Source organism: Gossypium hirsutum, chromosome D10, assembly GCF_007990345.1.
Source record: "Gossypium hirsutum isolate 1008001.06 chromosome D10, Gossypium_hirsutum_v2.1, whole genome shotgun sequence".
Classification (NCBI taxonomy): domain Eukaryota; kingdom Viridiplantae; phylum Streptophyta; class Magnoliopsida; order Malvales; family Malvaceae; genus Gossypium; species Gossypium hirsutum.
Window position 1 is genome coordinate 64,808,847 of NC_053446.1, and position 57,890 is coordinate 64,866,736.

Consider the following 57,890-nt stretch of genomic DNA (forward strand, 5'->3'; position numbering starts at 1 on the left):
TGCCTCTTCCACTAAAAGTAGGATATAAATAAACTTGTTCTTGTTGATGAACCCTATCACTCTCAAATACAAACAGATCTCATCAATTAAAAAAAACTATTTGGGTTGATGGAGCTATTGAGCATGCATTTACAAGTGCCCAACTCTTTTTTCCTTGTTTACATTCAAGTTATAATTCTCCCCTGGATCTCATGCTTCAACCTGAAAGGTCTTAACTTGCTTGGTTTAGGACATGCAGCAACTGTAGTCGGAGGAAATGACACCGATCTACAAGCTTTACTCCAGTTTAAAGCCATGATAACCGGTGACCAACTCAAGGTTATGAACTCCTGGAATAGTTCAATTCACTTCTGCCAGTGGCATGGCATTACATGTGGTCGTGTTAAAGTCAGCTCCCATGCAACAACAAAGGTGGCCATGCAAGGAACGTGCTTCAAGCAGGAAACTGGTGCAGCAAGCTGAAGCAATTTTGGTTCATTTAGTTTCTTTAAATGAATGTTTTGTATTTAGTTAGGATCAAACTTAGTTGGTAGTTGCATTTTGATGTAATTAGGTGATGAATGACAAGTTTAGGTAGTTGTTTATGTATTCAAACAAGTTTACCAAGTTACTAGGCAAGTTAGTGGTGTTAGGTGTGTTATTAGGTGGTAACTTGTTTGTTTTGTTGTTGTTATCTCATATATGTATTGGCATTATGCCTTCTTAAGTTTTTAATGAAAAATCAACTCATTTTTCATTCAAATCTCTCTCTTTCTTTACTGTTTTTCCATTGCAAATTTTTTCTTTCTTCTTCGGTTGTTTCTGTTCCAAGTCTCGAGGCTTGCTTACCAAGCAAAGCTGAAAATCAGCTTGCTGCTACCTCTTGCACCAACAATTGGTATCTAGAGCCCTTGTCTTAGTGGACCTGTTGCTTAAAATCAAGGAACCTGATGGCTTCTTCAGGATTTTCACCAGCAGCCCCACCAGTCTTCAATGGAGAAGGCTTTCACATATGGCTGGTCAAGATGAAGACTTACCTGCAGGCCTTTGATCTGTGGGAAGTTGTCAACACAGATGCTGAGCCAGCACCACTGAGGGCCAACCCCACAGTAGCTCAGATCAGACAACATGCTGATGAGAGGACCAAAAGGCACAAAGCCATGTCCTGCATCCAGAACTGTGTGTCAGATGTCATCTTCACCAGAATTATGGCCTGTGAGACTCCAAAACAGGCCTGGGACAAGCTTAAGGAGGAGTTTCAAGGCACTGAGAGGACAAGGCAACAGCAGCTATTGAATTTGAGAAGGGATTTCGAGAATCTGAAGATGAAGGAAGAAGAAACAGTGAAGCAGTATGCAGATAGAATCATGGCAGTGGTTAACAGCATAAGGCTCCTTGGTGAGCACTTTGATGAGGAAAGAATTATGGAGAAAGTCCTCTCCATTTTGCCTGAGAGATATGAGGCAAAGATATCCTCCTTAGAGGACTCAAGAGATCTTGCTAGCATCTCTTTGACTGAGCTAATTAACACCTTCTATGCTCAGGAACAAAGGAGAGCTAGCAGATCTGAAGATCACCAGGAAGGTGCATTTTAAGCCAAGGCCAGAGAAGTCTCGAGCACAAATGCTCAAAGAGGCAAAAAGCCTTGGAAAAGCCTAAGCCTAATGCTGCAAGGAGCAATGACCAGCCCTGCAGATATTGCAAGAGGTTAGGACATTCAGAAGATAGATGTTGGTTTAGGCCAGATGCTGTGTGTCAACACTGCAAGAAGAAGGGCCATGTTGAAAGGGTCTGTAAAAACAGGAACAAGCCAAGGCAGAATCAATTTCAGTAGTCAAAGGTTGAAGCTCGAGTGGCTGAGGACAATAGTGATCAAGAAGAGCAGGTCTTTGCTGTTTCTTGCTTAGCTACTGAGAAGAAATCTTCAAAAGGATGGTTATTGGACAGTGGTTGCACTAACCATATGTCACCTGATATCTCCTTGTTTAAAACCTTGGATAAAAGTTGCAAAACCAAGGTCAAGGTTGGAAATGGTCAGTTTATAAGGGCTGAAGGAAGAGGAGAGGTGCTGATATGTACTCCTACAGGCAACAAAGTTATTTCAAATGTCTTGCTGGTACCTGAAATTGATAGAAACCTTCTCAGCATAGCTCAATTGCTTGAGAAAGGCTATTCTGTTGTGTTTAAGGACAAACAGTGCCACATTGCTGATCCAAGTGGATCAAGCCTTATGACAGTCATAATGACTGATAAATGCTTTGAGGTTCATTGGCCAGGTGACTCAAAGTCAGCATACACTGCCTCTGTTGATGATTTCAAGCTTTGGCACCAAAGGCTCGGGCATGCCAACTTCAGGTCAATGGCTCGAATGGCTAGTGAGGGCTTGGCTGAGAACTTTACCAGCTCTGTAGAGCATGATGATGATGTGTGTGAAGTGTGTCAGATGGGAAAACAGGCAAGACTGCCATTTCCTACAAATTCAGCATGGAGAGCCACTGAAAAATTGCAGCTGGTGCACTCTGATGTATGTGGACCTATGAGGACTGAATCACTAAACAGGTATTTTATCCTCTTCATTGATGATTTTACAAGGTTTTGCTGGATTTTCTTCTTGAAACACAAGTCTGAGGTAACTCAAGTGTTTGTGAAGTTTAAAACTGCTGTAGAAACAGAAACAGGCTGCAAGCTGAAATCGATAAGGTCAGACAATGGCACTGAGTACACTTCAGCTCAGTTCCAAGCCATTTGTAATGATGCTGGCATCAAACATCAGCTTACAAATGTTTACACACCTCAACAGAATGGGGTAGCTGAAAGAAAGAACAGAAGCCTGATGGATATGACCAGATGTCTTCTGTTCGAGAAGAAACTGCCCAAGATCATGTGGGCTGAGGCAGTAAACACTGCTGTTTACCTTCAGAATAGGCTTCCTACCAAAGCTCTTGCATCCAAGACACCTTTCGAGGCTTGGTTTGGATTCAAGCCTTCCTTGGCACACCTGAAGGTGTTTGGTTGCCTGTGTTATGCTCAAATACCAGCATCAAAGAGAGACAAGCTCTCTGAAAGGGCTTAACTAGGTGTCTCAGTAGGCTACAGCTCAGTTAAGAAGGGCTACAGGGTGTTAGATCCCTTGTCAAACAAAGTCCAAGTAAGCAGAGATGTCATCTTTGATGAAAAGGCTTGCTGGAATTGGGACAAGAATGAACCAGAAGCAGTTTCAGAAGATCTGGTGCCCAATCAACCTGAACTTGAGCAGCTTGGTCCTGAAGTGGATGTTGATGATGAGCCTGTAAGAGGGGCAAGGTCCCTAGATGAGATTTATGAAAGGCACATGTTGCTATAGCAGAACCTAACAGTTTTGAAGAGGCTGAGGCAGATGAAGGTTGGAAACAAGCTATGGCTGATGAGATCAACATGATTGAGAAGAACCATACATGGGAGTTGGTTGAAAAGCCTGCCAACAGAAAGACCATTGGTGTAAAATGGGTCTATCGAGTGAAGCACAATGCAGATGGAAGCTTGAACAAGCTAAAGGCCAGGCTAGTTGTGAAGGGATTCAGTCAAATGTATGGTCTGGACTACATGGAAACATATGCTCCAGTAGCCAGACTCGATACAATCAGATTGCTAGTTGCTGTAGCTGCTCAGAACCAGTGGACAATCCATCAAATGGATGTCAAGTCAGCATTCCTCAATGGATTCTTGGAAGAGGAGATATACATCGAACAACCTCCAGGTTTTATAATGTCTGGTAAGGAACATTTGGTGTACAGGCTAAGAAAGGCCTTGTATGGCCTAAAACAGGCTCCTCGAGCCTGGTATGCTCGAATTGACTCATATCTGGTCAGTTTGGGATTTGAAAGAAGTGCTAGTGAGCCAACACTCTATGTTAAAAGAAATAAAGCTGAAACACAGCTCATTGTGTCACTCTATGTTGATGATCTTCTAGTGACTGGAGGAGACAAATTCATGCTGGCTGGCTTCAAAACAAAATTGAAAGAGATGTTTGAAATGTCAGACCTGGGATTGATGACATACTTCCTAGGAATGGAAGTTAATCAAGCAGAAGGAGGAATCTTCTTGAGACAAAAATCATTTGCCTTGAAAGTTCTAACCAAGTTCTCAATGGAGAATTGTAAACCAACCAGCACTTCTATGGCTGTTGGCATGAAGCTATCGAGCCAAGAAGATCATGAATCTGTTTGTGAAACTGACTACAGAAGCCTTGTTGGTTGTTTGCTGTATTTGATAGCAACAAGACCGGATATTCTGTTTGCTGTGAGCATGCTATCAAGATTCATGCACTGCTGTAACCAGCAGCATTATAAAGCTGGAAAACGAGTGCTAAGATACATCAAAGGCACCTTAAGCCATGGAATACATTTCAGTAGGGCTGATGAATTGAAACTGATTGGCTACACTGACAGTGATTGGGCTGGTTCAAAAGATGATATGAAGAGCACTTCTGGTTATGCTTTTACACTAGGCTCAGCTATGATTTGTTGGAGTTCAAGAAAACAAACGATGGTGGCTCAGTCCACAGCTGAAGCTGAGTATGTAGCAACTGCTAATGCAGTTAATCAAGCTATATGGTTAAGGAAAATTTTGAATGATTTGAATCTACAGCAGAATGAAGCAACTGTGATACATTGTGACAACAAGTCAGCAGTTGCTATTGCTAAAAATCCTATCTTCCATGGCAGGACAAAGCATTTCAATATAAAACTGCATGTGATAAGAGAAATGGAGCAAGCTCGAGAAATCGAGCTGATACACTGCAGCTCTGAGAATCAGATTGCTGATATCTTTACAAAGTCACTTGGTGTGTCAAGATTTCTAATTTTAAGAAAGCTACTAGGAGTCTGCTGCAAAGAAGCTGAGGAGGAGTGTTAAAGTCAGCTCCCATACAGCAACAAAGGTGGCCATGCAAGGAACGTGCTTCAAGCAACAAACTGGTGCAGCAAGCTGAAGCAATTTTGGTTCATTTAGTTTCTTTAAATGAATGTTTTGTATTTAGTTAGGATCAAACTTAGTTGGTAGCTGCATTTTGATGTAATTAGGTGATGAATGACAAGTTTAGGTAGCTGTTTATGTATTCAAACAAGTTTACCAAGTTACTAGGCAAGTTAGTGGTGTTAGGTGTGTTATTAGGTGGTAACTTGTTTGTTTTGTTGTTGTTATCTCATATATGTATTGGCATTATGCCTTCTTAAGTTTTTAATGAAAAATCAGCTTATTTTTCATTCAAATCTCTCTCTTTCTTTACTGTTTTTCCATTGCAAATTTTTCTTTCTTCTTCGGTTGTTTCTGTTCCAAGTCTCGAGGCTTGCTTACCAAGCAAAGCTGAAAATCAGCTTGCTGCTACCTTTTGCACCAACAGGTCGCAACAATCGGAGAGTCATCAAGTTGGAATTGCAATTCCTCAAACTCTCGGGACCTTTATCGCCATTCATTGGAAATTTGAGCTTTCTCAAGGAGTTGAATCTTTCGAATAACAACTTCTACAACTAGATTCCTCAAGAAATTGGTCGCTTAAAAAGATTGGAAACATTACAACTGTCCAATAATTCCATCACGGGTGAAATTCCTTCCAATTTATCCAGCTGTTCTAAGCTTACATTTGTCAGAATGAGAGGCAACCAACTAAGAGGAGAAATACCTGCTTCATTGGGTCTCTTGTCAAACATGAAAACCTTGAGTTTTGCCATCAACAGATTGAGAGGGGGTATACCACCTTCGTTTGGGAACTTGTCATCTCTAGAGGTACTTGATTTGAGGACTAATGCATTGAGTGGGGTTATACCTGGAGATATTGGACGACTGACAAATCTTTCTTATTTCTCGGTAGGAGAAAATACAATTTCTGGTATTATTCCGGTCGGAATGTTCAATCTCTCCAATATTAGAATCTTTAATATTGGTGGGAACAATATTCAAGGTACTCTTCCTTCTAATTTAGCAATCACTATGCCATTTATTGCCTTCTTTTCCGTATGGGAAAACCAACTCTCTGGAAAAATCCCGATTTCTATATCCAATGCCTCGAATCTCAATGTACTTCAGCTTCATATGAATAGACTTATTGGAAACGTCCCTTCCTTTGAGAAGTTGGATAAACTATCTATACTTCTTCTAGGCGCAAATCATTTGGGAAAAAGAACAGAAGGTGATTTGAACTTTCTCTGTAGTTTAGTCAATAATACCAAACTAGAAACTCTAGATATACGAACAAATAATTTTGGAGGGGTACTTCCCGAATGCATTAGCAATATCTCTAGCAGCCTTCAATTTTTAGAAATAGAAAATAACAAAATATTGGGGAGAATCCCTGATGGGATTGGAAATCTCATCAATTTGGAGGTGCTGCAGGTATCACAAAATCAACTATCAGGTCCCATTCCTCTAAACACCGAGAGGATTCAGAAGCTAAATACATTTGACGCTCGTTATAATTTTCTCACTGGGACTATTCCCTATTCTATTGGAAATTTAACGGGGTTAATGTTCCTTGCTTTAGGAGTTAACAATTTTCGGGGCAACATTCCTTCTAGTCTTGGTAACTGCAAAGATTTGCTTGTATTGGGTCTTTCTTACAACAATCTTAGTGGATCAATACCGCCTCAAGTACTTGGACTATCATCCCTGTCCATTTTACTAAACTTATCATCAAACTATTTGACTGGTGAGCTTCCCGTAGAAGTAGAAAATCTGAAAAATCTAGGAGATTTGGATTTTTCAAAAAATAAGTTATCCGGTTTGCTTCCTAAGAGCCTTGTTAGCTGTGTAAGACTAGAGAGGTTGTTCCTTGGTGGTAATTTGTTTGAAGGACCTATTCATTCATCTTTGAGTTCATTGAGAGGTCTTGTGGAATTGGACATATCTGAAAATAATCTTTCAGGTGGGGTTCCAGAATTTCTTGTGAATTTTGGAGCATTAAAGTATATAAATCTCTCTTTCAATAATTTTGAAGGAGTTATACCAAGTGGAGGTGTCTTTAAGAATGCCAGTGCTGTATTTGTTGAGGGAAACAATAAGCTATGTGGAGGCATCCCTGCGTTACATTTGTCAAGATGTAACTCGAAAAAATCATCAAAGACTTCTCTTAGATTCAAAATTGTAATTGTTGTGTTGTTGTTGTTGTTGTTGTTATATTAGGAGTGACTTTGGTATTGTCTATTGTTCTCATCATTTGGTTCAGAAAGAGGAAAGTGCAGCAACCGATATCAACTTTTGCAGAAAATTCTCTTTTATGGTTATCATACCGAAGGATCCTAAAGGCTACTGACGAGTTCTCCATGCGAAATTTGGTTGGTTCGGGGAGTTTCGGTTCTGTATACAAAGGAATTTTTGAAGAGAGTGGAGTAGTTATTGCAGTAAATGTTCTTAATCTTTTGGACCATAGATCATCTAGGAGTTTTTTGGTTGAATGTGAGACCTTGAAGAACATTCGACATCGGAATCTTGTCAAGGTATTAACAGCAATTTCAGGTGTTGATTATCAAGGCAATGATTTTAAAGCCTTAGTTTATGAGTTCATGATAAATGGAAGCTTGGAGGACTGGCGGCATTCGCCGACAGGTACCAGTGAACTGGAAACGATGAGAAAGCTAAACTTCTTCCAACAAGTAAGCGTGACGATAGATGTTGCTCATGCACTTGAATATCTGCACCATCATTGTGAAACATCAATCATTCATTGTGACCTGAAGCCAAGCAATATTCTACTTAATGAGGAAATGGTTGGCCATATAAGCGACTTTGGCTTAGCGAAAATCATTTCTGCAGACGAACTTAACCGTTCTACTAAAATGTCAAGCTCCCTTGGATTAAAAGGAACTATCGGTTATGCTCCTCCAGGTATGTTCACTTTAGTATTTTCTTCCATAATGTAAAAGCAAAGCATACAATCTAATATCAATTTTTCATGCTCTCTGCAATTATTTCTATATGTAATTTTGATGAACTAATTGTAGAATATGGCATGGGAAGCGAGTTGTCAACAAAAGGTGATGTGTATAGCTATGGCATCCTACTGCTTGAGATGTTTACAGGAAAAAGGCCGACCAATGAAAGATTCAGAGATGGTTTAAGTCTCCACAACTTTGTTAAGGCAGCACTGCCTGAACAAATAATCGAGATTACAGATCCTATTCTTGTTGAAGAAAGAGTCACACGAGGAACACCCGATGTAAAAAACTTGAGAAATGATAGACATCTTTGGTGCTTGAATTCACTATTCGAAATAGGACTCGCTTGTTCTGCTGAATCACCCAATGACCGGATTGACATGAGTGATGTTGTTACCAAGCTTTGTTCCATTAGAGACAAGATATTGCTTAGTCGAAAGGTAAGATATCTTCTTATCTTAGAAGAAATATTGTATCATTCCATAACTTAATGTATATTTCCACTGCTTTTGGAGATAATTGTTATGTTTAGATGACATGAAGAAGTAAAACAGATTACCTTGTTTTCACCATGCAGGTATCTAAGGTGTCGTATGGATGAAGTTGAGAGGCTTGGGTCAGTCAAAGTGTTGGATTTTATCTTTTGTTCACATATCTATTGGGCATTAGTAGGTCTCGCATCATTTCGCCTAAAAGCACTATGCTTTGAGAAAAGAATAAATATGCAATATTTATAGCTTTCCACCAATAATTTATCAGTGTAATTTGTATCAATGCTTTGTTTTTCTCTTTGCTTCTTAAACTATTGGATCCTCATCAAATAAGAACTCAAGATAATGCCAATGAACTTTGATTTTATCTATGTTACTCGAATTTGGAAGAATCTATTGAAATGTTTGATATGGGTTTATATGATTTTACATCATCTCAGTGTTGTCAGTAATCACCGAAATGGATGACTCTTTGGTTTTGTGTCCATATTAAATGATATAGATTTCCTTTCTATTGAACTCTTTTTTTTAAAACATTAATCTCATTATAAATTCTTATCATATTTTCAGCGCACTCGAATTCATATACTTCTGCATTGGTAACAATATCAGTATCAATCAAGTAAAGACTCAATTAGAAAATTTTCTTATTTTTTACCAAGTATTTTAGTTGTTGGTTTTATTCTCTTAATCTAACTTTCATGTACTCAAAAATTTTAGGACCCTCATAGGGATATTTCAATAAAATCTCTGTAAATGCATTTCTATTTTATTTCCACCTCCTTTTCCTTCTTAAATAAAATCTTAAATTGCTCATTGAATATTTTTTCTTTGACCCATTTAAACAAAGTTTCAAATTTTAGGACTGAAAAGCTAAAGGGAGTTTTACAAAATCTCTATAAATCCTTAAATAGAATAGTCTGAATAGATTATGGACATTGAGTAAATTTTCAAAAGATGCTTGTAAACAAAGTTTGTTATGATTTAGGCTTTGTTTAGCATTGTTTATCTAAAGTGCTTTTGGGATCAAAAATACTTTTGAAGCCAGAACAATGCTAATTAGATAACTTTTTGAGTTAGAAGTGCTTTTTAAAAGTACTAAACACTTAAATCTTAAACCAAACTTTTTAAAAGCACTTCTCAAAAGTAATGCTAAATTAGCCCTTAATTGCATAGGACCAATGTTTTCTTTTGTAAGAGGGCTTTGTGGTTGTCATTAAGTATGAGTAAAACACCGTATTGAGTGCAATGTTGAGGTAAATTGCAATCTTAAGTAGAGATATTGGTTTGAGCTTTGAAAATAACATTTTTGAGAGGGATAATCATAAACGCCGAATATAGACCATGAATTAATAAATATGGAAGATACCTAAAAAAATATAAGCATCAACAAAACTAGGTTTCGTATTGATAATTTCAACATTTTAATTATTGGTTAAATTCTGTTATTAGTGCCTGTACCTTGCGGAAGTTATGGATTTAGTCCATGTACTTTAATTTGATCAAATTTTGTCTTTATACTTTTCAAATTTGTCAATTTTAGTCCATTTACTTTTTAATTTTAAAGTTTTTTCCCTGACTCAAATGTTAGTAGTTAAATTCATTTGGTTAAATTCAATTACTAGTCTTCTACTATGCGTACATATGAAAATTTGGTCTATATTATCCAATTGGATCATTCTAAGTCCCCATGCTTTTCGAATTTTGAAATTTTAGTATTGATGCAAGTGACAGTTGTTAATCTGTTACCTGTATTTTTAGTGAGTAATATGTAGAAATAACAAGCTGACATAGTAGTGTACATATGATAATATGTTTTCCACATTAGATTTTAGAAATAACAAAACTAAACTTAATAAATTTAACAATTATTGTTTGGTGATAAAAATGACCAAATTAAAGTATGTGGATTAAATCCACAACTTTTATAAAATATAGGGACTAATAACATAATTTAACCTTTTTTGTTGAAATCAATAGATTTTTAGATAAGAATTGTTAATTTGCATATTGCTGCTAATAATTTGGGTAAAAAACCATTTTAGTCCCTCTCAATATCAATATTGATCAAATTGGTCCATTTAAAAAAAACAAAGCAATTTAATCCCTGTCAATTTCGAAAGTGAGCAAATAAGGACAATTAATCGTTGTGTTATTGTTTTCCATCAATTATATATATTTTCGATTGATATAATAACAAACGTAGCCCTCAAAGCTTACACATTCTGCCAATTTGATCTTTGATTAAACAAATTTAGCCCACAAAATTTGTGTAAATGTTGAGACTAAATTTGTTGAATCTTTTAGAATCAAGGCTAAATTGATAAAATATATAAACATTGAGAGCTAAATTTGTTATTGTATCAATCAAAATTATGTACAGTTTGCTTAATATCGAAGTTGAAAGGGAATTGAGAGGTCTTTTTACCAATAATTTGAGAGGAGGAAGTCTAAGCTGCTTTAAACAATCTGCATTAATTATTTTGAACACTCTCATTATAGGTTCTGATCATATAAGCTTTTTTTGACACAATGCTTAGAACTACCCAACCCATAAATAGGAAGATAATGCGCTTCAACGCACCGAACTCACGTCCTCCTACATTGACAACAATATCCATGTCAATCTAGACTCAATCGACACAATTATGCATTAATTAAAATCACAATTTCTTAATTAAATCCATCATAGAATCAATTTTAGTAAGCCTATAATAAGGAAAAGAAATTATTTCAAAACATTAAACAACCAGCAATACAAAACTAGTTAAATATATAAACAACTACCTCCTATAAAGAAATTGGAACATTAAACATATGACTTTATTTATTTATTTCTACCTGATCTTTGCTTCAATTTGGTTTCTAATTATTTAATAAATGGTTGCATGTCATGAAACATTATAACAATAGCTATAGGGAATCTAATGTTGAATATCACAATAATTTTTTAACATTAATTTTATTATAAATTCTTATTATATTTGTTTTTTTGGTGACTTATAATAACAGGGTTAAACCCGAACAACAAACGCGATTTAAACCCAGGCCACACCTGGGACGGTAAACACCCTTAACCATTAGGCCATCACATGAAATTCATCATATCTGGTTTTTTTTTATTTTTTATTTATACAATGCTTAGAACTATTCATAGTCTTTCTCCAATCCTTAAATAAGAAGATAATGAACTTCAACGCACTTAAACTCACGTCCTCCTGCACTAACAACAATATTAATACCAATTGAGTTAAGACTCAATCAGCAAATTAACAATAAATTTCTATGTTCTTTACTGGCTTCAGTCAAGTCTGGCGACTATGTTTTATTTTAACATAATGAAAGAGGCAAATTCTCAACAGCTAATCATTCGAGATTCGCATTAGGTATAAATAATATTGTATTAATAATTTATACTAATATTATACACATATATATATCTATACAACTATATATAAAAGGTGTTCCTTTCAAGACAACTGTCTTTTTCCTTTTTTATTTTAACATGAAAATCTTATGGTCAAATTTCATCTTTAATCTTTTTACTTTTTTTAAATTATATAAGAATAGTTAAATTTCAATTTTGATTTCTAAATTTCTCTCAAACTTGAAATTGAATCTTTATATTTTAATTTGACATAATTTGGCACCTCGATTTTTATAATGTCATTAGTTAGTTTAAATACTTTATTTTGACTAAAATGCTGATGTGAATTTTTAAGGATTGTTAACATCATTAAAATTATCTATTTAATTCAGGTCCATTACGATGTCACTTTTTTGTTACATGGATACTAAATGAGTATCTTTTTAATTTCAAAATGTCACGCTAGCCAATTTAATAATAGAATTATAACAGTGTTAACAAATGGACTTAAAATTTTAAATTCGAAAAGTAGAGAGACTAAATTCCTGAAAATAAAAGTAGGGAGATTATTTCTACATATACGATGAGTACAAGAACTTTGAGCATATTATAACCTTCAAACTTTTACTCTATAATTTAATTAGAAAATAAATAATAAACCCAACGTGAAGCGTGAGTGAAACCATACTAGTATTATATAAAAGGAATGCCACGAGGATTCTTTATCTAGCACGCATCCAACCCAATTTTTTTTCTTTTTTGAGGTTATATAATAATAGTCAAATTCTAGTTTTGACCTCTATATTAAGCTTAAATTTGAGATTTAATCTCTATACATTAATTGTCAACATAATTTGGTCCATTAACTTTTATAATGTCATTAATTAGTCTAAATACTTTATTTGACTAAAATGTTGACGTGAATTTTTCCTAGGAACACCATTATATATAAAAAAAATCATGATGAGTTAAATTCTAACAAGAAAAATACACATGCATTTTAATCAAGGCTTTGAAAGTTTTAAATAATATTTTAAATTATGCTATTAGTCTTTTTACTTTATCAAAGTTATGAATTTAATCTCTGTATTTTAATTTGGTATTTTTAGTTCATGTACTTTTCAAATTCTAAAATTTCAATCCTCACAAAATGATAACTATAAAAGTTATTAAGTTCTACTATTTTTAAAATCTGATGCAACAAACATATTATCATATGTGTAATGTCATGCCAACTTGATATTTTCACATGTTACTAACTAAAAATCGAGTTAACGGATTAACTACTGTCATTTGCATTAAGACTAAATTTTAAAATTTAAAAAGTACAAGGATTCAAAATGATCCAAGTGGAGAAAATAAACTAAATCTACAACTGTACAGGACTAGTAATGATTTCAAAATTCAAAAAATACAGAGATTAAAATTAACCAATTTGAAAACTACAGAAATTATATTTAATAAGATTAAAATACATTAATTAAATCTACAACTTTCATAAATTACAAAACTAATAGCAAAATTTGATTGAATACTGAATCTTGAAATGGTGCTTCAAGTCTTTGGTTGATCATTTTGCCTCAAAAGGTAACCAGCCTTGACTTATTTGGTTGTCCCACTTTTTTGAGGCATTTTCTTTCTCTTGTTTCTTGTTTTGCTTTGTTTTGAACCTTGTTCGAGTTGTTCTTTTAGTGCTTTCTTAATCAATAAATTTAATCTTAATTGCGAAAAAAAATAATGGTGTTAATTATTTGGATTAATTAATGTCACTAGTAAATAAATCTCAAATTTGAACATATATAATAAAATGATCATAATTATAATATGACTGAAGATAATTTATATCTAACATAAATTATACCAAATAAAAATATAGTAATTAAATAAAAAAATTAAAATTTTATGTATACATATAAAATTAAAGTTCATGTATAAATTTGACATTTATTCCTATTGTTTATTATTAATTTGTCTGGTCATGCATGACGTCTTATATGAATAATTATCTTCTTTTTTTTTGTACATTTTTGTTATTATTAAATTTAATAAATGTAAAATGACGTTTTACAGATCATATTTGATACGTTTATATATATATATGTTTCAAGTATTATTGATAATCTGTAAGCGAAAAACTCGGCATGTGAACTCAATTAAACAAATTATAATGTAAGAATCAGTCAAATTAAACAAATTTTCATAATTCAATCCAACAAAAGCAATGCTCTATAAATAGGTTAAAAAGGTGGTGGAGGCAAATATGTTCCCAAGAACCAGAAGGAAACATTCTCAAACAGAAATCAATCAAACTGATTCAAGTTATGGAAGTGGGCAATTCTTTCTTCATTGTTTGCATCCAACTTATAATTCTTGTCTCATGCTTCAACTTGCAGGGTCTTAACTTGCTTGGTTTAGCACATGCAGCAACTGTAGTCCGAGGAAATGACACTGATCTACAAGCTTTGCTCCAGTTTAAAGCCATGATAACCGGTGACCAACTCAAGGTTATGAACTCCTGGAATAGTTCAATTCACTTCTGCGAGTGGCATGGCGTTACATGTGGTCGCAACAATAGGAGAGTCATCAAGTTGGAATTGCAATTCCTCAAACTCTTGGGATCTTTATCTCCATTCATTGGAAATTTGAGCTTTCTCAAGGAGTTGAACCTTGCGAGTAACAACTTCCACAACCAGATTCCTCAAGAAATTGGTCGCTTAAGAAGATTGGAAACATTACAACTGTCCAATAATTCCATCACGGGTGAAATTCCTTCCAATTTATCCAGCTGTTCTAAGCTTACATTTGTCAGTATGAGAGGCAACCAACTAACAGGAGAAATACCTGCTTCATTGGGTCTCTTGGCAAACATGAAAACCTTGAGTTTTGCCATCAACAGATTGAGAGGGAGTATACCACCTTCGTTTGGGAACTTGACATCTCCAGAGGCACTTATTTTGAGGACTAATGCATTGAGCGGGGTTATACCTGAAGATATTGGACGACTGCCAAATCTTTCATTTTTCTCGGTAGAAGAAAATGCAATTTCTGGTATTATTTGTTAGAAATCAAACCCACTCCAAGCATAATCTAGAAGCATGAGACGTGGAGCAATTTTGTGCCATGCAAAGTGCTGAAATTTTAGCCATACAAAGTGCTCCATTATTGAGATGTTTTGTGGCTGGAAATTAAGTGGATTAATAGCCACATTTGTTGTCACTTTATCAGCCTATAAATAGAGGCTTGAACTTGTGTTGTAATGAAGAAAAATGAGAAGAAAAAAGAAATAAGAGAAGCAACGTGAGTGAGAGTGAGAAGGTTAGCAAACCTTGAGTGAGTTAAAATCTAGTAGCAGCTAGACTATCTAGTCATTGAGAAAATATTTGTAATCTTCGTATTGTAATATATTGAGTGTGTAATAAAAAGTAAATTTTCGGCCCATCACGTTTCCAACAAGTGGCATCAGAGCTACGGTTCGGAGCTTGGTTCGGAGTTCGGTTCGTGTCCGGTTCGTGTCCAGTTCGGAGTACCTTTGGTGTTCATCTAACAAGTCGATATGGGCGACGTAATTCAGCTACAAGTTCCACAATTGACGAAGACAAATTATGGAAATTGGAGCATTCGAATGAAGGCTTTGCTCGGTTCGCAAGATTGTTGGGAGATCGTTGAAAAGGATACATCGAGCCCGGAGATGCCGCTACAGAAGCAGCTTTATCAAATGACGCTAAGAAGGCGTTACGAGAAGCACGAAAGAAGGATCAAAAGGCATTGAATAGTATCTTTCAAGGTATGGATGAATCAACCTTCGAGAAAATATCAGATGTGAAGAACGCGAAGAATGCATGGGAGATTTTGCAAAAATCATTTCAAGGTGTAGAAAAAGCTAAAAAGGTACGCCTTCAGTCACTTAGAGCTGAATTTGAAATGTTAAAAATGAAGAGCTCCGAGAATATCGATGACTATGCCAATCGTGTAAAATCGGTGGTAAATGAAATGAAACGAAATGGAGAAACTCTTGACGAGGTAAGAGTGATGGAGAAAATTCTACGGTCACTCACACGTAAATTCGAGTACGTAGTCGTTGCCATCGAAGAATCAAAAGATTTGTCAAAGATGTCGCTCGAAGAACTTGTGGGTTCTCTGCAAGCCCATGAGCAAAAGATGAAGCTAAATGAAGATAGTGAAAATCTTGATCAAGCCTTGCATAGCAAGTTGTCCGTCGACGACGGAGAAACAAGTAATAACTTTAACCAAGGAAGAGGAAACCGCAGAGGATACCGTGGAGGCTACCGTGGTGGAAACAGAAGAGGAAGAGGATCACGAGGACGTGGAAATCAATCATATGGGAGATATCAAGAAAATAAAGATTATCAAACATCCAACCGTGGACGTGGATCTAGAGGTCGTGGCCGAGGCAGATTTCAAGAAAATAAATCTCAGGTACAATGCTACAACTGTAACAAGTATGGACATTTCAGTTACGAGTGCAGATCAACACACAAAGTGGATGAAAGAAACCATGTAGCAGTCGCAGCAGAAGGCAACGAAAAAGTGGAATCAAGTGTCTTTCTCACTTACGGAGAAAATGAAGATCGCAAGAGAAGTGTGTGGTATCTCGACAACGGTGCAAGCAACCACATGTGTGGAAAAAAGGAGCTGTTCACAGAATTAGATGAAACAGTTCATGGAAAAATAACTTTTGGAGACAACTCACATGCAGAAATCAAAGGAAAGGGCAAGGTTGTTATAACACAAAGGAATGGAGAGAAGAAGTACATCTCAGACGTTTACTACGTACCAGCTTTGAAGAGCAACCTGATCAGTCTTGGTCAACTCCTAGAAAAAGGATATGAAGTTCATATGAAAGACCGCTCACTAGCCATCAGGAACAAAAGTGGAGAATTAGTTGTTCGAGTTGATATGACGCGAAATCGTCTTTTCACCCTCGACATCGAGTCTGGAGAAGTAAAATGCATGAAGACGGATCTGAAGAATGAATCATGGTTGTGGCACTTAAGGTACGGACATCTCGGATTTTCTGGCTTGAAGCTGTTGTCGAAGACAAATATGGTGAATGGATTACCAAGTATTAATCATCCAGATCAACTGTGTGAAGCCTGTGTCAAAGGAAAGCAGCATAGGCAGAAATTTGAAGTAGGAAAATCTCGAAGAGCTAGAAGACCATTGGAAATTGTACACACCGACATATCTGGTCTGTACGACATTGAATCACTCGGTGGAAACAGGTACTACCTAACTTTTATTGATGATTATAGCAGAAAATGTTGGGTTTATTTTCTCAAAGAAAAATCGGAAGCCCTAGAAAAATTCAAGGAGTTCAAAGCAATGGTGGAAAAACAGAGTGGTCGATATTTGAAGATACTCAGATCCGATAGAGGAGGCGAGTATACTGCAAAGCTTTATGAAAGTTTCTGCAAGGATCATGGAATCATTCATCAGTTAACAGCCAGACGCACTCCACAACAAAACGGAGTTGCAGAAAGGAAGAATCGGACAATTCTGGATATGGCAAGAAGCATGATAAAAGGTAAACACCTTCCGAGAACTTTCTGGGCTGAAGCCGTTGAATGCGCAGTTTATCTGTTGAATCAATGTCCAACAAAAAGTGTAAGACACAAGACACCAGAAGAAGCATGGAGCGATCACAAGCCAAGAGTTGGACACCTCAAAATTTTTGGATGCATTGCATATGCACACGTTCCTGAGCAACAGAGGAAAAAGCTTGACGATAGAGGAGAGAAGTGTATCTTTATAGGCTATGACAAAAGAAGTAAGGCCTACAGACTTTATAATCCTCTTACTAAGAAATTGATTATCTCAAGAGATGTCGAGTTCGATGAAGCGGATTACTGGAGATGGAGTGAAGAAGAAAAGAAAGTGGAAGGATTATTTTTCAACGAAGACAACAATGATGTCATCAACCAAGAAGAACAAGGCGATGATCAAAGTCCTGGTACAACAGCCCCTTCGTCACCAACCAGCAGCAGCGGAAGCAGCAGCTCAGATGAAGCACCCACAAGAACACGGAGTCTCAACGACATCTACAATTCTACGGAACCTGTAGAGACGCAGTTCGATTATTCACTATTCTGTCTAATGACAGAATGTGATCCAGTGACATACGAAGAAGCAATTGAAGACAATAAATGGAAGAAGGCCATGGACGAGGAGATTGCTGCAATAAGAAGGAATGACACGTGGGAGCTAACAAGTCTGCCAGAAGGACATAGCCCGATTGGTGTCAAGTGGGTGTACAAGACGAAGACCAACAAAGAAGGAAAAGTAGAGAAATACAAGGCAAGACTAGTCGCCAAAGGCTACAAGCAAAGACAAGGAGTGGACTATGATGAAATATTTGCTCCAGTCGCAAGAATAGACACAATTAGGCTTCTCATAGCGGTCGCAGCACAATACAAATGGAAAATCTATCAGATGGACGTCAAGTCTGCATTCCTGAATGGCTACTTGGAGGAGGAAGTCTACATAGAACAACCACCTGGATATAGCATACAAGGTAAGGAGGACAAAGTCTACCGATTGAAGAAAGCTTTGTATGGATTGAAGCAAGCCCCAAGAGCATGGAACACAAGGATCGACGAGTACTTCCGAAGAAATGGACTCATCAAAAGCCCGCACGAGCACACCCTGTACACAAAGAAGAATGGATATGGAGATATCATGATCGTATGCCTATATGTGGATGACATGATCTTCACCGGAAACAATCCAGGTATGTCTGATGATTTCAACAAAGCTATGACTAAAGAATTTGAAATGACAGATATCGGTGAGATGTCATACTTTCTTGGAGTCGAGGTGAAACAAATGCAAGATGGAATTTTTGTCTCTCAAAAGAAGTATGCGGAGCAGATTTTGAACAAGTTCAAAATGAAGGATTGCAAGCCAGTAGTCACGCCAGCTGATCCAGGGATGAAGCTAAGCGTTGATTCGACAAGGGAGTCGATAAATCCGACGTTGTTTAAAAGTCTCGTTGGAAGTTTAAGGTATTTGACAATCACACGACCAGATATTACATATGCAGTAGGATTGGTGAGCAGATTCATGGAGAAGCCGAAGCAAGACCACTTAATTGCCGCAAAAAGAATTTTGAGATATATCAAAGGTACGATGAACCATGGTTTATTCTATACCCACTCACAAGATTCAAAATTAGTTGGCTACTCAGATAGCGATTATGGGGGAGACTTGGATGATCGGAAAAGCACTTCCGGATATGCATTCCACATCAGTTCCGCAGTTTTTCATGGTCGTCAAAGAAGCAACAAACAATTGCTCTCTCAACATGTGAAGCAGAGTATATGGCCGCAGCAACTTGTACATGCCAAGCAATGTGGTTGAAGAATATTTTGGGAGAAATAGGTGTTTCAAATGAAGGTCCAATTACCATCTACGTTGACAACAAATCCGCTATATCACTTGCCAAGAATCCGGTGTCGCACAGCCGAAGCAAGCACATCGATACGAAGTATCATTTTATCCGAGAGCAAGTGAAAAACAAAAACGTGGAGTTGGTCCATTGCAGGACAGAAGATCAACTGGCAGATATTTTCACAAAGCCGTTGAAAGTGGAGACATTCAACAAATTCAAAGAGAAGCTCGGTATGAAAGTTGGGTTTGAGGGGGAGTGTTAGAAATCAAACCCACTCCAAGCATAATCTAGAAGCATGAGACGTGGAGCAATTTTGTGCCATGCAAAGTGCTGAAATTTTAGCCATACAAAGTGCTCCATTATTGAGATGTTTTGTGGCTGGAAATTAAGTGGATTAATAGCCACATTTGTTGTCACTTTATCAGCCTATAAATAGAGGCTTGAACTTGTGTTGTAATGAAGAAAAATGAGAAGAAAAAAGAAATATGAGAAGCAACGTGAGTGAGAGTGAGAAGGTTAGCAAACCTTGAGTGAGTTAAAATCTAGCAGCAGCTAGACTATCTAGTCATTGAGAAAATATTTGTAATCTTCGTATTGTAATATATTGAGTGTGTAATAAAAAGTAAATTTTCGGCCCATCACGTTTCCAACATTATTCCCGTCAGAATGTTCAATCTCTCCAATATTAGAAGCTTTGATATTGGTGGGAACAATATTCAAGGTACTCTTCCTTCTAATTTAGCAATCACTATGCCATATATTGACTTCTTTTCCGTATGGGGAAACCAACTCTCTGGAAAAATTCCGATTTCTATATCCAATGCCTCGAACCTGTATATGCTCCAGCTTGATAGGAATATATTTAGTGGAAATGTTCCTTCCTTAGAAAAGCTGGATAAACTATCTATACTTCTTCTAGGCACAAACCATTTGGGAACTGGAACAGGAGGTGATTTGAACTTTCTCTGTAGTTTAGTCAATAATACCAAACTAGATAGTCTAGATATACGAACAAATAATTTTGGAGGGGTACTTCCCGAATGCATTAGCAATTTCTCTAGCAGCCTTCAATTTTTAGAAATAGAAAATAACAAAATATTGGGGAGAATCCCTGATGGGATTGGAAATCTTATCAATTTGGGGGTGCCGCAGGTATCACAAAATCAACTATCAGGTCCCATTCCTGTAAACATCGGGAGGATTCAGAAGCTAAATTCATTTGACGCTCGTAATAATTTTCTCACTGGGACTATTCCCTATTCTATTGGAAATTTAACAGGGTTAACATTACTTGCTTTAGGAGTTAACAATCTTCAGGGAAACATTCCTTCAAGTCTTGGTAACAGCCAAAATTTGCTTGTATTGGGTCTTTCTTACAACAATCTTAGTGGATCAATACCGCCTCAAGTACTTGGACTTTCATCCTTGTCCATTTTACTAAACTTATCATCAAACTATTTGACTGGAGAGCTTTCAGTAGACGTAGAAAAACTAACAAATCTAGGAGATTTGGATTTTTCAAAAAATAAGTTATCCGGTTTGATACCAAAGAGCCTTGGTAGCTGTGTGAGACTAGAGAGGTTGTTCCTTGGTGGTAATTTGTTTGAAGGACCCATTCCTTCATCTTTGAGTTCATTGAGAGGTCTTGTAGAGTTGGACGTATCTGAAAATAATCTTTCAGGTGGGGTTCCAGAATTTCTTGTGAGTTTTAAAGCCTTGAAGTATTTAAATCTCTCTTTCAATAATTTTGAAGGAGTGCTACCAAGTGGAGGTCTCTTTAAGAATGCCAGTGCTGTATTTGTTGAGGGAAACAATAAGCTATGTGGAGGCATCCCTGAGTTACAATTGTCAAGATGTAACTCGAAAAAATCATCAAAGACTTCTCTTAGATTCAAAATTGTAATTGTTGTTGTTGTTGTTGTTGTTGTTATATTAGGAGTGACTTTGGTATTGTCTATTGTTCTCATCATTTGGTTCAGAAAGAGGAAAGTGCAGCAACCGATATCAACTTTTGCGGAAATTTCTCTTTTATGGTTATCATACCAAAGGATCCTAAAGGCTACTAACGAATTCTCCATGCGGAATTTGGTTGGTTCGGGGAGTTTCGGTTCTGTATACAAAGGAATTCTTGAAGAGAGTGGAGTAGTTATTGCAGTAAAGGTTCTTAATCTTTTGGACCATAGATCATCTAGGAGTTTTTTGGTTGAATGTGAGACCTTGAAGAACATTCGACATCGGAATCTTGTCAAGGTATTAACAGCAATTTCAGGTGTTGATTATCAAGGCAATGATTTTAAAGCCTTAGTTTATGAGTTCATGGTAAATGGAAGCTTGGAGGACTGGCTGCATTCTCCGACAGGTACCAGTGAATTGGAGATGATGAGAAAGCTAAACTTCTTCAAAAGAGTAAGCGTGGCGATAGATGTTGCTCATGCACTTGAATATCTGCACCATCATTGTGAAACATCGATCATTCATTGTGACCTCAAGCCAAGCAATATACTACTTGATGAGGAAATGGTTGGCCATATAAGTGACTTTGGCTTAGCGAAAATCATTTCTGCAGACGAACCTAACTGTTCTACTAAGATGTCAAGCTCCCTTGGATTAAGAGGAACTATCGGTTATGCTCCTCCAGGTATGTTCACTTTAGTATTTTCTTCCATAATGTAAAAGCAAAGCATACAATCTAATTTCAATTTTTCATGCTCTCTGCAATTATTTCTATATGTAATTGTGATGAACTAATTGTAGAATATGGCATGGGAAGCGAGTTGTCAACAAAAGGTGATGTGTATAGCTATGGCATCCTACTGCTTGAGATGTTTACAGGAAAAAGGCCAACCGATGAAAGGTTCAGAGAAGGTTTAAGTCTCCAGAACTTTGTTAAGGCAGCACTGCCTGAACGAATAATCGAGATTACAGATCCTATTCTTGTTCAAGAAAGAGTGAGACGAGGAACTCCCAATGTAAACAACTTTAGAAATGATAGGTATCTTCAGTGCTTGAATTCACTATTCGAAATAGGACTCGCTTGTTCTGCTGAATCACCCAATGAGCGGATTGACATAAGTGATGTTGCTACCAAGCTTTGTTCTATTAAAGACAAACTTCATTCAACTAGATTACCTCGTGAGGTTCGAACTTAAATATGTGGCTCAATCGAAAAGAATAAGTGTGCAATATTTATAGCTTTCCACCAATAATTTCTCAGTGTAATTTGTATTAATGCTTTGTTTTTCTCTTTGCTTATTAAACTATTGGATTGCCATCAAATCAGAATAAGATAATGCCAATAAGCTTTACTTTCGTACACCTTTTGGGGCTTGATATTTTTTTTATGTTACTCGAATTTGGAAGAACGTACAAAAATGTTTGATATATCTTATTTAATTTTAATTATAAAAATAATTAACAATATTAAAAAATTTATTCGAGCCAAAAAAAAAAAATTCAAAGGCCTTACGGGCTATATTAGGCTTTGGATAAGTATTTTTCAAGCTTGACATGGGGAACAACAATTTGAGTGTAAAAATAAAATTTAAATAATATAATTATTATTAATATTGGAAAAATTATATAAAATTTTCATTACCAAAGTTAACTTTAAAGTAGCATATGCAAATTTTTTATATGAATTAAAATTTTATTATTAAAAAATCGATAGTATTTGGTAAAATAATTAAAATAAGCATAAAAATATATTATATTAAAAAAGAATACGAGGGGCAAAACATAATTTAACTTAATTTACACTTTTAACTTAATTAGTTTATCCGTAGCCTTTGGGACCATAGTAGTCACAACACAAGATGGGGCAGAAATAACGTCAGCTCATTCGGCTTTAACCCAGTAGGCGAATATGAGTCTTAGGGAGAACAAGAGCTAAAATCTATCAAATATGTTACCTTTAAAAAGAATCTCATTTCGCTGAAGCCACAAGGTTGCGTCAAAAATCATCCTCCACGTGCAATGGCTGCTCGAACGATTGATAGCAAACTGCTATGCAAGAAAGAAATCCAATGGGTTCGAGGGGGACACCCAGCACACATCCCAGAGGCTATAGCAGTGCTGCCAAATTGCCCAGGATTCGGCGCAATTGAAGAAGATGTGGTCCACCGTCTCAGGAAACTTAAGGCAAAAGGGGCAAGCTACCGTTTCCCAAGAGATTACACCACACTTTTCTAACTCAACTTTACATGGCAGCCTATTGCGAGTTAACATCCAGTTAAAGATCTCGACTTTCAACGGGGCAAGGCCGGCCCAAAGAAACTTGGCGAAGCTTATTATTGGGTGAGGATCTCGAAAGAACCGTTTGGTAGTAGGATTTGGCGGAGTAATGTCCATTCGATGCTGCCTTCCACAGCAAACGGTCCGATCTGGACACATCAAGGACGCAACTATGGATGAGTTGCCAGAAGTCAGCCCCTCGGTTCCTTTCCCAGTCAAAAAGTTGCCGTCTAAATTCAATATTCCATTCCCACTAGTCGTTACTAACAGAACCAAACTCAGCAACTTTCCCCGTTTTATTAGTTGCCAAAGCAAAAACTCTCGGGAACTTTATTTTAATTATAATGATAATAATAATAAAGCTTGAATGACTTTTAGTATGTGAACAGGCGATTTCAGATTCCATGATTTTGAAGACTCATTCAAAGGCTTTTGAAGTTGCATTATTGCTTGGAAGACTATTTAGAAAACAGTCATTCCAGGTAATCTTGAAAGTAACCATATACAAAACCTATGCAGTCCCAATCCTAAAGAGAATATAAATAAAAAGAAAATAAAAAAGGTCAGCCGGTGATAACTAGGTTTATTTTGGTATCTGAATTCATTTTGATATCTGAATTTAAAAAATATAAAAATTTGATGATGTGGCACTATCGAATTGTGCCACATCTTCACTTGAAAATTTAAAAAATATAAATTTTCAGGCGATGACATTGTGCAGTATTAGAATGTCACATACAATGGTCTGATAATCGAATCGGTGGTTGAATTAGTCAGACTACTAGTTTCATATTCAATAAATTTGATATCCGTTCAATTGTTAGACCAACAATTATTAAATAGATAATTAAAAAAAATTATTAAACGTTGTTTGTACTAGTTTCATATTCAATAAATTTGATATCCGTTCAATTGGTTCGAACGACAAATTCAGTCATAGTCCAAGAAAATTGGTCATATAATTAAATCTGGATGAAATCCAAGTTTACAAATCAAAAAGAATCTAGTTAGCGAGTTTAGGTAACAAAGTAAACCCAAAAAACAAGAATAAATACAAAAGTTGACTTAATTACCAAATTTATTGGTGAAAAATTATATCACCCTTTAATAAATATATAAAAAAACTACCTATAAAGAATCTGGAGCAATACACCGGCCGGCAATTTGGTTTTTCTACCTTATATTTGCTTTCAATTTGGTTGCCAATTAAAAAATAAATTGTCGCAAAACTTGACAATAATAGCAATGGGAAACTGATATTGAAGATGAGGATAATTAAATATGGCAATTGTCAACAGCTGATATGTCATCTTAATAAGAAATACATGAGATTTTTCAGTCATCTTCTTGTTCAATCTTCTTTGCATTCATTTCTTTGTTTCAGTTCTCCTTAGTTTACATGTCCAAACACCAACAGTAGTCCAAACACAAATCAATATCCTCAATTAAGAAATTGATTCAGGTTGATGGATCTATCAAAAAAGCATTTGGAAGCGTCCAGCACTTCTCTCCTGGTGTGCACTGAAGTTATAATTCTTCTCTCCTGCTTCAACTTGCTGGGTCATTACTTCCTTGGTTTAGCAACAGCAACCATTGTAATCAGAGGAAATGACACTGATCAACAAGCTTTACTCCAATTCAAATCCAAGATAACCAGTGATCCGCTTAAGGTTATGGAGTCTTGGAATAGTTCCATTCACTTCTGTCAATGGTATGGTGTTACATGCAGTCGCAAGCATCAGAGAGTCACCAAGTTGGAACTGCAACTCCTCAAAGTCTCGGGATCTTTATCACCTTACATTGGAAATTTGAGTTTTCTCAGGGAGTTTAATCTTGCGGGTAATAGCTTCTACAACCAGATTCCTCAAGAAATTGGTCGTTTAAGAAGATTGGAAATATTAGACCTGATCAATAACTCCATCAGTGGTGAAATCCCTTCCAACTTATCTGCTTGTTCTAAGCTTACATATGTCCGTATGAGAAGCAACCAGCTCAGAGGAGAAATCCCTGGTTCTTTTGGTCTCTTGTCAAAGCTGAAATTCTTGAGTTTTATCAACAACAGTTTAACAGGGAGCATCCCGCCTGCATTGGGGAACTTGTCATCCCTGGAGGAACTTTATTTCGTATATAATGCATTAAGTGGGATTCTACCTGAAGCTCTTGGACGACTGACAAATCTAACAAAGTTCTCGGCAGATGAAAATGCAATATCTGGTATTATTCCGACCGCAATGTTCAATCTATCCAATATTATAGTCTTCTCCATAGGGGGAAACGAGATTCAAGGTACTCTTGATCCTAACTTAGCAATCACTATGCCATATGTTGAAGTTCTTTCTGTATGGGGAAACCGAATCTATGGAGAAATTCCTATTTCTATATCCAATGCCTCAAATCTATATCAACTTCAACTTGATGGGAACAGACTTAGTGGAAATGTGGCTTCCTTAGAAAAGCTGGAAAAACTGTTTGTGCTTAATCTAGCCGAAAACCATTTGGGAAATGGGAGAGAAGGTGACTTGAACTTTATTTGCACTTTAGTCAACAAAACCACATTAAAATATCTAGATATAGGCATAAACAATTTGGGAGGGGTGTTTCCTGAATGCATTAGCAATTTTTCTAGCAACCTTTTGCAATTAGTAATACAACAAAACAAAATATGGGGAAGAATTCCGGAGGGGATTGCAAATCTCATCAATTTGGAGACTCTAGGGGCATCAAGAAATCAACTATCGGGTCCCATTCCCTCTGATATTGGAAGGCTTCAGAACCTAAAGATATTTTATGCTTCTAATAATTCTTTGTCTGGGTATATTCCTCATTCTATTGGAAATTTGACAGTGCTAACCAAACTTGCTTTAGATTTTAACAATCTTCAGGGCACGATTCCCTCTAGTCTAGGTAATTGCCAAAATTTGCTTGTAATAGGTCTTTCACATAACAATCTTAGTGGACCAATACACCCTCAAGTACTTGGACTCCCATCCTTGTCCATAATACTAGACTTATCATCAAACTATTTGACTGGTGAGCTTCCTGTTGCAGTAGCAAATCTGAAAAGTCTAGGTGAATTCCATGTTTCAAAAAATAAGTTATGTGGTTTGCTTCCAAGCAGCCTTGGTAGCTGTGTAAGCCTAGAGAAGCTGTTTTTGGATGGCAATTTGTTTGAAGGGCCCATTCCTTCATCTTTGAGTTCATTGAAAGGTCTTGAGGCATTAGATGTGTCTGACAATAATCTTTCAGGTGAGGTTCCAGAATTTCTTGTGACCTTTGGGGCATTAGAGTATTTAAATCTCTCTTTCAATAATTTTGAAGGAGTGATACCAAGTGGAGGAATCTTTAAGAATGCTAGTGCTACATTTGTTGAGGGAAACAGTAAGCTTTGTGGAGGCATCCCCGAGTTACACTTGTTAACATGTAACTCGAAAACATCATCAAGCAATTCCCTTAGATTAAAAGTTGCAATTATTGTTGTGACTTTAGGAATGACTCTGGCTTTTACTTGTCTCCTCATCTTGCGGTTTAGAAAGAAGAAAGAGAAACAGGCAACAACAACTAGCGTAGAAAATTCCCTTTTACGGTTATCTTACCAAAGCATCCTAAGGGCTACGGATGGATTCTCCACGCAGAATTTGGTTGGTTCAGGAAGCTTTGGTTCTGTATACAAAGGAGTTCTTGAAGCTAGTGGAGCAGTTATTGCAGTAAAGGTGCTTAATCTTCTGAATCGTGGAGCTTCTAGGAGTTTCCTGGCTGAATGCGAGGCCTTGAAGAACATTCGACATCGAAATCTTGTCAAGGTACTAACAGCTATTTCAGGAGTCGATGACCAAGGCAATGGTTTTAAAGCCTTGGTTTTTGAGTTCATGGAAAATGGAAGCTTGGAGGACTGGTTGCATCCAGTACTTATTGGCATGAATGAACCAGAGACGGCCAGAAACCTAAACTTCTTCCAAAGAGTAAGTGTGGCTATAGATGTTGCTCATGCACTCGAATATCTGCACCATCATTGTGAAGAACCAATCATTCATTGTGACCTCAAGCCAAGCAATATTCTACTTGATGAGGAAATGGTTGGTCATATAAGTGACTTCGGCTTAGCAAAAATCATTTCTACGGACAGACTGAACTATTCTGCTAATAAATCAAGCTCCCTTGGACTAAGAGGAACTATTGGTTATGCCGCACCAGGTAATATCAATTAATTAATTTCTTCCATTATTTAATAGCAAAGCATACAATCTAAAAACACTTTTTCGTATATTAAGTGGGTTTCCCTTTGTAGTTTTTTCTATATGTAATTTGTGATGAATTAATTGTAGAATATGGCATGGGAAATGAGTTGTCAACGAAAGGTGATGTGTATAGCTTTGGTATTCTTTTGCTAGAGATGTTTACGGGGAAAAGGCCGACCGATGAAGGGTTCAAAGAAGGTTTAAGTCTTCACAATTTAGTTAAGGAAGCTTTGCCCGAACGAGTGACTGACATTATAGATCCCATTCTTCTTCAAGAAAGAATCAAACGAGGAACTTTCAATGAAAATAGCCTAGGGAGTGATATAGATCTTCGATGCTTGAATTTAATATTTGAAATCGGACTCACTTGTTCTTCGAAATCACCGCATGAGCGTATTGGCATGAGTGATGTTGTTACCAAGCTTTGTACCATTAGAGACAAGCTTCATCCAACTTGATTACGTTTTGAGATTGGAACTTAAATATATTGCTCAATCACCAGGTAATATTATTTTTGTATCTTAACAAAATACTCAATCATTTAATCACTAATTTTGAGATGAATGTCGCTTTTAAATGATATGAAATAGTAAAAAAGATTTCCTTGTTTTCTTAAGTTGCAGGTATCTATGGTGCCATAAGAATGGACTTGAGAGGTCAGGCTAAGTGCTGTTTGTTTATGTTTTGTTTAGGCAAATAAGTTAACAAAACGAGTAATGAAACCACTGTTTGGTTTATACGAATAAGTTGACTTAATAATGATGTCGAATTATGAGTGTACTACTTATTGTATCAATATTGCAATTTAACATGCCAATAGAACTTTATATTGTTGAAATTAAAGATTTGAATGTGTGTGTTGAGTTATAAGATCTAAAATAATGATGTCAAGTTTATGACTAAACATGTCACTGACCAAACATTGCAGGACAACCTTGGTTGTAACAGTGTTTTCATTTCAAAAAATATTCGGTACACTACTAGTGAAGTAATATTGTAAAATATTGCAAAAAAAAACATGTTTACAAAAAAAATGACATGTGACAATTTATTAAGGTTGCTTGTTGAATAAAAAATATTAGAAATTCTATCACACGTGCATGTGTGTGAGAACCACGTATTTAGAACGTAAAAGTTTGTTTGAAAATCCCATAATATGTATTATATATTTTATTGTTTTTTGTTCAAAAGAAAAGAGTAAAATACTCTCAAATACAATACGTTATTTTAATTACGAAAAAATATTTTCATAATTTCTCTAATCAAATTGGTGCTTAATTGACTCATGACACAAACTCAATCAAAAACTTAAATAATAGTATGTATAAATTATTTAAAGATTTATGACTAATCATATATTTATTTCAGATTCTTTTTATTTTTTCATCTTATCAACTCAAATTAAAAACTAGCAGTTAATCTTGTTACCTTCGAATACTAAAATATATAGCTTTTGTTAAATACAGATACGAAAATGAATAAAAAAATAACATAGTACCACAATAGAAAAAGTGTCAAACTCGGGTATTAAATAATATATTAAGAAAAAGTTAAAAACTTAAAATCTTAGTCTAATAATTAATACCATTAGTAATTTTCGTCAAATTTTATTAACTTAATATGTTTATTTTTCATTAATTATATGCTAGATATATGAGAGAAGCCTAATCACATGCTAAGTTAGCATTTCAAGTACAGGGATGAAATATTAAAATTTCAAACTATAGGGACGGATAATAGATTTCGACCAATCTGAAAACTACAAAGGATGCACGAGGAACTGGAGTTTTCGCTGACGCAACGTGTTTTTATTTTTTTTATTCTTATTTGACTGATCAATCTCCCTAATCTTTGGTACTTTCCCTAATCAATTCTAACTTTTCTCATCTATAAAATCCAACTAAAACTCTATGATAAAAGAAAAACCCAACTAAAACTCTATCATGTTGACAATTTTAATTAAAATAAAATACAAACCTTACGATAATTTTAGTTAAAATAATCAAAAATACTTTCATCCTAATCAAATTATTGATATTACTTATTGCTTTCGAGAGTTATAATACAAACAATTCTTTTAATTGTTTCAATTTAATCTTGACTCTAATCAATTTGAGTTCACTTCCAAGTGTATTATTGATCTATAAATAGTCAATTAATTCATTCGCATTTTATCATGTCAATTTATTCAAGTTTTGTTTGTTTACTTTTCCAATGATGAATTTCAAAAGTATTACGTTTTTTGTCGTGTTTTTGTCATGTCTTTTGGTCTCAAGGGCCGAAAAAGTTGAAGTTGTGGTTGAAGGAGCAACTCCCATTGCTCAAACCGATGAAGATTTTATTTGTGTTACCCTTGATTGGTGGCCTACAAACAAGTGTGATTATGATCAATGTCCGTGGGGTCAAGCTGGACTTTTTAATTTGGTAATTTCATTTTATTTTTTTTAGTATATATTGATTAAAGACTATTTATTTACTTAGATGTTTATTATTTTGTATTATATATTCCATTGGTAGGATTTGAAGAACAAGATTCTTGAAAAGGCTGTAAAAGGTGAGTATTGGAGTTATGCTAATGAATGTTTTGTTTACTAGTTATTTATTTATTTATTGATATGAGCAGCTTCTAATATGCTAATTAATGTTGGTGAATAAATTATGGTTTCAGCATTTCATCCTTTAAGAATTAGAGTTGGAGGTTCGTTGCAAGATCAAGTGGTGTATAATGTTCGAAATAATATTGAGAATTGCCAACCATTCCAAAAACAAGACAAGGGCTTCTTATTCGGTTTCTCCATTGGATGTCTTGACATGAAGAGATGGGATGAACTCAATGAGTTTTTCAATCAAACTCGGTATAAATTTATGACTACTATGTTATTTTAAAATAGTAATTATGATGTGAGCTACTCATGTTATTTTTATGTTGTAGAGCTAAAGTTACATTTGGTTTAAATGCTCTTATCGGAAGAAAAGAGTCCGAAACTGAAAAGACTCTTTGGGTTGGTGATTGGTATTCACATAATGCTCGGGATCTCATGAGTTATACAATTTCCAAAGGATATACAATTGACTCTTATGAATTAGGTATTTGATTGGTATCAATATTTTTATGTTTTTAGATTAGTTTATATATGATTGACTCTCATCATATTCGATTTTCTTTTCATTTTTTTTAGGAAATGAATTGTGTGGAGTAGGAGTTAGTGCTAGGATTGAAGCTAAACAATATGCAAAAGATATGGCAACACTTAAAAATCTTGTAAAAGGGATGTATCCAAATCAAAAAACTCAACCTAAGGTTTTAGGCCCGGGAGGTTTCTATGACAAGAAATGGTTTGATACTTTTTTGGATGCTTCAGGACATGACGTTATTGATGGAGTTACACATCATATTTATAATCTCGGACCTGGTATCTATCTATATATAAATTAAAATGATATTATTATTATTTATTGTTGTTCCATGATTCGTTTAACATTATTGATGATTAATGCAGGTAATAACCCAGATGTGGTTCGTCGTGTCCAAGATCCATTTTTCTTGACTCAAATTGCTCAAACATTTAAAGATGTTTCAAATGCTATTGACAAATTTGCACCATGGTCTGGTGCATGGGTTAGTGAATCGGGTGGAGCTTATAACAGTGGTGGCCAATTAGTGTCGTATACATTTGCATTTGGCTTTTGGTAAGTGTTTTTCAAATCTTTTATTAGTTGATTGTTTTTAAGGCCCTGTTAAAATCTAATGATTAACTTATGACTCCAACAGGTACTTGGACCAATTGGGAATGACATCAGTTTATAACCACAAAGTTTATTGCAGACAAGCTTTGACCGGGGGCAATTATGCTCTTCTTAATACTACCACATTTGTTCCCAATCCAGATTATTACGGGTATCTTTCATATATTTTCCACCGTATCTGTTGTTAATTTCATTTGTTGTTAATTTCATTTGTTAAAATATCTTTTGCAGTGCACTTTTGTGGCATAGAGTTATGGGGAGTAAAGTTCTTTCCGTCATGCATAAGGGTTCTCCGTATTTACGTGTATACTCTCATTGTGCCAAAAAGGAGGTAATTTTTATTATTTTGGTTGACTCAATTAATTTAAATTTAATTTTTTATTTATTAAAATTTTTTTTGGTTGCAGCCCGGGGTTTCTTTTGTTTTCATCAACTTATCAAAGAATACCTCATTTGAAATCGATCTTTTCCATGATCTAAATTTAAATGGCGGGAGTCCAAATTTTGAATTTAAAGGACACAAAAAACGAGAAGAGTATCATTTGACTCCAAAAGATGGGAACATCTTAAGCAGTATTGTATTGTTGAACGGAACACCACTGGAACTTTCAGACTCGTTGGAGATACCAAAACTAAAGCCGAAGCTTGTGGATGGTTTGAAACCCATTAGCATCGCTGCTCATTCAATTGCATTCGTAACCATAAGAGATTTCAATGCACCTGCATGTTCTTAAGATTTTATTTCTTTTAGGGTCAAAATTTATTTATTTTATTCATTAGGCAAATTTAGAATTTTTGGTTTTTGAGTTACAAGATTTATTAATTTTATTCATTAGGTCAATTTAGGTTATCATATTATTTTTTTAATTTTTAATTTGTTCCTTATTATTAAAATAAATTATTCTTTTTTATTCTTTTACTATTTGTTTCTTTTTATTTTTTAATTTAATATATAATTATGTTTAGGAACAATTTGTGTTCTTTTTTATTCTTTTACTATTTGTTTCTTTTTATTTTTTAATTTAATATATAATTATGTTTAGGAACAATTTGTGTTTACATTGCCTTTTTTACAATTTTTAAAAAAAATAAACAGTAAATGAAAACAAATTTTACTCTTAAATAAATAAAGATTTTCTGAAGATTTTACAATACATTAATGTTGGAACAGACATGTATGATGGCCTGTTACCTCGAAACTCATTCATATTTCTCTATGTGTGTTACTGACTCGCCATCAAAATAAGTTACTACTGGTAGACGAAGAAAATAGTCATTTATGAGTTGGTCAAACTTTGTACCAGTCCTTTAAAAATTTATTAATATTTGAGCTATGATTGTAAACAAAGAATTATTTTGTGGCTGCATTCCTACAACTGTGAAATGGCCCAATTGGACCCCAGCAAAGAAGTGGTCCAATATTTATTTCAAGACCTAACATCATTTGCAGGTAATGGGACATGAATATTCTGTATAATTTTACACTGGAACTTGCGGTTTATGATTATGGTAGCAATTACAATAAATTTGTGCATATCAACAAGCAAAAACTCAACAGACACCATTGTTTTTCCGTATTTACTTTTTTAAGCAAAAAATAGGAAATTAGGATGAAAAGGAAATTTATAATGTTAAAGAGATACGATAACGTTAAATTATAGTTTTATATAATCCCTTCTCAACTTTCGAATGATGTGAAGTAAATATATTTAATTGAAGTTGCTTAATTTAATAGTTTATGCATTTAAATTAATATATATGATTTTGAAAGGAGCTTTCATTGAAGTTGATTATGGTATTAAACCAAACATTATTGGAAGAAAATCATAATTTTAAGATGATGCCTTTCCTATTCCATATTTGCTTTCAATTTGGTTGCAAATTAATTAATAATTGGTTGCATATCATCAAACTTTAGAGTAAATTTGTATCACTTTCATTGAAGTTGATCATTACATAAAACAATACATTATAGACTTACCGTCACTGGTTTTTTAACCTCATCTTTGCTTTCAATTTGGTTTTACGTCATGAAATTTTATAATAATATCCATAGGAAAACCTCATCTCTGTTGGCTACAGTCAAGTCTAGTGACTACGTTTTATTTTAACATTTTTTTTAAGAAATTCCAGCGGAATCTGAAAAAAAAAATACGATTGATGTTATTGTCAAGCATTTGGAAAAAATGTGGAGCGTAATGTTTAAAAATAAAATTTTCCAACCCCAAGTCGAGGAACTATTTATACTGCACTTTATTTCTTGTTGATCAACAGAACACTTTGAAATACATATCAATCTCATCAATTAAGAAATTGATTCAGGTTGATGGAGTTATTGAAAAAGCATTCAAAACTTTCCAGCTCTTTTTTCCATGTTTACGTTGAAGTTATAATTCTTCTCTCATGCTTCAACTTCCGGTGTCTTAACTTGTTTGGTTTAGCAGACCCTGTAGTTAGTGGAAACGCCACTGATAAACAAGCTTTACTCGATTTCAAAGCCAAGATAACTGGTGATCAGCTCAAGGTTATGGAGTCGTGGAATAGTTCCATTCACTTCTGTCAAACTTGAAAGTCCTGAGTTTTTCCAACAACAGTTTGAGAGGGAGTATCCCACCTTCATTGGGTAATTTGTCATCCTTGGAGGAACTTGCCTTGACATATAATGCATTAGATGGGATTATACCTGAAACTCTTGGACGGCTAACAAATCTTTCAATTTTTTTGGCAGCAGCAAATGCAATTTCTGGTACGCTTCCTGTTGCAATGTTCAATCTTTCAAATATTAGGTTCTTTGATATTGGTGAAAATAAGATTCAAGGCACTCTTTATACTGACTTAGCGATCACTATGCCATATGTTGAGTTCTTTTCTGTAATGGGAAATAAAATCTCCGGGCAAATCCCGATTTCAATAACCAATGCCTCAAATCTACACGTACTTCAATTTAATAATAATAGCCTTAGTGGAAAGGTGCCTTCCTTGGAGAAGTTGGATAAACTATCTACGCTTCAACTTGCCGTACACGATTTGGGACATGGGAGAGAAGGTGACTTGAACTTTCTCTGCACTTTAGTCAATAATACCAAATTAGAATTTCTATTTATTAGTGACAATAATTTTGGAGGGGTATTTCCTAAATGCGTCAGCAATTTTTCCAACACCCTTTTACGGTTAGAAATAGACGAGAACAAAATAATGGGAAGAATCCCGGATGGATTGGTAATCTCGTCAATTTGGAGGTATTATTTGCATCAGAAAACCAACTGTCAGGTCCCATACCATTTGAGATTGGGAGGCTTCAAAAGCTAAACAAATTTTTCGCTCATAGTAATTTACTCTCAGGGACTATTCCCCATTCTATTGGAAATTTATCGGCGTTAACAAAAGTCGGTTTAGATTTTAACAACCTCCAGGGCAACATTCCTCCAAGTATAGGCAAATGCCAGAGTTTGCTTGGCTTGACTGTTTCTTATAATAATCTTAGTGGACCTATACCCCCTCACTTACTTGGGGTCTCATCCATGTCCATAATAATAGACCTATCGTCAAACTATTTGACTGGTGAGATTCCCGTTGCAGTAGAAAATTTGAAAAATCTAGGTGAACTCTATGTTTCTCAAAATAGGTTATCCGGTTTGCTTCCAAAAACCCTTGGTAGCTGTGTAAGTCTAGAGAAACTGTATTTGGATGGAAATCTTTTTGAAGGACCCATTCCTTCATCTTTGAGTTCACTTAGAGGACTCGAGGCATTAGACGTATCCAAGAATAATCTTTTAGGCGAGATTCCTGAATTTCTTGTCAGATTTGGGGCTTTAAGGTACTTAAATCTCTCTTTCAATAATTTTGAAGGAGTGATACCAAGTGGAGGAATCTTTAAGAATGCCAGTGCAACATTTGTTGAGGGAAACAGTAAGCTCTGTGGAGGCATCCCCGAATTACACATGTTAAGATGTAACTTGAAAACAACATCAAGCTATTCTCTTAGATTAAAAGTTGCAATTATTGTTGTGACTTTAGGAGTGACTCTGGCTTTTACTTGTCTCCTCATCTTGTGGATTAGAAAGAAGAAAGAGAAACAGGCGACAACAACTAGCGTAGAAAATTCGGTTTTACAACTATCATACCAAAGCATCGTAAGGGCCATGGATGGATTCTCCACGCAGAATTTGGTTGGTTCAGGAAGCTTTGGTTCTGTATACAAAGGAGTTCTTGAAGCTAGTGGAGCAGTTATTGCAGTAAAGGTGCTTAATCTTCTGAATCGTGGAGCTTCTAGGAGTTTCCTGGCTGAATGCGAGGCCTTGAAGAACATTCGACATCGAAATCTTGTCAAGGTACTAACAGCTATTTCAGGAGTCGATGACCAAGGCAATGATTTTAAAGCCTTGGTTTTTGAGTTCATGGACAATGGAAGCTTGGAAGACTGGTTGCATCCACTTATTGGCATGAATGAACCAGAGACGGCGGGAAACCTAAACTTCTTCCAAAGAGTAAGTGTTGCCATAGATGTTGCTCATGCACTCGAATATCTGCACCATCATTGTGAAGAACCAATCATTCATTGTGACCTCAAGCCAAGCAATATTCTACTTGATGAGGAAATGGTTGGTCATATAAGTGACTTCGGCTTAGCAAAAATCCTTTCTACGGACAGACTGAACAATTCTGCTAATAAATCAAGCTCCCTTGGATTAAGAGGAACTATTGGTTATGCTCCTCCAGGTATGTTCACTATAGTATTTTCTTCCATTATTTAAAAGCAAATCACATAGTTTAATATCAATTTTTCATGCTCTCTGCAATTATTCCTATATGTAATTTTGATGAACTAATTGTAGAATATGGCATGGGAAGCGAGTTGTCAACAAAAGGTGATGTGTATAGCTATGGCATCCTACTGCTTGAGATGTTTACAGAAAAAGGCCGACCGATGAAAGGTTTAGAGAAGGTTTAAGTCTTTGCAACTTTGTTAAGGCAGCACTGCCAGAACGAGTAATCGAGGTTACAGATCCTATCCTTGTTGAAGAAAGAGTCACACGAGGAACTCTCGATGTAAAAAACTCAAGAAATGATAGACATCTTCGGTGCTTGAATTCACTATTCAAAATAGGACTCACTTGTTCTGCTGAATCACCCAATGAGCGGATTGACATGAGTGATGTTGTTATCAAACTTTGTTCCATTAGAGACAAGTTTCATCCAACTCGATTACGTCATGAGGTTCGAACTTAAATAAATTGCCTAGTCGAAAGGTAATATAACTTCTTATCTTAGTAAAATATTGAATCATTCCATAACTTAAGGCACATTTCCACTACTTTTGGAGATAAGAGTTATGTTTAGATGATATGAAGAAGTAAAACAGATTACCCTGTTTTCAACCTGCAGGTATCTAAGGTGTCGTATGGATGAAGTTGAGAGGCTTGGGTCAGTCAAAGTGTTGGATTTTATCTTTTGTTCACATTCTATTGGGTATTAGCAGGTCTCCACATTTCGCCTAAAAGCACCATGCTTTGAGAAAAGAGAATAAATATGCAATATTTATAGCTTTCCACCGATTATTTCTCAGTGTATTTTGTATTAATGCTGTTGGTGCAAGAGGTAGCAGCAAGCTGATTTTCCAGCTTTGCTTGGTAAGCAAGCCTCGAGACTTGGAGCAGAAACAACCGAAGAAGAAAGAAAAATTTGCAATGGAAAAACAGTAAAGAAAGAGAGAGATTTGAATGAAAAATGAGCTGATTTTTCATTGAAAACATTTAAGAAGGCATAATGCCAATACATATATGAGATAACAACAACAAAACAAACAAGTTACCACCTAATAACACACCTAACACCACTAACTTGCCTAGTAACTTGGTAAACTTGTTTGAATACATAAACAGCTACCTAAACTTGTCATTCATCACCTAATTACATCAAAATGCAGCTACCAACTAAGTTTGATCCTAACTAAATACAAAACATTTATTTAAAGAAACTAAATGAACCAAAATTGCTTCAGCTTGCTGCACCAGTTTGCTGCTTGAAGCACGTTCCTTGCATGGCCACCTTTGTTGCTGCATGGGAGCTAACTTTAACACTCCTCCTCAGCTTCTTTGCAGCAGACTCCTAGTAGCTTTCTTAAATTTAGAAATCTTGACACACCAAGTGACTTTGTAAAGATATCAGCAATCTGATTCTCAGAGCTGCAGTGTATCAGCTCGATTTCTCGAGCTTGCTCCATTTCTCTTATCACATGCAGTTTTATATTGAAATGCTTTGTCCTGCCATGGAAGATAGGATTTTTAGCAATAGCAACTGCTGACTTGTTGTCACAATGTATCACAGTTGCTTCATTCTGCTGTAGATTCAAATCATTCAAAATTTTCCTTAACCATATAGCTTGATTAACTGCATTAGCAGCTGCTACATACTCAGCTTCAGCTGTAGACTGAGCCACCATCGTTTGTTTTCTTGAACTCCAACAAATCATAGCTGAGCCTAGTGTAAAAGCATAACCAGAAGTGCTCTTCATATCATCTTTTGAACCAGCCCAATCACTGTCAGTGTAGCCAATCAGTTTCAATTCATCAGCCCTACTGAAATGTATTCCATGGCTTAAGGTGCCTTTGATGTATCTTAGCACTCGTTTTCCTGCTTTATAATGCTGCTGGTTACAGCAGTGCATGAATCTTGATAGCATGCTCATAGCAAACAGAATATCCGATCTTGTTGCTGTCAAATACAGCAAACAACCAACAAGGCTTCTGTAGTCAATTTCACAAACAGATTCATGATCTTCTTGGCTCGATAGCTTCATGCCAACAGCCATAGGAGTGCTGGTTGGTTTACAATTCTCCATTGAGAACTTGGTTAGAACTTTCAAGGCAAATGATTTTTGTCTCAAGAAAATTCCTCCTTCTGCTTGATTAACTTCCATTCCTAGGAAGTATGTCATCAATCCCAGGTCTGACATTGCAAACATCTCTTTCATTTTTGTTTTGAAGCCAGCCAGCATGAATTTGTCTTCTCCAGTCACTAGAAGATCATCAACATAGAGTGACACAATGAGCTGTGTTTCAGCTCTATTTCTTTTAACATAGAGTGTTGGCTCACTAGCACTTCTTTCAAATCCCAAACTGACCATATATGAGTCAATTCGAGCATACCAGGCTCGAAGAGCCTGTTTTAGGCCATACAAGGCCTTTCTTAGCCTGTACACCAAATGTTCCTTACCAGACATTATAAAACCTAGAGGTTGTTCGATGTATATCTCCTCTTCCAAGAATCCATTGAGGAATGCTGACTTGACATCCATTTGATGGATTGTCCACTAGTTCTGAGCAGCTACAGCAACTAGCAATCTGATTGTATCGAGTCTGGCTACTGGAGCAAATGTTTCCATGTAGTCTAGACCATACCTTTGACTGAATCCCTTCACAACTAGCCTGGCCTTTAGCTTGTTCAAGCTTCCATCTGCATTGTGCTTCACTCGATAGACCCATTTTACACCAATGGTCTTTCTGTTGGCAGGCTTTTCAACCAACTCCCATGTATGGTTCTTCTCAATCATGTTGATCTCATCAGCCATAGCTTGTTTCCAACCTTCATCTGCCTCAGCCTCTTCAAAACTGCTAGGTTCTGCTATAGCAACATGTGCCCTTTTATAAATCTCATCTAGGGACCTTGTCCCTCTTACAGGCTTATCATCAACATCCACTTCAGGACCAAGCTGCTCAAGTTCAGCTTGATTGGGCACCAGGTCTTCTGAAACTGCTTCTGGTTCATTCTTGTCCCAATTCCAGCAAGCCTTTTCATCAAAGATGACATCTCTGCTTACTTGGACTTTGTTTGACAAGGGATCCAGCACCCTGTAGCCCTTCTTAACTAAGCTGTAGCCTACTAAGACACCTAGTTGAGCCCTTTCAGAGAGCTTGTCTCTCTTTGATGCTGGAATTTGAGCATAACACAGGCAACCAAACACCTTCAGGTGTGCCAAGGAAGGCTTGAATCCAAACCAAGCCTCGAAAGGTGTCTTGGATGCAAGAGCTTTGGTAGGAAGCCTATTCTGAAGGTAAACAGCAGTGTTTACTGCCTCATCCCACATGGTCTTGGGCAGTTTCTTCTCGAACAGAAGACATCTGGCCATATCCATCAGACTTCTGTTCTTTCTTTCAGCTACCCCATTTTGTTGAGGTGTGTAAACATTTGTAAGCTGATGTTTGATGCCAGCATCATTACAAATGGCTTGGAACTGAGCTGAAGTGTACTTAGTGCCATTGTCTGACCTTATCGATTTTAGCTTGCAGCCTGTTTCTGTTTCTACAGCAGTTTTAAACTTCACAAACACTTGAGTTACCTCAGACTTGTGTTTCAAGAAGAAAATCCAGCAAAACCTTGTAAAATCATCAATGAAGAGGATAAAATACCTGTTTTTGCTTAGTGATTCAGTCCTCATAGGTCCACATACATCAGAGTGCACCAGCTGCAATTTTTCAGTGGCTCTCCATGCTGAATTTGTAGGAAATGGCAGTCTTGCCTGTTTTCCCATCTGACACACTTCACACACATCATCATCATGCTCTACAGAGCTGGTAAAGTTCTCATTCAAGCCCTCACTAGCCATTCGAGCCATTGACCTGAAGTTGGCATGCCCGAGCCTTTGGTGCCAAAGCTTGGAATCATCAATAGAGGCAGTGTATGCTGACTTTGAGTCACTTGACCAATGAACCTCAAAGCATTTATCAGTCATTGTGACTGTCATAAGGCTTGATCCACTTGGATCAGCAATGTGGCACTGTTTGTCCTTAAACACAACAGAATAGCCTTTCTCAAGCAATTGAGCTATGCTGAGAAGGTTTCTATCAATTTCAGGTACCAGCAAGACATTTGAAATAACTTTGTTGCCTGTAGGAGTACATATCAGCACCTCTCCTCTTCCTTCAGCCCTTATAAACTGACCATTTCCAACCTTGACCTTGGTTTTGCAACTTTTATCCAAGGTTTTAAACAAGGAGATATCAGGTGACATATGGTTAGTGCAACCACTATCCAATAACCATCCTTTTGAAGATTTCTTCTCAGTAGCTAAGCAAGAAACAGCAAGGACCTGCTCTTCTTGATCACTACTGTCCTCAGCCACTCGAGCTTCAACCTTTGACTGCTGAAATTGATTCTGCCTTGGCTTGTTCCTGTTTTTACAGACCCTTTCAACATGGCCCTTCTTCTTGCAGTGTTGACACACAGCATCTGGCCTAAACCAACATCTATCTTCTGGATGTCCTAACCTCTTGCAATATCTGCAGGGCTGGTCATTGCTCCTTGCAGCATTAGGCTTAGGCCTACTTTTCCAAGGCTTTTTGCCTCTTTGAGCATTTGTGCTTGAGACTTCTCTGGCCTTGGCTTGAAATGCACCTTCCAGGTGATCTTCAGATCTGCTAGCTCTCCTTTGTTCCTGAGCATAGAAGGTGTTAATTAGCTCAGTCAAAGAGATGCTAGCAAGATCTCTTGAGTCCTCTAAGAAGGATATCTTTGCCTCATATCTCTCAGGCAAAGTGGAGAGGACTTTCTCCACAATTCTTGCCTCATCAAAGTGCTCACCAAGGAGCCTTATGCTGTTATCCACTGCCATGATTCTATCTGCATACTGCTTCACTGTTTCTTCTTCCTTCATCTTCAGATTTTCGAAATCCCTTCTCAAATTCAATAGCTGCTGTTGCCTTGTCCTCTCAGTGCCTTGAAACTCCTCCTTAAGCTTGTCCTAGGCCTGTTTTGGAGTCTCACGGCCATAATTCTGGTGAAGATGACATCTGACACACAGTTCTGGATGCAAGACATGGCTTTGTGCCTTTTGGTCCTCTCATCAGCATGTTGTCTGATCTGAGCTACTGTGGGGTTGGCCCTCAGTGGTGTTGGCTCAGCATCTGTGTTGACAACTTTCCACAGATCAAAGGCCTGCAGGTAAGTCTTCATCTTGACCAGCCATATGTGAAAGCCTTCTCCATTGAAGACTGGTGGGGCTGCTGGTGAAAATCCTGAAGAAGCCATCAGGTTCCTTGATTTTAAGCAACAGGTCCACTAAGACAAGGGCTCTAGATACCAATTGTTGGTGCAAGAGGTAGCAGCAAGCTGATTTTCCAGCTTTGCTTGGTAAGCAAGCCTCGAGACTTGGAGCAGAAACAACCGAAGAAGAAAGAAAAATTTGCAATGGAAAAACAGTAAAGAAAGAGAGAGATTTGAATGAAAAATGAGCTGATTTTTCATTGAAAACATTTAAGAAGGCATAATGCCAATACATATATGAGATAACAACAACAAAACAAACAAGTTACCACCTAATAACACACCTAACACCACTAACTTGCCTAGTAACTTGGTAAACTTGTTTGAATACATAAACAGCTACCTAAACTTGTCATTCATCACCTAATTACATCAAAATGCAGCTACCAACTAAGTTTGATCCTAACTAAATACAAAACATTCATTTAAAGAAACTAAATGAACCAAAATTGCTTCAGCTTGCTGCACCAGTTTGCTGCTTGAAGCACGTTCCTTGCATGGCCACCTTTGTTGCTGCATGGGAGCTGACTTTAACAAATGCTTTGTTTTTCTCTGTGCTTCTTAAACTATTGGATCCTCATCAAATAAGAACTTGAGATAATGCCAATATGCTTTGATTTTATTTATGTTACTCGAATTTGGAAGAATGTATTCAAATGTTTGACATGGGATATATTTGATTTTACATCTAAGTGTGGTCTATAGACTTCCTTTCTATTGGATTGAAGGGAGACTTATAAAATGTCTCTACATGATTTATTAATAGAAGCCTCTATTTATAAAATGTCGAGGAACTACTTATACTGCACTTTTTTTCTTATTGATCAACAAAACACTTTGAAATACGTATAGAAATTGATTCAGGTTGATGGAGTTATTGAAAAGGCATTCGGAACTTTCCAGCTCTTTTTTCCATGTTTACGTTGAAGTTATAATTCTTCTCTCATGCTTCAACTTCCGGTGTCTTAACTTGCTTGGTTTAGCAGACCCTGTAGTTAGTGGAAACGCCACTGATAAACAAGCTTTACTCGATTTCAAAGCCAAGATAACTGGTGATCAGCTCAAGGTTATGGAGTCGTGGAATAGTTCCATTCACTTCTGTCAATGGCATGGCGTTACATGCGGTCGCAAGCATCAGAGAGTCACCAAATTGGAACTACAATCCCTCAAACTCTCGGGATCTTTATCACCACACATTGGAAATATGAGCTTCCTTAGGGTGTTGAATCTTATGAACAACAGCTTCTATAACCAGATTCCTCAATCGATTGGTGGTTTAAGGAGACTGGAAACATTATATCTGACCAACAACTCCATAAGTGGTGAAATTCCTTCCAATTTATCTTCTTGTTCTAAGCTCACAATAGTTCGTATGGCAGGCAACCGGCTAACAGGAGAAATACCTGCTTTTCTGGGTTTCCTGTCAAACTTGAAAGTCTTGAGTTTTTACAACAACAGTTTGATAGGGAGTATCCCACCTTCATTGGGTAACTTGTCATCCTTGGAGGAACTTGCCTTGACATATAATGCATTAGATGGGATTATACCTGAAACTCTTGGACGGCTAACAAATCTTTCAATTTTTTTGGCAGCAGCAAATGCAATTTCTGGTACGCTTCCTGTTGCAATGTTCAATCTTTCCAATATTAGGCTCTTTGATATTGGTGAGAATAAGATTCAAGCTACTCTTTATACTGACTTAGCGATCACTATGCCATATGTTGAGTTCTTTTCTGTAAGGGGAAATAAAATCTCCGGACAAATCCCGATTTCAATAACCAATGCCTCAAATCTACACGTACTTCAATTTAATGATAATAGACTTAGTGGAAAGGTGCCTTCCTTGGAGAAGTTGGATAAACTATCTACGCTTCAACTTGCCGTAAACCGTTTGGGGCATGGGAGAGAAGGTGACTTGAACTTTCTTTGCACTTTAGTCAATAATACCAAACTAGAGTTTCTATATATTAGCGACAATAATTTTGGAGGGGCATTTCCTAAATGCGTCAGCAATTTTTCCAACACCCTTTTACGTTTAGGAATAGACGAGAACAAAATAATGGGAAGAATCCCAGATGGGATTGGTAATCTCGTCAATTTGGAGGTATTATTTGCATCACAAAACCAACTGTCAGGTCCCATACCATTTGATATTGGGAGGCTTCAAAAGCTAAACAAATTTTTCGCTGATATTAATTTTCTGTCCGGGACTATTCCCCATTCTTTTGGAAATTTATCGGCGTTAACAATGGTTGGTTTAGATTTTAACAATCTCCAGGGCAACATTCCTCCAAGTATAGGCAAATGCCAGAGTTTGCTTGGCTTGAGTGTTTCTTATAATAATCTTAGTGGACCTATACCCCCTCAATTACTTGGGGTCTCATCCATGTCCATAATACTAGACTTATCGTCAAACTATTTGACTGGTGAGCTTCCTGTTGCAGTAGAAAATTTGAAAAATCTAGGTCAACTCCGTGTTTCTCAAAATAGGTTATCCGGTTTGCTTCCAAAAACCCTTGGTAGCTGTGTAAGTCTAGAGAAACTGTATTTGGATGGAAATCTTTTTGAAGGACCCATTCCTTCATCTTTGAGTTCACTGAGAGGACTTGAGGCATTAGACGTATCCAACAATAATCTTTCAGGTGAGATTCCAGAATTTCTTGTCAGATTTGGGGCTTTAAGGTACTTAAATCTCTCTTTCAATAATTTTGAAGGAGTGATACCAAGTGGAGGAATCTTTAAGAATGCCAGTGCAACATTTGTTGAGGGAAACAGTAAGCTCTGTGGAGGCATCCCCGAATTACACATGTTAAGATGTAACTTGAAAACATCATCAAGCAATTCTCTTAGATTAGAAGTTGCAATTATTGTTGGGTCTTTAGGAGCGACTCTGGCTTTTACTTGTCTCCTCATCTTGTGGATTGGAAAGAAGAAAGAGAAACAGGCAACAACAACTAGCGTAGAAAATTCAGTTTTACAACTATCATACCAAAGCATCGTAAGGGCTACGGACGGATTCTCCACGCAAAATTTGGTTGGTTCAGGAAGCTTTGGTTCTGTATACAAAGGAGTTCTTCAAGCTAGTGGAGCAGTTATTGCAGTAAAGGTGCTTAATCTTCTGAATCGTGGAGCTTCTAGGAGTTTCCTGGCTGAATGCGAGGCCTTGAAGAACATTCGACATCGAAATCTTGTCAAGGTACTAACAGCTATTTCAGGAGAAGATTACCAAGGCAATGATTTTAAAGCCTTGGTTTATGAGTTCATGGAAAATGGAAGCTTGGAAGACTGGTTGCATCCACTTATTGGCATGAATGAACCAGAGACGGTGAGAAACCTAAACTTCTTCCAAAGAGTAAGTGTTGCCATGGATGTTGCTCATGCACTCGAATATCTGCACCATCATTGTGAAGAACCAATCATTCATTGTGACCTCAAGCCAAGCAATATTCTACTTGATGAGGAAATGGTTGGTCATATAAGTGACTTCGGCTTAGCAAAAATCCTTTCTACGGACAGACTGAACTATTCTGCTAATAAATCAGGCTCCCTTGGATTAAGAGGAACTATTGGTTATGCTCCTCCAGGTATGTTCACTTTAGTATTTTCTTCCATAATTTAAAAGCAAATCACATAGTTTAATATCAATTTTTCATGCTCTCTGCAATTATTACTATATGTAATTTTGATGAACTAATTGTAGAATATGGCATGGGAAGCGGGTTGTCAACAAAAGGTGATGTGTATAGCTATGGCATCCTACTGCTTGAGATGTTTACAGGAAAAAGGCCGACCGATGAAAGGTTTAGAGAAGGTTTAAGTCTTCGCAACTTTGTTAAGGCAGCACTGCCAGAACGAATAGTCGAGGTTACAGATCCTATTCTTGTTGAAGAAAGAGTCGCACGAGGAACTCCCGGTGTAAAAAACTCAAGAAATGATAGACATCTTCGGTGCTTGAATTCACTATTCGAAATAGGACTCACTTGTTCTGCTGAATCACCCAATGAGCGGATTGACATGAGTGATGTTGTTATCAAACTTTGTTCCATTAGAGACAAGTTTCATCCAACTCGATTACGTCATGAGGTTCCAACTTAAATAAATTGCTTAGTCGAAAGGTGAGATAACTTCTTATCTTAGCAAAATATTGAATCATTCCATTACTTAAGGCATATTTCCACTACATTTGGAGATGAGTGTTATGTTTAGATGATATGAAGAAGTAAAACAGATTACCCTGTTTTCCACATGCAGGTATATAAGGTGTCGTATGGATGAAGTTGAGAGGCTTGGGTCAGTCAAAGTGTAGGATTTTATCTTTTGTTCACATTCTATTGGGTATTAGCAGGTCTCCACATTTCGCCTAAAAGCACTATGCTTTGAGAAAAGAGAATAAATATGCAATATTTATAGCTTTCCACTGATAATTTCTCAGTGTATTTTGTATTAATGCTTTGTTTTTCTCTTTGCTTCTTAAACTATTGGATCCTCATCAAATAAGAATTTGAGATAACGCCAATATGCTTTGATTTTATTTATGTTACTCGAATTTGGAAGAATGTATTCAAATGTTTGTATATTTGATTTTACATCAAGTGTAGTCAGTAATCACTGAAATTTAAGACTCTTTGTTTTTGTATCCATATTAAATTATATTGTTGAAGTTTGGTCAACATGTAACACCAGGAGCAGTCAAGAAGCAGGCTATGCAGACTGAGTCATGCAGAAGCTGCTGAAGCAAGTGCAGCTGCTGTTCTTTTATTCATTTTGTAACCATAGTTTGATGAAATGTATTCAAGTTCATTTTGAACTATGTTAGGTTAATGTTTGATGTAATTTGATAGTGATTGAGCTGTTAACTTAGCTTTGTTTAAGTGTACAAGCTTTGTTTTCAAGTTTCAATGTATTAATGGTAGTAGGTGTTGATTAAGTGACCACACACTGATTTTGACAACTTAGTGCTTGGTTTATGTATTGGCATTAAGCCATTATTTATTTTTAAATGAATTCAATTAGTTTCCCTTCCAACAAATTCTCCATTTTCTTTGTTTTTCTTTTGTCTCAAATTCTGTTGTTTTCTCATCAAGCATCGAGCCTTGTTGCTCAACCCATAAGCTGAATTTGCTTGCACTTGTTCTTAACACCAACAATTGGTATCTAGAGCTGTAATCTCAGTGGACCTGTTACAACTTAACTTCAAAATCAATGGCTTCATCAAGCTTCTCCGCTGCTGCACCACCAGTCTTCAATGGAGAAGGCTATCACATATATATGGGTGGTCAAATTAAAAACTAACAGTTAATCTTGTTACCTACGAATACTAAAATATATAACTTTTGTTAAATACAAATACAAAATTGAATAAAAAATAACATAGTACCACAGTAAAAAAAGTGTCAAACTCGGATACTAAATAATATATTAAGAAAAAGTTAAAAAGTTAAAATCTTAGTCTAATAATTAATACCAATAGTAATTTTCGTCAACATTTTCGTCAAGTACAGGGATTAAGACAGATAATAGATTTCAACCAATACGAAAACTACAAAGGATGCAGGAGGAACTGGAGTTTTCGCTGACGCAACGTGTTTTTATTTTTTATTTATTCTTATTTGACTTATCAATCTCCCTAACCTTCGGTACTTTCCCTAATCAATTTTAACTTTTTCTCATCTATAAAATCCAACTGAAACTCTATGATAAAAGAAAAACACAACTAAAACTCTATTATATTTGGACAATTTTAATTAAAATAAAATACAAGCCTTACGATAATTTTAGTTAAAATAATCAAAAATACTTTCATCCTAATCAAATTATTGATATTACTTATTGCTTTTAAGAGTTATAATACAAACAATTCTTTTAATTGTTTCAATTTAATCATGACTCTAACCAATTTGAGTTCACTTCTAAGTGTATTATTGATCTATAAATAGTCAGTTGATTCATTCGTATTTTATCATATCAATTTATTCAAGTTTTGTTTGTTTATTTTTCCAATGATGAATTTCAAAAGTATTACGTTTTTTGTTGTGTTTTTGTCCTGTCTTTTGGTCTCAAAGGCAGAAAAGGTTGAAGTTGTGGTTGAAGGAGCAACTTCCATAGCTCAAACCGATGAAGATTTTATTTGTGTTACCCTTGATTGGTGGCCTACAAACAAGTGTGATTACGATCAATGTCCGTGGGGTCAAGCTGGACTTTTTAATTTGGTAATTTTATTTTATTTCTTTAGTATATATTGATTCAAGACTATTTATTTACTTAGATGTTTATTATTTTGTATTATATATTCCATTGGTAGGATTTGAAGAACAAGATTCTTGAAAAGGCTGTAAAAGGTGAGTATTGGAGTTATTCTAATGAATGTTTTGTTTACTAGTTTTTTTTTTTACTGATATGAGCAGCTTCTAATATGCTAAATGATGTTGGTGAATAAATTATGGTTTCAGCATTTCATCCTTTGAGAATTAGAGTTGGAGGTTCGTTACAAGATCAAGTGGTGTACAACGTTCGAAATAATATTGAGAATTGCCAACCATTCCAAAAACAAGACAAGGGCTTCTTATTCGGTTTCTCCATTGGATGTCTTGACATGAAGAGATGGGATGAACTCAATGAGTTTTTCAATCAAACTCGGTATAAATTTATGACTACTGTGTTATTTTAAAATAGTAATTATGATGTGAGCTACTCATGTTATTTTTATGTTGTAGAGCTAAAGTTACATTTGGTTTAAATGCTCTTATCGGAAGAAAAGAGTCCGAAACTGAAAAGACTCTTTGGGTTGGTGATTGGTATTCACATAATGCTCGGGATCTCATGAGTTATACAATTTCCAAAGGATATACAATTGACTCTTATGAATTAGGTATTTGATTGGTATCAATATTTTTATGTTTTTAGATTAGTTTATATATGATTGACTCTCATCATATTCGATTTTCTTTTCATTTTTTTTAGGAAATGAATTGTGTGGAGTAGGAGTTAGTGCTAGGATTGAAGCTAAACAATATGCAAAAGATATGGCAACACTTAAAAATCTTGTAAAAGAGATGTATCCAAATCCAAAAACACAACCTAAGATTTTAGGCCCGGGAGGTTTCTATGACAAGAAATGGTTCGATACTTTTTTGGATGCTTCAGGACATGACGTTATTGATGGAGTTACACATCATATTTATAATCTCGGACCCGGTATCTATCTATATATCAATTAAAATATTTTTATTATTATTTATTGTTTCATGATTTGTTTAACATTATTGATGATTAATGTAGGTAATAACCCAGATGTGGTTCGTCGTGTCCAAGATCCATTTTTCTTGACCCAAATTGCTCAGACATTTAAAGATGTTTCAAATGCTATTGTCAAATTTGCACCATGGTCTGGTGCATGGGTTAGTGAATCGGGTGGAGCTTATAACAGTGGTGGCCAATTAGTGTCGTATACATTTGCATTTGGCTTTTGGTAAGTGTTTTTCAAATCTTTTATTAGTTGATTATTTTTAAGGCCCTATTAAAATCTAATGATTAACTTATGACTCCAACAGGTACTTGGACCAATTGGGAATGACATCAGTTTATAACCACAAAGTTTATTGCAGACAAGCTTTGACCGGGGGCAATTATGCTCTTCTTAACACTACCACATTTGTTCCCAATCCAGATTATTATGGGTATCTTTCATATATTTTCCACCGTATTTGTTGTTAAATTCATTTGTTTTAATTTCATTTGTTAAAATATCTTTTGCAGTGCACTTTTGTGGCATAGAGTTATGGGGAGTAAAGTTCTTTCCGCCACGCATAAGGGTTCTCCATATTTACGTGTATACTCTCATTGTGCCAAAAAGGAGGTAATTATTATTATTTTGGTTGACTCAATTAATTTTAATTTTAATTTTTTATTTCCTAAATTTTTGCTTGGTTGCAGCCCGGGGTTTCTTTTGTTTTCATCAACTTATCGAAGAATACCTCATTTGAAATTGATCTTTTCCATGATCTAAATTTAAATGGTGGGAGTCCAAATTTTGAATTTAAAGGACATAAAAAGCGAGAAGAGTATCATTTGACTCCAAAAGATGGGAACATCTTAAGCAGTATTGTATTGCTAAACGGAACACCATTGGAACTTTCAGACTCGTTGGAGATACCAGAGTTGAAGCCGAAGCTTGTGGATGGTTTGAAACCCATTAGCATCGCTGCTCATTCAATCGCATTTGTAACCATAAGAGATTTCAATGCACCTGCATGTTCTTAAGATTTTATTTCTTGTAGGGTCAAAACTTATTGATTTTATTCATTAGGCAAATTTAGGATTTTTGGTTTTTGAGTTACAAGAGTTATTAATTTTGTTCATTAGGTCAATTTAGGTTATCATATTATTTTTTTAATTTTTAATTTGTTCCTTCTTATTAAAATAAATTATTCTTTTATTATTATTTTACTATTCGTTTCTTTTTATTTTTTAATTTAATATATAATTATGTTTATGAACAATTTGTCTTTACATTGCCTTTTTTACAATTTAAAAAAAATAAACAGTAAATGAAAACAAATTTTACTCTTAAATAAATAAAGATTTTCTGAAGATTTTACAATACATTAATGTTGGAACAGACATGTATGATGGCCTGTTACCTCGAAACTCATTCATATTTCTCTATGTGTGTTACTGACTGGCCATCAAAATAAGTTACTACTGGTAGACGAAGAAAATAGTCATTTATGAGTTGGTCAATTTACTACTATTTGAGCTATGATTGTAAACAAAGAATTATTTTGTGGCTTCATTCCTACAACTGTGATGCATTCAAATGAATATATATGATTTTGAAAGGAGCTTTCATTGAAGTTGATTATGGTATTAAACAAAACATTATTGGAAGAAAATCATAATTTTAAGATGATGCCTTTCCTATTCCATCTTTACTTTGAAATTTTATAATAATATCCATAGGAAAACTGATGTTGGAGATGACAATAATTCTCTGTCTTCTCTGTTGGCTACAGTCAAGTCTACTGACTACGTTTTATTTTAACATTTTGTTTAAGAAATTCCAGCGAAATCTGGAAAAAAAAATACGATTGATGTTATTGTCAAGCATTTGGAAAAAATGTGGAGCATAATGTTTTAAAATAAAAATTTTCCGACCCCAAACAGTAAAACAGAAATAGAAATAGTGAAAGTAGAGAAATATATTTAAGCATAGTGTATGGTACAATGATAATAAATAATAAATAAAGGAATGCTATAATAATTGCAATATAATTATAAGAATAATAAAACACCAAATAATAACAATAGCAATAATCATATTAATTATTATTCTAATACTAATTAAATAATGCTGATGAAAGACAGCTCCTTTCGGCGCAGAGCCTCCGAATCCGCATGTTGCCAGTCACTCCCAAATAATTTCCCAAGTTGCAAACTTTGAAATTCATTACTAAAAACCATTTGCAATGTCTTCTCCCAATACAAGAACTGGGGCAGCCATTCTATTTTATTTTATTACGCTTATGAAAAGGGAAATAAAAATATTTTTTATATATTTAAATTTATTTTTATATTTGAAATTCATAAAAAATTTAGATGTGTTAAAAGAAATAATAAAACATAAATGATGAGGTGGAAAACGGGAGGATTCCAGCGGCCTCAAATCAGGCTGTATTTGGATTCAAATTAGTTCGGGCTTAGATATTCTCAAACTCGAGCCATTTCAGGTTAGGATTTTTTTAATTCGGATATTTTCGGATTCTATCATATCAGTCGATCAAGCTAAAACAAATTCAAATAATTTTGATATTTTATAAATTTTATTTCGAATGTAATAAATAAATTCATTTTTACTTGATGATAACATAATACAAATTCGATTCACATAAATTCATGTCTGGTATTTGTATTGGCTTTAAGCCATTGTTCATTTTTAATGAAATTCATTTAAGTTTCATCATCCAATACTCTATTTTTCTTTGTTTTCACTTTCAATTTCTGTTTTGAATTCTGTTTTGTTTCTTCAGCAAGTTTCGAGCCTTGTTGCTCAAGTCAGAGCTGAACTTGCTTGCACTTGGTTCTTAACGCCAACAGCAATCATAGTATTAAAATTTCATGCCAGTTGTCAAGCATTTAGGACATCAATTTTGACTTAGTTGTGGGAAAAAAATCGACAACAGATTCCTTAAGGAAGCATTTAGCTCAAATTCCCAAGAAAACCGTAGGCATGTGATGTGATTTTCAAAGCTGGAAAACATGAACCAATTGACAGGAGATACCAGAGTTTGAAGCCTACTTATATTGCATGCTAGTTCTTGTTGATGAACCAAGCACTCTCAAAACAAATCAATCTCATCACGATTCAAGTTGATGGAGCTATCAAAAAAGCATTTTGAAGCATGCTGCTCTTTTTTCCTTGTTTTCTTTTCACAGCAAGTTTTCTCAAAAACTCCAACAGGCCTTGTAGTTAGAGGAAATGACACTGATCAACAAGCATTACTCCAGTTCAAAGCCAAGATAACTGATGATCAGCTTAGAGTCATGGAGTCCTGGAATAGTTCCATTCACTTCTGTCAATGGCATGGCGTTACATGCGGTCGCAAGCATCAGAGAGTCACCAAATTGGAACTACAGTCCCTCAAACTCTCGGGATCTTTATCACCACACATTGGAAATATGAGCTTCCTTAGGGTGTTGAATCTTTTGAACAACAGCTTCTATAACCAGATTCCTCAATCGATTGGTGGTTTAAGGAGACTGGAAACATTATATCTGACCAACAACTCCATAAGTGGTGAAATTCCTTCCAATTTATCTTCTTGCTCTAAGCTCACAATAGTTCGTATGGCAGGCAACCGGCTAACAGGAGAAATACCTGCTTTTCTGGGTTTCTTGTCAAAGTTGAAAGTCTTGAGTTTTTACAACAACAGTTTGAGAGGGAGTATCCCACCTTCATTGGGTAATTTGTCATCCTTGGAGGAACTTGCCTTGACATATAATGCATTAGATGGGATTATACCTGAAACTCTTGGACGGCTAACAAATCTTTCAATTTTTTTGGCGGCAGCAAATGCAATTTCTGGTACGCTTCCTGTTGCAATGTTCAATCTTTCCAATATTAGGTTCTTTGATATTGGTGAAAATAAGATTCAATGTACTCTTTATACTGACTTAGCGATCACTATGCCATATGTTGAGTTCTTTTCTGTAAGGGGAAATAAAATCTCCGGACAAATCCCGATTTCAATAACCAATGCCTCAAATCTAGACGTACTTCAATTTAATGATAATAGACTTAGTGGAAAGGTGCCTTCCTTGGAGAAGTTGGATAAACTATCTACGCTTCAACTTGCCGTTAACGGTTTGGGACATGGGAGAGAAGGTGACTTGAACTTTCTCTGCACTTTAGTCAATAATACCAAATTAGAATTTCTAATTATTAGTGACAATAATTTTGGAGGGGTATTTCCTAAATGCGTCAGCAATTTTTCCAACACCCTTTTACGGATAGAAATAGACGAGAACAAAATAATGGGAAGAATCCCAGATGGGATTGGTAATCTCGTCAATTTGGAAGTATTATTTGCATCAGAAAACCAAATGTTTGGTCCCATACCATTTGAGATTGGGAGGCTTCAAAAGCTAAAAATTTTTTCGCTCATATTAATATTCTCTCCGGGACTATTCCCCATTCTATTGGAAATTTATCGGCGTTAACAATAGTTGGTTTAGATTTTAACAATCTCCAGGGCAACATTCCTCCAAGTATAGGCAAATGCCAGAGTTTGCTTGAACTGACTGTTTCTTATAATAATCTTAGTGGACCTATACCCCCTCAATTACTTGGGGTCTCATCCATGTCCATAATTCTGGACTTATCGTCAAACCATTTGACTGGTGAGCTTCCTGTTGCAGTAGAAAATTTGAAAAATCTAGGTCAACTCTATGTTTCTCAAAATAGGTTATCCGGTTTGCTTCCAAAAACCCTTGGTAGTTGTGTAAGTCTAGAGAAACTGTATTTGGATGGAAATCTTTTTGAAGGACCCATTCCTTCATCTTTGAGTTCACTGAGAGGACTTGAGGCATTAGACGTATCCAACAATAATCTTTCAGGTGAGATTCCAGAATTTCTTGTCAGATTTGGGGCTTTAAGGTACTTAAATCTCTCTTTCAATAATTTTGAAGGAGTGATACCAAGTGGAGGAATCTTTAAGAATGCCAGTGCAACATTTGTTGAGGGAAACAGTAAGCTCTGTGGAGGCATCCCCGAATTACACATGTTAAGATGTAACTTGAAAACATCGTCAAGCAATTCTCTTAGATTAAAAGTTGCAATTATTGTTGTGACTTTAGGAGTGACTCTGGCTTTTACTTGTCTCCTCATTTTGTGGATTGGAAAGAAGAAAGAGAAACAGGCAACAGCAACTAGCGTAGAAAATTCAGTTTTACAACTATCATACCAAAGCATCGTAAGGGCTACGGATGGATTCTCCACGCAGAATTTGGTTGGTTCAGGAAGCTTTGGTTCTGTATACAAAGGAGTTCTTCAAGCTAGTGGAGCAGTTATTGCAGTAAAGGTGCTTAATCTTCTGAATCGTGGAGCTTCTAGGAGTTTCCTGGCTGAATGCGAGGCCTTGAAGAACATTCGACATCGAAATCTTGTCAAGGTACTAACAGCTATTTCAGGAGTCGATTACCAAGGCAATGATTTTAAAGCCTTGGTTTATGAGTTCATGGAAAATGGAAGCTTGGAAGACTGGTTGCATCCACTTATTGGCATGAATGGACCAGAGACGGCGAGAAACCTAAACTTCTTCCAAAGAGTAAGTGTGGCCATAGATGTCGCTCATGCACTCCAATATCTGCACCATCATTGTGAAGAACCAATCATTCATTGTGACCTCAAGCCAAGCAATATTCTACTTAATGAGGAAATTGTTGATAAGTTAAATTAAAAAGGGGTTGAAAAGTCAAAAATGGTGGGAGGTGCAATTGGCACCGAAAGAAAAAAAATAGTTGGCAAGTTGTTTAAAGTTGAAAGGGATAATTACAATTTTGGTCCCTAATTTTTAGGCCATTTGCAAGTTAGTCCCTGAACCTCAACTATAAATAGGCCTAACCATTTCTCATTTCAACCATCCCAACCAATCTTTCTCTCTTAGTTTTCTCTCTTCTCCCATTTGAGAATTCTCAAGGAATTCTATTTGTTTGTAATATTGTGAAGATAGTAAAGTTATCATCTGGTGTTAGTGCCCGAGGACGTAGGTATAATTTACCGAACCTCATTAAAACTCTTGTGTTCTTTCTTGTCCTATTTTTCTTTCAATATTTGAGGGTATAATAGTAGTATTTAATTGTGCTATTAAATTACTATAGAAGGGATATTCTGACTAAGGAAAGACTTGGTATTTAAGAGATCCATGTGATCCACCTCTCTTCCCTGGGAATTGAACTTTGTGTGATTTTTTAGTACAATAATTTACACGCTTCCGACCCTATTGGAACAACAAGTGGTATCAAGAGCCGAAGGTTAATCGTAGTATGCTCTGTGGTTGCAGTTTAAACTGATCTTCCACATCAGAAAAGATTTCCTTAGGTATATTGAAAGATTATGGAGAAAACGGTCGGTGTAGGAGCTTCAACATCGTCCATGTGGACAAGACCGACAATTGCAAATGCAAGATTGGCCGTGGAGATCTTTGATGGCACGGGCCATTTTGGTATGTGGCAAAGTGAGGTTCTAGATGCCCTTTTTCAGCAGGGTCTAGACATTGCAATTGATGAAGAGAAACCAGATGATGTACAGGAGAAAGATTGGAAGGCGATCAATCGGTTGGCATGTGGCACAATTCGATCATGCCTTTCTCGAGAGCAGAGGTATGCTTTTTCAAAGGAGACTTCTGCAAATAAGTTGTGGGTGGCACTTGAAGAAAATTTTTTGAAGAAAAACAGTCAAAATAAGCTCCACTTGAAGAAAAGACTGTTTCGCTTCACATACGTCCCAAGTACCACAATGAATGATCACATCACCAAATTTAATCAGTTAGTCACTGATTTGCTGAATATGGATGAGACATTCAAAGATGAAGATTTGGCTTTGATGCTGTTGGGGTCACTTCCTGAGGAGTTTGAGTTCCTAGAAACTACTCTACTTCATGGCAGGAGTGATATATCTCTGAGCGAAGTCTGTGCGGCCTTATACAGTTATGAACAGAGAAAGAAGGACAAACAGAAAAACTCAATCAGAGATACAGAAGCTTTAGTAGTCCGAGGTCGTTCATATACTCGGAAGAAAACTCAAAAGGGGAGATCAAAGTCAAAGTCCAGACTCGGGAAAGATGAATGTGCTTTTTGTCATGAGAAAGGCCACTGGAAGAAAAATTGTCCAAAGCTGAAGAATAAGGGAAAAGCTGCTGTAGATGCTTGTGTTGCAAAGCATGATACTAGTGACTCTGAACTATCACTGGTTGCATCATCATCGTCGTTCCATTCAGATGAGTGGATATTGGATTCGGGTTGTACCTATCATATGTCCCCTAACCGGGAGTGGTTCTCTGATTTAGTAGAACTAAATGGAGGAGTTGTTTATATGGGCAATGACAATGCCTGTAAAACTGTTGGGATAGGTTCAATCCAATTAAAGAATCAAGATGGATCAACCAGAGTTCTGACTGATGTTCGGTACGTGCCCAGTTTGAAGAAAAATCTCATCTCATTGGGAGCCTTGGAATCCAATGGTTCAGTTGTTACTATGAGAGATGGGATTTTGAAAGTGACATCTGGCGCACTTGTGATATTGAAGGGCATCAGGAAAAATAACTTGTATTACTACCAAGGTAGTACAGTTATTGGAGCAGTCGCTGCAGCTTCCGGTAACAAAGACTTGGACTCAATGCAGTTGTGGCATATGAAGTTGGGACATGCCAGCGAAAAATCCTTGCAAATTCTGGCAAAGCAAGGATTGTTGAAAGGTGCAAAGGCTTGCAAATTAAAATTTTGTGAGCACTGTGTTCTGGGAAAGCAAAAGAGAGTGAAATTCGGCACTGCTATCCATAATACAAAAGGTATTTTGGAATATATTCACTCAGATGTGTGGGGGCCTTCCAAAACACCTTCGTTGGGAGGAAAACACTACTTTGTTACTTTTGTTGATGACTTTTCCAGAAGAGTTTGGGTGTATACCATGAAAACTAAAGATGAAGTGCTTGGAGTTTTTCTTAAATGGAAAACTATGATCGAAAACCAGACTGGCAAGAAAATCAAGCGGCTTAGGACGGACAATGGAGGGGAATATAAAAGTGATCCGTTCTTTGATGTGTGCCAAGAGTATGGTATTGTTCGACACTTCACAGTTAGGGATACACCACAACAGAATGAAGTGGCAGAGCGTATGAATCGAACATTGCTGGAGAAAGTTCGATGTATGTTGTCCAATGCTGAGTTGGGCAAGCAATTTTGGGCTGAGGCTGTGACATACGCAGGCCATCTTGTTAATCGTTTGCCATCATCTGCATTAGAAAGAAAAACTCCTATGGAGGTATGGTCTGGAAAACCGGCTACAGATTATGATTCCTTACATGTGTTTGGATCCACTGCATATTACCATGTGAAGGAGTCAAAGTTAGATCCGAGGGCAAAGAAAGCTCTCTTTATGGGAATCACTTCTGGAGTGAAGGGATTTCGTCTTTGGTGCTTAAGCACAAAGAAAATGATCTGTAGCAGAGATGTTACCTTTGATGAATCTGCCACATTGAAAAAGGTAGCAGATAAAGATATTCAGACGAGCAATACTCCACAGCAGGTGGAGTGTACTCCAAAACAGGTGGAGTTTGAGCAGATGGGGATTTGCCCAGTTAATAAGTCTAATTCTCCAGCCACAATGGAGGAATTAGAGGTTGAAGAGGTTCTGACCCAAGAACCACTAAGTACACCAGAACCAGTTGCAGTTGCAAGGCCACGGAGAGAAATTCGTAAACCTGCTCGATTTACTGATATGGTGGCCTACGCCCTTCCCGTTGTTGATGATATTCCTATCACTTATCAAGAAGCAATGCAAAGCTTAGAAAGTGATAAATGGAAAAGCGCCATGGATGAAGAAATGCAGTCTCTCCGGAAGAACAATACTTGGGAGTTGGCGCAATTACCGAAAGGTAAAAGGGCAATCGGATGCAAGTGGGTATTCGCAAAGAAAGATGGATCTCCTAGCAAGAAGGATATTCGCTACAAGGCAAGATTGGTAGCTAAAGGCTACGCTCAGAAGGAGGGAATTGACTACAATGATGTATTTTCCCCTGTTGTGAAGCATTCCTCCATTAGAATTTTGTTGGCCTTGGTAGCACAGTTGAATTTGGAGCTAGCTCAACTTGATGTTAAGACGGCTTTCTTGCATGGTGAGTTAGAAGAGGAGATCTATATGACTCAGCCAGAAGGATACACAGATGCTGGTGGTAGAAATTGGGTTTGTAAGCTTAACAAATCGCTATATGG

The 57,890-nt window shown here is 36.2% G+C and overlaps 8 protein-coding genes across 8 annotated transcripts; all 8 read left to right on the top strand.

Moving 5' to 3' along the window:
• The first annotated feature begins 5,607 nt into the window (after positions 1–5,607).
• Positions 5,608–7,264, top strand: LOC121222126 (receptor kinase-like protein Xa21). The gene is made up of 2 exons (XM_041102049.1): positions 5,608–7,034; positions 7,135–7,264. Exons 1-2 carry the CDS (start codon positions 5,608–5,610, stop codon positions 7,262–7,264), a joined length of 1,557 nt encoding a protein of 518 aa, XP_040957983.1.
• Positions 6,810–14,806, top strand: LOC107931775 (probable LRR receptor-like serine/threonine-protein kinase At3g47570). Its single transcript, XM_041102050.1, has 3 exons — positions 6,810–7,836; positions 7,953–8,326; positions 14,138–14,806. The coding sequence occupies exons 1-3, from the start codon at positions 7,275–7,277 to the stop codon at positions 14,804–14,806; spliced, it is 1,605 nt and encodes a 534-aa protein (XP_040957984.1). The 5' UTR covers positions 6,810–7,274.
• A 10,042-nt stretch (positions 14,807–24,848) lies between these two features.
• Positions 24,849–28,110, top strand: LOC107931772 (probable LRR receptor-like serine/threonine-protein kinase At3g47570). Its single transcript, XM_016863703.2, has 2 exons — positions 24,849–27,573; positions 27,705–28,110. Exons 1-2 carry the CDS (start codon positions 24,849–24,851, stop codon positions 28,073–28,075), a joined length of 3,096 nt encoding a protein of 1,031 aa, XP_016719192.2. The 3' UTR covers positions 28,076–28,110.
• Positions 28,111–29,801: 1,691 nt separating this feature from the next.
• LOC107931771 (heparanase-like protein 2) lies at positions 29,802–32,204 on the top strand. Its single transcript, XM_041103625.1, has 9 exons — positions 29,802–30,041; positions 30,135–30,171; positions 30,286–30,472; positions 30,550–30,704; positions 30,797–31,030; positions 31,118–31,307; positions 31,390–31,515; positions 31,596–31,695; positions 31,772–32,204. Exons 1-9 carry the CDS (start codon positions 29,832–29,834, stop codon positions 32,096–32,098), a joined length of 1,566 nt encoding a protein of 521 aa, XP_040959559.1. The 5' UTR covers positions 29,802–29,831; the 3' UTR covers positions 32,099–32,204.
• A 1,486-nt stretch (positions 32,205–33,690) lies between these two features.
• On the top strand, positions 33,691–36,606 carry LOC121222127 (receptor kinase-like protein Xa21). Its single transcript, XM_041102051.1, has 4 exons — positions 33,691–33,899; positions 33,959–34,410; positions 34,620–36,083; positions 36,200–36,606. Exons 1-4 carry the CDS (start codon positions 33,691–33,693, stop codon positions 36,313–36,315), a joined length of 2,241 nt encoding a protein of 746 aa, XP_040957985.1. The 3' UTR covers positions 36,316–36,606.
• A 5,667-nt stretch (positions 36,607–42,273) lies between these two features.
• Positions 42,274–46,327, top strand: LOC107931793 (probable LRR receptor-like serine/threonine-protein kinase At3g47570). Its single transcript, XM_041102052.1, has 4 exons — positions 42,274–44,047; positions 44,120–44,989; positions 45,106–45,520; positions 45,657–46,327. The coding sequence occupies exons 1-3, from the start codon at positions 42,274–42,276 to the stop codon at positions 45,498–45,500; spliced, it is 3,039 nt and encodes a 1,012-aa protein (XP_040957986.1). The 3' UTR covers positions 45,501–45,520; positions 45,657–46,327.
• A 1,042-nt stretch (positions 46,328–47,369) lies between these two features.
• On the top strand, positions 47,370–49,850 carry LOC107931769 (heparanase-like protein 2). Its single transcript, XM_016863701.2, has 9 exons — positions 47,370–47,614; positions 47,707–47,743; positions 47,855–48,041; positions 48,119–48,273; positions 48,366–48,599; positions 48,684–48,873; positions 48,956–49,081; positions 49,161–49,260; positions 49,338–49,850. The coding sequence occupies exons 1-9, from the start codon at positions 47,405–47,407 to the stop codon at positions 49,662–49,664; spliced, it is 1,566 nt and encodes a 521-aa protein (XP_016719190.2). The 5' UTR covers positions 47,370–47,404; the 3' UTR covers positions 49,665–49,850.
• Positions 49,851–51,773: 1,923 nt separating this feature from the next.
• On the top strand, positions 51,774–54,358 carry LOC107931768 (putative receptor-like protein kinase At3g47110). The gene is made up of 2 exons (XM_041102053.1): positions 51,774–52,785; positions 53,028–54,358. The coding sequence occupies exons 1-2, from the start codon at positions 51,774–51,776 to the stop codon at positions 54,356–54,358; spliced, it is 2,343 nt and encodes a 780-aa protein (XP_040957987.1).
• The last annotated feature ends 3,532 nt before the right edge of the window (positions 54,359–57,890 follow it).

Bases quoted from the DNA above. Each gene is read 5' to 3' on its own strand.
- LOC121222126 (XM_041102049.1), top strand. From the start codon at position 5,608: ATGAGAGGCAACCAACTAAGAGGAGAAATACCTGCTTCATTGGGTCTC. The intron at 7,035-7,134 runs GTTACATTTGTC...TTGTTATATTAG, and splicing joins CTATGTGGAGGCATCCCTGC to GAGTGACTTTGGTATTGTCT.
- LOC107931775 (XM_041102050.1), top strand. From the start codon at position 7,275: ATGCGAAATTTGGTTGGTTCGGGGAGTTTCGGTTCTGTATACAAAGGA. The intron at 7,837-7,952 runs GTATGTTCACTT...AACTAATTGTAG, and splicing joins TATCGGTTATGCTCCTCCAG to AATATGGCATGGGAAGCGAG. The intron at 8,327-14,137 runs GTAAGATATCTT...TTCAACTTGCAG, and splicing joins AGATATTGCTTAGTCGAAAG to GGTCTTAACTTGCTTGGTTT.
- LOC107931772 (XM_016863703.2), top strand. From the start codon at position 24,849: ATGGATCTATCAAAAAAGCATTTGGAAGCGTCCAGCACTTCTCTCCTG. The intron at 27,574-27,704 runs GTAATATCAATT...AATTAATTGTAG, and splicing joins TATTGGTTATGCCGCACCAG to AATATGGCATGGGAAATGAG.
- LOC107931771 (XM_041103625.1), top strand. From the start codon at position 29,832: ATGATGAATTTCAAAAGTATTACGTTTTTTGTCGTGTTTTTGTCATGT. The intron at 30,042-30,134 runs GTAATTTCATTT...TTCCATTGGTAG, and splicing joins AAGCTGGACTTTTTAATTTG to GATTTGAAGAACAAGATTCT. The intron at 30,473-30,549 runs GTATAAATTTAT...TTTATGTTGTAG, and splicing joins GAGTTTTTCAATCAAACTCG to AGCTAAAGTTACATTTGGTT.
- LOC121222127 (XM_041102051.1), top strand. From the start codon at position 33,691: ATGGAGTTATTGAAAAAGCATTCAAAACTTTCCAGCTCTTTTTTCCAT. The intron at 34,411-34,619 runs GTGACTTGAACT...TATTTGCATCAG, and splicing joins TTTGGGACATGGGAGAGAAG to AAAACCAACTGTCAGGTCCC. The intron at 36,084-36,199 runs GTATGTTCACTA...AACTAATTGTAG, and splicing joins TATTGGTTATGCTCCTCCAG to AATATGGCATGGGAAGCGAG.
- LOC107931793 (XM_041102052.1), top strand. From the start codon at position 42,274: ATGGAGTTATTGAAAAGGCATTCGGAACTTTCCAGCTCTTTTTTCCAT. The intron at 44,048-44,119 runs GTGAGATTCCAG...ATAATTTTGAAG, and splicing joins ATCCAACAATAATCTTTCAG to GAGTGATACCAAGTGGAGGA. The intron at 44,990-45,105 runs GTATGTTCACTT...AACTAATTGTAG, and splicing joins TATTGGTTATGCTCCTCCAG to AATATGGCATGGGAAGCGGG.
- LOC107931769 (XM_016863701.2), top strand. From the start codon at position 47,405: ATGATGAATTTCAAAAGTATTACGTTTTTTGTTGTGTTTTTGTCCTGT. The intron at 48,600-48,683 runs GTATCTATCTAT...TGATTAATGTAG, and splicing joins TATTTATAATCTCGGACCCG to GTAATAACCCAGATGTGGTT. The intron at 49,261-49,337 runs GTAATTATTATT...GCTTGGTTGCAG, and splicing joins CTCATTGTGCCAAAAAGGAG to CCCGGGGTTTCTTTTGTTTT.
- LOC107931768 (XM_041102053.1), top strand. From the start codon at position 51,774: ATGGAGCTATCAAAAAAGCATTTTGAAGCATGCTGCTCTTTTTTCCTT. The intron at 52,786-53,027 runs GTGACTTGAACT...ATACCATTTGAG, and splicing joins TTTGGGACATGGGAGAGAAG to ATTGGGAGGCTTCAAAAGCT.